The sequence below is a fragment of the Stenella coeruleoalba genome (genome assembly GCF_951394435.1).
Source record: "Stenella coeruleoalba genome assembly, chromosome: 4".
In the NCBI taxonomy this organism is placed as follows: Eukaryota; Metazoa; Chordata; class Mammalia; order Artiodactyla; family Delphinidae; genus Stenella; species Stenella coeruleoalba.
The window spans coordinates 863,642-924,589 of NC_137149.1; the positions used below are offsets into that span (position 1 = coordinate 863,642).

General features: G+C 61.5%; 1 protein-coding gene across 3 annotated transcripts; it reads right to left on the bottom strand.

The window, feature by feature from the left end:
• Positions 1-35,601: 35,601 nt before the first annotated feature.
• FAM53A (family with sequence similarity 53 member A) lies at positions 35,602-60,472 on the bottom strand. Of its 3 annotated transcripts, XM_079919885.1 has the most exons (6): positions 60,256-60,472; positions 59,446-59,551; positions 49,384-49,631; positions 46,366-46,420; positions 44,398-45,107; positions 35,602-36,716 (listed from the first exon to the last, which is right to left on the bottom strand). In XM_079919885.1, the coding sequence occupies exons 3-6, from the start codon at positions 49,459-49,461 to the stop codon at positions 36,423-36,425; spliced, it is 1,137 nt and encodes a 378-aa protein (XP_079776011.1). In that variant the 5' UTR covers positions 49,462-49,631; positions 59,446-59,551; positions 60,256-60,472; the 3' UTR covers positions 35,602-36,422. The 3 variants fall into 3 exon arrangements, with proteins under 3 accessions (XP_079776011.1, XP_079776010.1, XP_079776012.1); XM_079919884.1 differs by lacking the exon at positions 60,256-60,472 and having other exon boundaries at positions 59,446-60,238; XM_079919886.1 differs by lacking the exon at positions 60,256-60,472 and having other exon boundaries at positions 59,365-60,238.
• Between the last annotated feature and the right edge of the window lie 476 nt (positions 60,473-60,948).

The window sequence follows — 60,948 nt, forward strand, 5'->3', positions numbered from 1 at the left end:
AGGGAGGTGGGCGCCAGGGATGGAGTGGGGTGGGAGAAACCCAGAGTCCCCACACGGTAGTCACGGCCGTGACAGCGCCTGAGCCCCGTCAGAGCCCGCGGGCCTGTCCACACCACGAGCACCCGAGCAGCCGACCCAGCCAGGCGCCGGGCCGCACAGGCGGGTCAGGCGTGGCCCACGCAGGGTGGGTGAGCGCCCGAGGCGGGCCCACGGGCGGGTGGGAGGAGGGGCCGATGCTCTCCCTCTGCATCTTTCCACACTGGAATTTCTTGTTACAACTGTTGTAAAACTACTTGTTTTTAGTTAAACTTTTATTTTGAGAAAGTTACAGAATCACATGAAGTTGTCAGAAACTGTAGAGAGAGATCCCACGTACCCTTTGCCCCCAGAGCAGCTGATCGCAGCCAGGATACCAGCATCGACCAACACGCAGCCGCCACCCCGGGTCCCTCGTGTCCCCCATCCCCATGCCCCCGCAGCGCACACAGCCTGCAGTTGTCGGTGGACCAGCCGGCGCTGCCCGAGTCCCTGGGCGCTCCCACCGTCCGGCACCGCCGGCACCCATCACCCCTTCCCACTAGGGTGGGTGTGGCCCTTTAGCCACTGGACGACATCCAGCCGCTCCCAGCTTTTCAACCACGGTGCTTCTGAAATAGCACTTCTTTTTCTTTTCTTAAATTAATTTATTTCATTTATTTATTTTTGGCGGTGTTGCATCTTCGTTGCTGCACGCTGGCTTTCTCTAGTTGCGGCGAGCAGGGGCTACTCTTCGTTGCAGTGCGCGGGCTTCTCACTGCGGTGGCTTCTCTTGTGGTGGAGCACGGACTCTAGGCACACGGGCTCAGTAGTCGTGGCACATGGATACAATGTGCTGCAGTAGATGTGGCTCGCGGGCTCTAGGCGCGCGGGCTTCAGTAGTTGTGGCGCACAGGCTTAGTTGCTCCGTGGCATGTGGGATCCTCCCGGACCAGGGCTCGAACCCGTGTCCCCTGCTCTGGCAGGCGGATTCTTAACCACTGCGCCACCAGGGAAGCCCTAGCACTCCTTCTAAAAGGAGAGACAGACAGAGACAGACCCGTCAGCGGCCTTGGAAAGCTGGTGCTGGGAGCCTCGGTCCAGCGTCCATCAAGAGGCTCGAGAGGGCAACGCAGCTCTTTGACAGCAGCCAAGGGCCTGGTGCTGGGCGGGAACCTCGGCTGGACCCTGGAGCCCCAAGGCCCAGAGGCGCCCAGGCAGCCCCGTGTCCTGGCAACGCCCAGCTCCTGCGTGACCTCTGCGGGGCTGAGGCCAGGCCCGGGCTACCCAGATCCCCCGTCCCTGCTCCCTGCTCTGTCCTCCCGCCGCCCCTCCACAGGCGTCTCCCACCACTACCCCCGGTCCAGCCTCTGCTGCAGACCCCAGGTCAATGACATCCCTGAGGCCGGCCAGCGTCCCCCACCTGCCCCCCTCCTGACACTGCACCACCACTGGCCTGTCTTCCGCTAGCACAGGGCTTCTCGCAGGCCGGCCGGACCCCGCAGACCCCGCGTGTGGCAGGGTCTGAGCTGGCGCTGACCACGGGGCCCCATGCGGGCATCGGTCCCCAGCCCCTCCTCGGAACTTGTGAGCAGGGCGGGCGTGGAGGAAGCAGCCGTCACCGCCCAGGGCCTGTGCTTCTGCAGAGACCCCCACAGCCCTCCAGGTCACAGGGGTCCCCCGGCGAAGCTGAGGATCTCACGCGGCTGACCGAGGGCCGCTCCTTGGCTCTGGGGCCCTCCAAGCCCTGGGGCGGTCCCCGCTGTGCCCAGGGAGACGGGAAAACAGCCCCACTCAAGGCCCGGGATGCGGGGAGCAGCACAGCCCTGGTCAGCACCAAGGCCGTTGCTCTGCCCACTGACCTTGGCCCAGAAGGGCGGCCGCATTTGAGTGTCTTTGAGAAATTTGGGGGCAGATTCCAAACCTCAGCCCTCCCGCCAGCCTCCCCAGCCCAGGGGAGTGCAGACAGGGGCTGGGACCCCCGCTCGAGTGCCCGGGCTGCCTGGATTTCATTCCTCAGGCCTGAGGCTGATGGGGGCTGACTTGACCCCCAGACGTCTAGTGAGGGTGAGAAACAAAACCGTAAAAGGGGGCTTCCCTGGTGGCGCAGTGGTTGAGAGTCCGCCTGCCGATGCAGGGGACACGGGTTCGTGCCCCGGTCCGGGAGGATCCCACATGCCGCGGAGCGGCTGGGCCCATGAGCCATGGCTGCTGAGCCTGCGCGTCCGGAGCCTGTGCTCCGCAGCTGGAGAGGCCACAACAGTGAGAGGCCCCCATACCTCAAAAAAAAAAAAAAAAAAACCGTAAAAGCCGGCAGGGAGAGGGAGGCACCGGAGAGAGGCTCCGGCAGCGCATCCCTCAGAGACGACTTTTAAGCGTGAAGAATCGTGTCGCAGGATCGTTCTGGAACGCCCCCTCCTACGTTTGATGCCTTTTCTCTGCATAGTAATGTGTCTTTAAAAAAAAGACCCCTGATATATGTTACAAGAAGTGTATCTCTTTCACCGAGACAGAACATTTTAATTCCCCGACACCTTTTAGTGATTGCTTCAATTTCCGAAGATTTTGATAAAATCATGCGGTTTAAGAGTCGCAGGCTGGAGCGCCTGACGCGGGCAGAACGTAATGAAACGCTCCTGTTTCACAGCCTCCATCTGACACAGCCCAGCTCCGGGGGCTAATAACGCCGCGTGATGAATGTTGGAGCCACGATTGTAAAAATATACTTGCAATTGGGTTAATATGCTTCAAAATACTACCCATCACTTATCTTCCTTCTCTCTGCGTGTGCGGGGGTGCGTGCAGGCGAGGGGCTCCCCTGCCGCTTCCCTCTGTCCCCTCCTCGCCTGGCCGGCTCTCCATCGCTGAGACCAGAGGGTCTGGAGGGCAGGGGGCAGAGGCAGCCGCCCAAACCCCCAGCAGGACACACGGGGTAGGGGTCCCTCGGGCAGGGAGCACGCTGTGCGCGGACGTCCCCAAGGACAGGTAGTAAGAGGGCGGGGGTGCCCGTGAGGCGCTGACCAGCGGGCGAGCCGGGGGAGGCGGGTGGGCCTTCCCTCCTCTGCTCTGGGGGGCGTCCCAGGCGGGGGTGGGCGCTGCATATGCCAGGGAGGCACCCTGGAGCTGAACTGGAGCTCAGATGGGACCCCAGGAGGGACCCCAGCCCTGCCCCCGAGCTGCCCTCCACCGCTCAGTCACCTGTCCATGCAGGGGAGGTGGGCTTGTGGGGCCTGCTGTGTTCTCTGGGGTCCCCAGTGACCGGGCCATGGCCTGGCCCCCTCAGTGTCTTGTGCATGTTAGTGGACACACCGATGGACGGATGGGTATAAGGGTGGGGGGTGGATATTTGGGTGGGGGGGTGGCAGGAGGGTGTGTGACCCACGAAGCACGTAGGGCCTCCTGGAGCAGCACGTGGCGGGGAGCCTCTGTGTGAGGCGGGAGGGTTGGGGGGCCTTGATTCAGGCCAGGCGGGGCTCGCCTTCCCCCCCGGGCAGGGGCCTTCTCCCCAAGGTCTCACACCCCCTCCGGGGTCTCAGTTTTCCCCGTCCCCAGTCCCCACCCTGCTGGGAGTCGGCTCTGCAGCCTTCACTCGTAGACCACCCCCCAACTACCCAGGCTCTCGTCTTGCCCCCAGCCCCCGGGGAAGCGGATGCGTAAGATCCAGGACCAGGGATCCCGGCAGGGACAGACTGGGGCACCCAAGGGGGTTCAGGGGCTCAGGGCCGGCTGTGTGGGGAAGGGGCTCGCTGGCCAGTGGAGCAGGTGGAGAGGAGGGGCTGGTCGGGCCACACGCGGAGACGAGCGTGGGGCAGGTGAGGGTGGGAGTGGTCAGTGAGGGTGGGAGTGGTCAGTGGAGCATACCACACCCCCAGGCCCCAGAGGGGTACTTGGAATCTTCTGGAAGCTCCAGCCTACGGGGGGATGGGCCCGCAAACCGGGAGCCCCGCTGCCTGGATTGTCCCCTGGGCTGCAGAGGGATGCTGATGGGAACACAAGCCCATTTCACAGATGAGGAAGCCAGGCCCAGAGGGGCCAGGGCGCGGCAGGGGGTGGGCCAGGGCGCGGCAGGGGGTGGGGCCAGGGCGCGGCAGGGGGCGGGGCAGCGCTCAGAACCCCGGTGGACCGCTTAGAGGCGAAGGCCTTAGCCGGCAGCAGACTGACCTCTGAATGGAAACAACTGTGCTGATGGCGGGATATTTAAAAGGAATCCTCCAGCCTCGCCCTGGGTGACTCAGGGCTCACACCCCACTGCCTCCGCGAGACCAGGAGGGGCATCGCCAGCACACTCAGCTCAGCAGCCGTGCTCCTCGCACGTACACACCGGGCACTCACTAGGCACACACCGGGCTCACACCGGGCACACACCGGGCACACACCAGGCTCACAAGGGCACACACCAGGCTCACACCGGGCACTCACCAGGCACACACCAGGCTCACAAGGGCACACACCAGGCTCACACCGGGCACACACCAGACGCTCACCAGGCTCACACCGGGCACTCACCAGGCACACACCAGGCTCACAAGGGCACACACCAGGCTCACACCGGGCACTCAGCAGGCTCACACCAGGCACACACCAGGCTCACGCCGGGCGCTCACCAGGCACACACCAAGCTCACACACCTCCCCCCCGCCCTTGTTGCAGGGCCCCGGCTCCGTTCTCACCAAGCACAGCCACCTGCTCTCAGCCAGGCCTCAGCCACCTCCACATGAGGCCCCCGCCATGCCCAGGCCTCCACCTCCCCCCAAATCCCCCCACCCCAGGTGTCTGCCCCCGTGGGGATATCACGTCTTTCGCTCCTCAGCTAACTTTTTGGACCCCACGGTTTCCTGCCATTTGCCCCAGAAGGAGAAGCTCCATGGGGGTCCCTGCAGCAGCAAGGAGCCAGGGGTGGCTGGGTGGGTGTGGGCAGAGGGAGGAGAGCCAAGCTGAGGCCTCCTGGGGACCGTGAGGCACCAGGAGGGGCCCGGCTCGGCCTCCGTGACCCCAGCCCGGGGGCTGTAAGGCCGCTCCTTCTGCCCGGCCCCCCACCCCAGCCCCTCTGAGTGGCAGCCCCGTGAGGAGGGGCAGAAAGCCGCCTGTGGGGACCAGGCCAGACGAGGCCAAGGGCCGGGGGGGTGCGGCCCCACCCCGGGCCAGTCAGGAACGGTGGGTGGAACCCGTACCTCAGGGTGGGCTCCCCCGACTCCCCAGAACAGGTGACAGGAAAAGCTCTTGCCTGCCTCCCCAGACCGCGGGGCACTGGCAGCTGGCCTCTGAGCCCCAGGCAGCCCAGGGGCAGAAGGCCAGGCCCAGCGACCACGATTCGTGGCCCATGGCAGTGGCCCAGCCTGGCGGCCGAGGCCACATTGATCAGCTCCTCATTGGAGGCGAAGGGACGATCCAGCAGGTGAGGGCGGGGGGCTGGCTCTAGCTGGGGGGGCCGTGCCCGGGGAGTTGGGGCATCAGGGAGCGGGGGGGCTGGGGCATAGTCGTGGGGGGAGGCCACAGGACCCCAGAAGGAGTTGGAGTCGGGGGAGGGGGTGGGTCCTCTGTAGGGAAGGGCTGTGGCCTGGGCGGGGCGGGCAGGGGCTGTGTGTTCACCACCCTCCCAGGAGCCCACCAAGGAGGCGGCCCCTTGTGTGGACAGGTGGGCGTGGCAGCCCGCCAAGCCAGAAGGAGCCGGAAACACCACCTGTACCGGCGGGCAGGGCCAGGAGGGGAGCAATCCCCCCCAACACGGCCCCCAGTCCAGGAGGGCCTCGGTGAAGGATGCGGGGAGGCACTGCCGTCCCGGGGGGCCCCCACTCACACGCACCCCCATCCACCGCGCCTCAGGACCAGGCGGCCCTGGGATGCAAAGCCTACCCCACCAGGCAGGCGCGCAGGCCGAGTCTAGCTGCCCAGCCGCCGGAGTGGCCCTGGGGGGGCACGGAGAGCAGCCTGCTGGGTTCCCTTTACTCTCCGGCCGCCGTGGCCCACGTGCTCACCACGGCCCCACTGCCCCAGCGCGCGCCCACCACTTACGTCGAACCTTCCTGTCTTGTGCTGTCCTCCTGCAGCAGGTGGGGCGTAAACAAGACAGATGGACAGAGATCTGTCAGGCTCAGGCTGTGCGGGGCTCTGCACACTGGGCATTCCAGGACATAGCCTGCCCTTGGGGGCAGGGAGGTGGAGAGGGGGCAGGAAGCTCCCAGATGCGGGAAGAGCCCAGAGGCCTCCAGAGAACACCCAGTGCCACACCTGGGGGCAGCCGGACAAGGGCCACCCAGGCCTGGGGCTGCCTGTCCTCTGGGACGCGAGAGCCGCCCCCCCAACCCCGTCCTTGACCTGACCGTGGGGCCGTCAGCACAGCCCCGCCCCAGTCGCCACGATGACACTGGGCCTCCACTGAGTACCTCGGGGGGCTCCATGGCCCTCGGAGCCCCGGACCCCAGTCCCACCTGCGTCAGCCTCCCGTCACATCCTGGGCCCGAGGGTGGATGGCTGGTCCACGGGCAGTCTGCGGGCTCCACCCCGGCACCTGCCTCAGGGCAGTGGGCTGAGGGCTCACAGTTGGACCATTCCATCTTAAGAGCCGGCGCGGGAAGGGCCAGGCTGGGGCCTGGCCCCAGAGCTGCCTCTAAGTGAAAGCGTGTTTGGGGGAGCCCGGGGCGGGCGTGGGTGCGGCCCCCCCGCGTGGGTGACGGCCTTGCTGTGCACTTGCGGGACAGGAAGGAGACAACCAGCCGGTCTGTGGCCCACACGAAGGCTGTGGCAGGTGAAATGGGGTTTGCCTGCTTATGGGAAGAGTGATGAAACTTTAAATGAATCGCTGACCTTTCTGGAATGACAGGTGACCCGAGCCATATCTGAGGTGGGTATCGAAAATTGCTGCTGCTGCCCGAAAATAAACAATAAGACAGCAAATGTGGTTTGAAAAAATTGACTCGCTTCAACACCGGGGGTGGGGGAGAGGGAACGGTTTCGGCCCCTCCCCTGGGGCGGCAGGAGGGAGGCTGCAGGAGGGGGCGCCTTTCAGCCCAAGTCCTCGGGGATGGCCTGGCCGCGGCCGCCCTTCTGCTGCTCCGGCCCCTCAGCCTGCTGCCTTCCAGGACCCACTGGAACCGCACAGGTGGGCTCTCAGGGCCGAGAGGAAGTCCCTCCCATCTGCAGAAGCTGAGCTCTCCAACAGGGTCTGGGGAGGGCTGGGGACGACAGGCCGGCATCTGGGGAAGGACGCGGGCGTGGGGCTTGAGCAGAAAGTGCTGGGCGACGGTGTTCCCTTGAACCCCATCTGTCGCACCCAGGGAAGCAGAGTCGGCAGAACCCGGCCCCGCCTCGCCCACGAGCACCTGCCAGGCCGGCCACGCAGCCGGGGGGGGGGGGGCGCCCCTCTGCAGGGGACAAGGGGCCCCTCGGGGTCAGGGCCGCGGGCACAGCGGGCGGGAGAGAGAGCCGCCGCCGAGGCCTGTGGTGGCCAGAGCCTCGGGCTCTGCTACCTGCGTGGCAGGGAGGCCGGACGGGCAGGACCCAGGGGTCCTGGGGGCGGGGCCGAGCCTGTGGCCACGCACAGCACAGCATCTTCCTCCACTGCACCTCCTGCCAGCCCTGGTCCCCTGGATCCCGGCACCCCCGGGCAGCCCCACCGTGAGGCCGGCCAGGCAGAGGCACTTCCGCCCCCCCGAGTACGGGGCAGCCCTGAGAGAGTGGTCTTGGGCCTCCCCCCAGGCTTGGGACAGTCTGGCTTTGCTTCGGCGGGTGGGACCCACCTCCCGGCAGCAGTCCCGGTGGGAGGCTCAGGCCATCCCGCGGGGTGGGCGTCCTTTGCGCACAGCGCCCTGCACACCTCTGCCGCCACGCGATGTGACCCAGAGGGCCCCTCAGAAGAAAGGGTTGAAGCAACCTGAAGAGTAAGAAGAGAAGTCACAACATGTGCCCCCCCGATGCTGGACCAAGGGCTCCCGCCCAGGGCAGAAGCCTCCAAGCCTGTGGCACCCCAGCGCCCCCGCCGCTGCCCGTATCGCCCCAGCAGGTGTGTCATCCAGGCCACACGCCCTGGACCGCTCCGGGTCCAGCACCACCCCGGCTTCCACCTCCTCTGGAAGACCCCACTGTGCAGGCAGGGGAGGGCGGGGCCAGGTGGGGCTCCAGCAGGGGAGGGTCTCTCCTGGAAGGGGCCTCTGGGGCCAGGGGTGCCGCAGCCCCGAATTCACACGGAGGAGGACACGGAAGTCACTGCAGGCAGGAGGGGGTGCCCGGGGAGGCAGAGAGCTCGGCTGGTCCCGGGGTCGAGGCGAGGCCTCCAGAGGAAGAATCACCCCCAGCCTCCCAGGCCAGCACATCCCCGCCGGACCCCGGGAGGCCCCAGGAAGTGCAAGGCATGCCCTAGAGTCTCCGCCTAAAGCCACATGGAGGGGGGCTGGCATCCACCCCCACGCCACACGCCCCTGGGCTGAGCCCACGCCCCTCGGGCTGCACCTGCTCTCTGGGCTCCTGGGCAGGTTCTGCTTCCTCCCGCCTCCGCCTCTCCTCAGCCAGACCCTCCTCCTGGTGTGCAGACACCACCCCCCAGCCCCACCTGGCCCCTAGGCACATGGGCTTCAGTAGCTGTGGCACGCGGGCTTCAGGAGCTGTGGCACACGGGCTTCAGTAGTTGTGGCTCATGGGCTCTAGAGCGCAGGCTCAGTGGTTGTGGTGCACGGTCTTAGTTGCTCCGTGGCACGTGGGATCTTCCCGGACCAGGGCTCGAACCCGTGTCCCCTGCATGGGCAGGCGGATTCTTAACCACTGCGCCACCAGGGAAGTCCTCACAGAACTTGTTTCACCCTCTCATGAACACCTCTGTACTTAGCAAACGCTAACTCCCCCTCCTCTCCCTCAGCCCCTGGCGCCCACAGTGCACTCTTGTCTCTATGAATTTGACTCCTCTAGATACCAGGGCAGAATGTCCTCAGGTTTATCCGTGTCACAGCAGGTGTCGGAGTTCCCTTCCTCTTGAGTGTGAATACTATTCCACCATGTGGACGGACTGCATCCATCCCTCCCTGGACACGTGGGTGGCTTCCATGTCTTAGCTGTTGTGAACAGTGCTGCTATGAAACAGGTGTACAGACATCTCTTCAAGACCCTGCTTCCAATTCTTTGGGGTATAAACCACAGAGTGGGATTGCTGGATCGTATGTTAATTCTATGTTTAATGTTTTGAGGAACCTCCGTACCGTTTTCCTCAGCGGCTGCACCATTTACATTCCCGCCGACAGCGCCAAGGGTGTCAATTTCTCCATTTCCTCGTCAGAACTTGCTGTTCTCTGTTTCTTGGGCTTTTGGGGTTTGGGTTTTTTGGGGAGGGTGTTTGTTTATGTTTTGGGCTGCCCCACACGGCTCGCGGGATCTCAGTTCCTCGACCAGGGACTGAACCCGGGGCCACGGTAGTGAGAGCTCTGCGTCCTTACCACTGGACTGCCAGGGAATTCCCTGTTTTTGTTTTTGTTTTTGACAGTGGCCATCCTCCTGGGCATGAGTGATATCTCAGAGGGGTTTTGATTTGCGTTTATCTGCATTGTTATGGAAATGTTAATACACACATAAAAGTAGCAAGATCTGTATAAAGGACCCCAGGTACCCATCGCCCTTCAACAGCTATCAATTCAGGAATCTGGTTTCCTCTCTACCCTCACCCGCAGGTTATCCGAGAGTGAATTCTCCACACAAACCCTTTCATTCGGATGTGCTTCCGGTTGTATTGCTAAAAGCCAAGGAGACTTTCAACAAAACAAAATCGCTAGAAATGACGACCGCGAATTCCTGACAGACTGGTGTTTCCCAGTACCTGGTGTGTTCACATAAGGCCGAAATTGATGGTCTCCTGATTCACACGCCGTGGGGAAATCGAGTCACCCCAAGCCCCCACTGTCCCCCTCCCACTCCCCGCCTCCGCCCGGGGCCCCGCCCCGTCACACCCTGAATCGTTGCTGCCGCTGTGTCCGGGGCCCCTGCCCCGTACGCCCTCCGCTCCGCGGGGTTGGGTGGAGGCCCTGCTTCCTGGGAACGGGGCTCGGTGAGCCGATGCTGAGTCCACCCCAGGGGCAGGGGTCTGTGACGACACAGCAGGTGCCACGTGACCCTCTGAGAACCACAGGCCGGGAGAGAAGGAGAGTCAGACAGAACCCAGACGGGCAGACAGGGGGACAGAGAGGCCCCCAAGCCCGGCCACGGAGGCCGGCGGGACACGGAGGGCGGGCGGCACACCAGGGCAGTCGGCAGGGTTCTGGGGCACGAGGCACTTAGCGCGGCCTTTCCACCCACCCGCCCAGGTTTCCGAAAGGGGACAGAAGCCCCCAGTCGGGGTCCCATGCCAAGGGTCTGGCAGTGCCACCTGCACTGCTCCGATCCCAGGCCCCTCCCAGCGCCCACCTGGCCCGGTGGGCACACAGCGGCCTCCGTGGGGGCCGGGACGTTTATCACCGTGTCCTTCACCGGCCCCTGCGCCTCGCCTGAGGGAGAGCCATTTGGACCTGCCCAAGCTGAACAATACAATGTTCCTGTTGAGCTGTGAAGTTGATTAATAATTTGGAAATGAAATCGATACGGCTGTGCTTTTCATTCCTGGAGTATCCCCGTGCCTAGGGCCACGGGCGGGGCCAGGTGGCCTCCACGCGTCTGCTGGCCTGACTGGTACTCCCCTCGAGCTCTGCGGTAGCGGGAAGATCACAGGGCTGCGGGGCCGGCGCCTGAGCTAGTGAATGGCCAGGACCTTCGCCTGGGCTCCTTGCAGGGACTGTCTGTCCCCTGCCTGGGGCCCACCCACCCCAGGACGCAGGGCCATATCTCCCTATACCCCTCACCCTCACCGGGAGGCCCGGATCTGCACCCACCCAGCCTCCCTCGAAGCCTGGATTTTTGCTGAGGCCCAGCCACGTTCACCGTGGCTTCCCTGAGCTGTGGTTACCCGTGACCCCCAGATCATGGCTGCTGGGCTCCCTGCCAGCCCGTCCGCGCCCTTCCTCGCTGCAGCACGCAGGGGCCCGTCCTTCCCCAGGACCCTCCCAGGGCCGGACCACTACCCACCCCCAGTGAACAGAGCCCAGGGGCAACCGCGCCCGCGCAGCTCCCCCGAAGCCCGCTCCCCGCTCGGCCTGCCAGCTCTCCGCTCCTGGTCAGGGAGGGGTGGGGCTAGTCTACAGATCCAACCCCCCAGGCCCAGAGCTGCTTGAGGGGAGGCCTGCTGGCTCATCCCAGGGCAGAGGGAGCAGGGATGAGTGTGGGCTGAGCCAGCCAGGGAAGGAACAGGTGAAGGGACGGGGGGATGAACTGGGCTCTCAGGAAGGACGTGAGAGCTGCCCAGCGTCCACGGGGGAGTGACCTGAGGACCCAGGGGATCCCCAGTGTGGGGGACCGGAGCAGCAAGGGACACCCCAACGCTAGGCTGGGGAGGGGTCTGGAGGACACAGGGAGCAGAGGGCTGGGCAGCAGGACCCCCCAGGCGGGGTGGGGCAGGTTAGGGGAAGGGGCGCCAGGCCTGAGGACCTGCCCCCAGGGCTCACCACCTCCGGCCCTCAGTGCTCACGGTCAGCCGTCAGCGAGGGGCCACCGCCATGTCCCACCCACCCCTCAGCCATCGCAGAGCCCCAGCAGGACGTGCCCTCCCAGCTGCCCACGCTGCAGCTGTCTGGGTGCTGGGCTGGCTGTCCTGCCCCGTCCTACTCAGCACACCGGCCTGCACACTGCCCACCTCTGCCCCACCCCCCGGGAGCCACCCCTAACCCTCGGCGGCAGCGTTCAGCAGGGCCCTCTCAGCCGCCCAGAGGTCAGAGCCCCTCGTGCCTGCGGCATGGCTCTGAAACCTGCCTGTGACCTTGGGCAGGTCCTTGAGGCCCAGCCCCTCGCCTGGGACGTGGGGGCACAGGAAAAGACCCCCGTGCTGTCCAGCGAGCGGTCTGGCACTCGGCCCGGCCAGGCGTGTGGAAGGGGGCACCCCCGTTTACTTGCTCAGACTGGGTCAGGGTATGGGGGCTGCGGGGTCCAGCCCCTGTGCCCCCCGAGACCCTCTTGCTGGCAGCTCCAGTCCAGGCCACCCTAGTCTGATGCCTTGTTGCCAGCGAGCCACCTACCCCACCGTCTGTCCCCCAGACCCAGACACTGGCTACGAAGGGCAGCTCTGGCCTGGCCCTAAATGCCTTTCACAGCTCCCAGGGGGGTGACCGCTGGCCGGCACAGGTGGCCTGGGCCCGTGAGTGGGCGGCCGGCTTCCCTGGCTGTGTGCACCCCTGCTGGGCACCGAGACAGAGGGGCACCAGGGCCCAAGGGGACAGTGGCTACACCAAGCAGAGCAGGTCCACCGAGGGGGTCTCCTCAGCTCAGGGGACGGCAGGCCAGTGCGGAGCGGAGAGGGGGCCCCTGCCCACCCGGGGTGGGCGCATGGGGAGGCGGCCCCCCAGTGGGCTGGCAGTGGGCACAGCACAGAGGTGGGATGACTCAGCCGTGCCTGCCGTGGGAACAGCTCCCCGAGAGCCAGAGCTCCTTGACCCGCGCTGGGTGGGGGAGGCGTTTTCTAGGAGCCATTGACCAGTAGCATTGATCCCCGAGAATGTATCGCACAAATCATTTTGCACTAAACTGCGGGATCGATGGAGAAATCTCCCGGAAAATTTATATTAAAAGTCTCGTTTGCCCAAATGAGTTCCCTGTGCCCATATTGAACAGTTGGCTGATGAATTGAATGGGTTTAAATTTGAACATTGCGGACCCATTAAAGAATGAATTCTTAAATCAAATCCTGCCGTCTATGATTGAAATGAGATTTCCTCCGCGATGGACCAGCCGCCGTATAAATCAGCTGGGCGTTTTATACGCAACCATAAACAAGATATAATTCTTTTAAATACACAGCAGGTGCCTTAAATCTTGTGACGCATCTTGTGTTTATCTGAAGTGGGGATCGCTGCATTTACACCAGGTCACGCAGGGCGTCAGACGGCACTGCTCGTGAAGGTGAAGGTCTCTGTGCCGTGGGGTCCCACACAAGGTCCCTCCGGAGAAGCCCACGAGGGGCCAGGTGACGCCCAGCCCGGGCGCCCACCAGTGCCCACGGCCAGGCCCCTCGACGCTCACGCACACACAGCACACACAATCATGCTCACGTGAACACACGTGCATGCATACACACGTGAAAATGTACACGGCACAAAGGTGCCTGTGCGTCTGAGCGGGCTTGAGTGGCCCACGTGCACGGATGTTGGAGCAGGTGGGTACGTGGGCCGCCTGTGCACAAGCATGAACACGCACGCACGCACTAGCACACGCACACGGCACGTGCACGCACAGCAGATTCGCACACGTGGACATCACCCCACGCCATCGCAGACGCCCACCTGTACACACAGACACGTGAGCACGCGGCACCCCACATGGACGCGTGCTGTCCTGCAACAAACACGCCAGACACACACACGTGCACAGCGGCACAAATCCGATATCACAGGAATGCACACGCACACACGCACTCACCTCAAGGCTCTCCCAGGACCCGAGGGCTCAGGCCACGCCAGGCTCTCTCCTCGAGTCGCAGCATCTTCTCAGCGCTGTGGGCTCCACCCGACCTGGTCTGGTTCTGGGAGCGGAGAGAAGCCTCCCCATCGCGGTTCTGAGCTCCCGGCTGCTGCCCGTGCCTGGCACCTACACGCAGATGCCCTCTAGCCTCCTCACACCTACATGACCTCCAGGAAGAGGCAGGCCAGGCACCAGGAGCCTCTGAGTCATTACAGATGCCAGCTGGGCATCCAGGAAGGCTTCCTGGGGGAGGCGACACCAGTGCTGAGCCCAGGGGATGAGCACAGTCTTCCGCCCCTGGTTTGGGCTCCAGGCCAGCGGGCATGTCTTGCATGGACCAACCCTTCCAGAAACTCTCTTGGGGCATCTGTGCCTGGCCTCCGTCCGTGCCCACTGGCAAGCCCCAAGGGCTCCTGGCCCTCAGCTGACCACTCGGGCTGGAGGGGGCTTTGCTGCCCGCGAGCAGCAGCGGATCCCCAAGGAAGGGCCACAGAAAGCACCGTCACCCGGTGATGTGAGTGTCGGGAACATTAGATTGGGAGACCAAGGCTGGGGGGAGGGGTGGGGCCAGAGCTCCAGACCCTTATCCAGAGGCTGGCACCCCCCCACTGAAGACCCCGAACCCCCCAGGCCTCTCTCACTGCCTGACACAGGCTGTTCCAGAAACAGAAGAGGGCAGTCCCTACCTTGTGAACCGAGGTGATGGCCCTACACCAAAATAAGGGCACACAGATGGCTCTGAAAAGAAATCAGATGTGGAGGGGATGTGTGCCGGCATGTGTGTGTACCTGTGTGTATGTTCAGATGTGTGTACGTGTGGATGTGTGTACACGTGTGTACAGACGTATGTACGTATACAGATTTGTGTGTGCACAGGCACGTGCGTACAGGTGCGTGTGTGTGTGCAGACGTGTGTACACATTGGTACAGGTGCATGTATGTATACAGATCTGTGTGTGCAGGGCCGGCACATACGTGTACAGATGTGTGTGTGCACACAGGCATACATGTATGGACCACAAGTACATTTTCATTTTAGATGAAGCTCTTCTAACCGAACCCAGTGGCGTGTTCTAAATGACACCTCGTACTTTGTGTGTCAAAGTGACTCAGCTCCATCGAGGGCCAAAGGGAGAAAAATGACACGAGCATCTCAAAGGATCAGGAAGTGTGTTTGGTAAAGTTCAACATCTATTTACTGTTTTGTTAAATCGCTTAAAAACTAGGTATGACAGGGGATTGGATTATTATACAGAGAAGACTAGAGCTGCGTTCCCAGCTCAGGCCAGACGCAAAGATCTAGGGGCTGAGGCCACGCCAGCAAGCTTTGGAAATTGATGCGAAAAAGCTGGAGAACCCAACAGAATAACTGAGCAGACAAATGACGTAGGGGAGAGCCGGTAGGCCAAGCCGCTCACCAAGAGGTCGCCCCAGCCAGGAACCAGATAAACGCAGAATCGGACACACCCGGTGCCCTGCGGAATGGTGGGCTTCTGAGGTCAGCCCAGAGCCGACGCTGGCAGAGCCCGGCCACCGGAGCAGCTGCGCAGCAGGTCCCAGAGCCCGTGCGGATGCCGGGCCTGCAGCCCCACTCCCGGGCCCGCACCGCCAGGGTCCCGGGAGCCCCGCCACGGGCGGGCTTGACGTTTGCGGAGTCGGAGCAGCCAGACGTCTGCCACCAGGGGAAGGAATGAGGGCAGTGGAAGTCGTCCCAGAACACCGGGGGCGGGGGGAACGCAGCCACAGGTGGATCGTCACCACAAAGGCCGTGGGAAAGGAGGGACGTGCCAGAGGCCACATCTGAGCCAAAGCGGCCCCTCCTCGCTGCTCGTGGCCTCCTCGCTGCTCGTGGCCTCCTCGCTGCTCGTGGCCAGCGTGCTCTATCGTCCCCGGAAGCTCGGAATCTCTGGACCCGCAAGCACTCACCCGCCGCTCCCGGGAAACACCGGGATGCTTCCTGCCAGCCTCTCGTCATGGCGTTTTCCCCGATGGGTCAACACAAAAGACCACTTAGTGAACAGACACCGTCGTTGGCTCGTTAAGCACTGACCTGGCCGGCAGCGCTGTCCCTCGGCCCGGACGGAGCTTGCCCGGCACACGGGTTCCTCCGCGGGGCACGTCCCGGCCTCGCGCGCTCAGGACTCTGGATGTGAAGAGCCCTCGGCCGGGGGCCGCGGAAGCCGCAGAATCACCACCGAAATCACAGGAGCGGAAACGCGGCCCTGGAGGGGCAGGAAGAGGGCTCGCTCACGGGTGAGCAGAAGCGAGAAGGCAGGGCCCGTCCATCCGCGCACGTCCATCCGCGGACAGCCTCGAAGGCGCCGCGAGCGTTGCCGACGGTGGGACAAGCGGGTCTTCGCCAGCAGGCGGACTCGCGAAGACAGGCTCCACGAATACCGAAGACCGCCATCTGTCCAGAACCAGCGCCTCGCCCTGCCCCTCCGAGCTGGCCACACAGCGAAGACACAGGCCAGCAGGTGCCCAGGCTGGGGAGGGGCCGGGGGCTGGCATTTGAAGGACAGAGACCAGCTGACCGCAACTCAAGGCTCGAGCTGCTGGGCCTCCGGCCATCGGGCCAGGCTCCTGGCTCTGCCGTTCACCCTCCCTGGAGCGCTGGACCTGGGGGCGCCCCACCCGGACCCCAGGAAGGCGGGGAGACGGGCTCCAACGAGGGAAGAAGGAGAGACTGGTTATCAGGGGACAGTGAGACCAAAGACAAAAATGCGACAAAATAAAATAAAGTAAAATATAAGAGGCAGGCCTCGCACCGACCGGGAAGGAGAAGCTCCTTGCACTGCACGGGAGACTCACTCAGCTCCGCATCCGAGGCTGGAAATGCCACGTGGTGGGGCGCGGGGGCATCCGGGGCTGAGCAGGGCGCCGCAAACGCTGCAGCGCGTGAGCTGGCCGGGGCGCCCGGCGGGGAGGCGCGCAGGAGGGCTTCGAGGGCAGTGCCTTACTGTCCTTTTCTGTTTAAAAGATCCTCGTCAGACACCCGAGCTCCTGAGTTGTGATGTGTAACCGTCTCAGTGTCACCATGTTCTAAACTGCCCTTAACGATGGGCTTTTGTTTCCTCTTTGAGTCAGTGGATATTTAGGGGAGAAAGAAAGAGATGAGCTTGTTCGATGGTGTGAGCGTGTTGAGTCGTTTCAGCTTCTGTTAGTGACTCCGAGTGCTACACTGCAGCCAGAGACTATAAACGGGGTCTCTTCTGTTTGAGGAATGTATTGAGATGGTCTTCGTGGGCCCCTGGATACCTCCGTTTAGTAAATGTTCCCTAATCGCTTGAAATGAGGGTCTTCTGAATGTAGAGTAGGAAGTTTGATGCATATATATGTGTGTGTTAAATTACCTCTGGGTAATTTTATTCGACTCCTATGTACACGTGTGAATTTTTATGCCCTGATCTGGTCAAAGACTTTCATCACAATTGTGTCCCTATCGTGTGTTTTGTTTTTCTTTTTTTTGCGTTGCGCGGGCCTCTCACTGTTGTGGCCTCTCCCGTTGCGGAGCACAGGCTCCGGACGTGCAGGCTCAGCGGCCATGGCTCATGGGCCCAGCCGCTCCGCGGCATGTGGGATCTTCCCGGACCGGCGCACGAACCCACGTCCCCTGCACTGGCAGGCGGACTCTCAACCACTGCGCCACCAGGGAAGCCCTAAAATCATCTTTTTTTCTTTTTTTTTTTTTTGCAGTACACGGGCCTCTCACTGTTGTGGCCTCTCCCATTGCGGAGCACAGGCTCCGGACGCACAGGCCCAGTGGCCATGGCTCATGGGCCCAGCCACGTGGGATCTTCCTGGACCAGGGCACGAACCCGTGTCCCCTGCATCGGCAGGCAGACTCTCAACCACTGTGCTACCACGGAAGCCCTGTTTTTTTGTTTTTTTGCGGTACGCGGGCCTCTCACTGTTGCGGCCTCTCCCGTTGCGGAGCACAGGCTCCGGACGCGCAGGCTCAGCGGCCATGGCTCACGGGCCCAGCCGCTCCGCGGCATGTGGGATCTTCCCGGACCGGGGCACGAACCCCTGTCCCCTGCATCGGCAGGCGTACTCTCAACCGCTGCACCACCAGGGAAGCCCCCTATCGTGTTTTCTTTGCGGTTGTTATAAGGGTTCTTTAAATACTTTGATGCTATATTGCTCACCCCATAGAAGTTTACCGCTCCAGTCTCTTCATTGTGGAGTTTACCTCTGGTCAATATAAGTTTACTTTTGCTCCATTCTCATACTTTCTACCTTTAATCATACTTGGCCTATGGACATTTGTACAGGCCTGCAGACTCTCCTGCTCCGGACAGGGTACCTACCCGCCCCCCCCCAGGCCGGAGGGTGGCCCGGACGTGGTGACCGGAGAGCGAAGGAGAGGGCGGCCTCCAGCCCCTGCCGAGGCCCACGTGGGCGGAAGCAGCAGGGGAGCGAGGGGCCTGGGAGACCCCACCCCACTCAAGCCTTTGGGCGACGCAGATCCCACCCACGCTTGCCCCGCCTCGCTCCGGCCCAGCCCAGACCACCAGCCAAGCTGCCCCCCCCCCGACCCCTGCCCCTCGGAAGCCATGAGGTAATGGCTGTTCCTCCAGCCGCTCGGTTTGGGGTGACTTATTACACAGAAAGGGACAACGCATCCGGCTGGGTACCGTTATCTGACCTGACCTCCCGTTGTGGCTCAGTGCTCACCCAGCATGGTTCTACTCTCCTTCATGTGTAACCTCTCCCTGAAGTTCATTGCAGGTGTAACGTCGGGATTCCAGCAGGAAGCAGATGGCGGCCCCAGCACCAACAGAACAGCGGGAAGGAGGACGCGAGCGCAGCGCCTGGCGGCCGAGAGCGGGTCGGGGCAGGCTGCCCAGCGCGGGTTGCCCCCTGCAACAGCTGCACTGGCAGACGGTCCCGGCGTCGGACACAGACACGGCCGTTACGTCTCCACAGGGCGCGTGGCTTGTTTACACTCACGGTCGTGACGTGTATTTGCTCTCACAGCCACAGTGTTCTGCAGGTGCCGTTTATGCTGCTTCCTGGTCTCTCTGCTTCTGTCGTTTGGCTTAGGAGTTACGGCGTCTTTGCTTTTTTCTCATTCGTGACTCATAAACGGGCATCCTGTGTTTTCATTTTCGTTTGTTTTTGTTTTATTTTTATTTTTTTAACTTTTAAAAAGTTTTCATTGGAGTATAGTTGATTTACTGTGTTTTTAAATTTATATGTTGGTTATATTTGCATTAAAAACGTGAACTGGATTGGAGGCCGGGGATGGAGGCTGAGAGCCTGACTCGGGCTGACGGAGGGCACGAGGACGTGTGCCCCAAGCCCGTGCCCAGCCCCACCACCTACCTGCCCGAGGCCTCCCACCTCCCCGTGGACTGGCCGCGACCCCTGTGCGAGGGGTGTAGGACCCCGGGAGTCCCGTCGGTGTGGACATCACTGAGTGCAGGGAAGGGATGTCTCGTACATGTTTGAGGCAGAAACGCAATGGGGAGGAGGCTACAGAGTCTCCAGGACACCGGCCACACCACCCCGGAAAGGCTGAGGCCTGTCGGCCCAGGGACAGTGAGAGCAGCAGGCAGACCTGCTCCGAGACGCTCACCCAGCAGCCGAGGCCCCGGCAGGACTGCTGTCAGGACCGGGCCGTTATCCCACCGGGATGTGCCAGCCGGCCGGAAGCAGCGGGTGCCAGCCAGAGAAACGCCAGAAGAGGGCGCTGTCCTCGAGCCCCTCGCATCCCATCAGAGCTGTTAAAATAAAGAGCAACGGAGCCTGAAAGAGAAACCTCCATTTCTCCATCTCTCGATTATTCCTAACTTGATTCATTTCTCAGGTGAACATGCTTCAGTAGTTTTTAAAGGAAGAAGACGTAGGGGGAGGGACTTTTCTCGGGGTCCTTTCATATTTCAGAATGTGTTTCAGTATCTTTACGTTTTGGGAAACAGCTCTGCCTAGAACGATCACGTCATAATCTTGTTTCAAAACCTGACAGCTAAAAAAAAAAAAAACAAAAAACCTGACAGCTTATTCAAGGATGAAATTCCTTATGCACAACCCTACCCCGGAGGGAGCCTCCAAGGTGGTCCCCGACGCTCACACCTTCGGTGTGGGCCGGATGTGGGGACCAGAAATACGCCACTTCCGAGATTCGGCTGTAAAAGACTGGCCTCCGTTGTGCGGCGCCCCCCTTCCCCTCCGAACTGGCCCACTCACGCCGGGGGCGCAGCTGCCATGCCTGGTGGCGGGGGGAGTCAGGTGAGACCACAGCCCCAGCCAGCAGCTTGGCTACAACCTTGTGAGCCCTCGAGCCAGAGGCCCCCAGTTAAGCCACACACAGACTACTGACCCTCAGAAGCCGTGAGATCATAAAAAGCTTAAAGCAAACAAGTTCTAGGGGTGATTTGTTGTGCAGCAACAGGTAACTAATACATGAAGCGATCCCGAAAACAGCTCCTAGAACTGACAAATAGAGTTAGCAAGGTCACAAGGTCAATACACAAAATGCAATTGTATTTCTGCAAGCTACTAGTAAACAATTAGAAAATGAAAATTTTTAATCTATTTAAATTAGCACCAAAAATAAAATACATGAGAATAAATTTAACAAAACACGCATGTGCAAGACCTCCACATGGATAACGGAGAGAAATTAAAGGCAAGTAAATGGAGACACCGACTGTGTCTGTGGGTTGGAAAATTCAGTCCCATCAGGATGGAAATTCTCCCCAAACTGGTGTAGCTTTAGCACAGAATCCCAATCAAAGTGCCAATGGCATCTTTTGTAAAACATGTTTGAAACCTGGCCTGAAATTTTTGAAGGGAAGGGAAAGACTGATGTCAAGACTTACTGCAAAGCTGCAGTGAGACAGACGGACCAACAGACAGCAGGACAGAACAGAATCCAGAAGTGGACGTGTAGAAACGTGGCGTGTTTACTTTTGACAAGACACCAATGCTTATTAATGGGGGAAGGAAAGTCTTTGGAAACAGACGGACTCCCCTCCTTCCTCGTAGCACACCCCAGATGAATGCCACACAGGTCACGGGTCTAACCCGAAAGCCAAGGCGACTGGTTTAGGAAAAGCGCAGGAGAGCTGCTCCTCGACTTTGGGGGTCGTTTACGGATTCACCTTGGTGATGTTGAGGGGGTCCCTTTCCAGAGCTTCTGGGGTGTTATTCAGACACAGGGTACCCCCAAGACGTGTGCAAGCCTTGCCCCCTTCTGTCCTCTCCTGCCCCCTTTGTGACTGTCATCTTCACTGTTTCCTTCCCGCTCACTGGGAGCCACGTGGGCCGCGTGCAGTTTGGCTCCAACCATCACTCAGAATTCAGAGGACGCGGGGGACGGGGACCTTCATGTTCGCCCACCTCTGCTGGGCTGTCCCCGTCGCTCCTCCTGCGGAGGTCCCGGGCTCCTCTGGTCTGTTGCGAGGATTTCCTTTGGCACATCTTCTAGGGCAGGCGGCCGGCGCAACCCCCCCTCGCTTCCCCTGCATCGTGAGGCTGACAGTGCCTTGCTCTCTGCACCTGAACAAAGGAGGACCCCTCCCGGAAGTGCACCCCCGGGAGGGGATGCGGCACCTCGGGGAAGACCCCGCAGGCTGGCGACCCCGGCATCTCCCTGACCCATGAGGAAGTGATTTCGAGACGGGAGCACCCACATCCAAACGCGCGTGCGGGCGACCCACGTGGTCCTGGGAGCGGGGATGGGGCGGGGACACTGCAGAGCGCGGCGCTCTCAGCCAGGCTGAGCCCAGACGGGCGGGCTGGGTGGGGAGGCCGGAGCGGACCCGGTGAGGGGGGCCCTTCCTCCCCAGCTGGCTCGGGGGAAGCTCCGCCTCACTTGTCCTCTCCCACCCACCGTCCTGTCTCCGCCCCCTTTTCTCTGTCCCCACGTTTCCTTACATTGTATTAAAAAACAAGTCAATGCCTCATAAAAGCCACTGTGTTTTCCAGTAATAGACCACAGCCAAGTAACCTTGACCTCAGCTGTTGGGTGAAACAGACCCTCCCGCTGTAGAACGCCCCACAGGACTGGCCCTGCGAGCCTCTGCTCTGTCCCGGAACAAGCGAGGCCTCTCTAGCAGCTGCTTCCACACACGGTGGATCCTCCTTGGTTCCCGCCTCACTCAGGAATTGCGCTGGCTGCATACACCACCGAAACACCACCAGCAACAACAAAAGTGGCTTCGGTAAGTCAGGCGTTCACGTGTCTCTCATGAGACAAGAGTTGCACGTGGCCAACCAGGGTGGTCTGGGTCTCCACAGTCATCGGAGACCCAGGCATCTCCGTCCTTCTTTTGCAGCTCCTTGCACATGGCTTTCTGTCTCAAGGTCGCCTCATGGTTCAAACTATTGCCAGAGCCCCAGCCATCACACCTCTGTTCAGGAAGCAGAAAAAAAGCAACGCAAAGGACAGGGGGTGCTTTTCCCAGGCGAGTCAGCTACTTTCAAGGAGCCCCCCCAAAGCTCTGTCCAGCACTTTTACTCACATCTCCTTTGCCAGACCTTCGTTATTTGGCTGTACACAGCTGCAAGGAATATCGGGAAATGGGGTCCAGAGGGGATATCTGGCTCGGCCAGGATGGTGAAGGCCCAGAAACTTGGGATGGGGGAGCCCTGTGGGGCAAGTCTGCCCCCCAACCCAGCAGAGAGCGAGGACAGGGGCCAGGATGAGCCCCACAGAGTTCCGGCCAAGGACACAGACCAGTGCCAACTCCTCCCTGCGGGACTTGGGCGGGACTCATGCCCCCTCCCTGGCTGTCCCAAGGCCCTGCCTCCACAGCTCTGAGACCCCAGCAGGGTCTTCAGGGACCAGCAGGACCCATGGATGGGGGCAAACTTCTGATCTCGCACCATCTCTGTCACGGTGCCTGGGGCGCGGCCCAGCCAACCCTCTGCAGTCCACTGACTCAGGACACAGCTCAGCCTTGGGTCACGTTGTCCAGCCCTTGTGACGGTCCAAGCTTGGGCCTGGATGCCTGGACCAGAAGCAGATCTGTCTGGAGTGGCCCTTCAGTGGGGCTCCTTCTCAGCCCCTGCCCATGGCCTGCTCCCCGACCCAGTGGTCCCCCAGGATGGCCATGGAGATCCCACCCACGCATGCCCTGCCTCGCTCTGGCCCAGCCCAGACGCCAGCCCTCGGGGTCTCTGTGTCGGGCACCATGTTTCCAAGCTCCTCGAGAGCCCCTGAGAGCCCCTGCCTAGGCCTGGGGTCAGCAGGCAGCACCCTAGTCCTGGAGGGCCCAGGAGAGGGGCCGGTCAGGAGGTCCTACCCCCTCCCCGGCAGGTCAGCAGGAGGCGGGAGGAGAGGCCTGGAGAGGAGTCGCGCTTTGCCTGAGCCCCTCGCCCCAAGCCGAGGAAAAGGCCCCATGTCATCCCGCGGTACCAAAGAGGAAACTGAGGCACAGAGCACAGAGGTGAGCTGACCCGCCACGTAGCTGGACGGCCTCCCGCCGTGGCCACCAGCCCGGCATCCCTTCCCCGCCCTGAGAAGCGTGGGGTAAGGCAAGCAGCTCTCGGGACTGGCGGTGACCAGGCCTGGGAGCCCCAGCTGCAGGACAGGGATGCACGGCTGCAGGCAGATCCCAGCCTCTATCAGCAGCTCCAGGGGGCCGGCCGAGCTCTCCGGGACCTGCTGGTCAGAGCTCTCCAGGGACGAGGCCCCCGCCCTGCCCTCCCACGGAGGGGCAGCCTTGGTGCCAGTGAGGGCGGGCGTCTAGCTGCCCCCACCCCGCCCTCCGCGGACAGCGGGCAGAAGGCCGGCGGCCGCGCTCTCCCGAAGGCGCTCCCGTCCGCCAGTTTCGCGGAGTCCGCTTGGCCGCCCACCTTCCCCTGCGCCCAAGGCCCGCCGGCCCCTCCCGCAGCGGGTGGTGGCTGCGCCAGTGACCTTGTGGTAACCCGAGTGCCATCCGTCAGCGGCCGGCCGCCAGGCTCCGGAACGCTGCGGCAGCTCATCTGAATTCAAATTACCCTGGGAGACGCGCGCCGTGCCAGCCATAACTCAGCGCCGCTGGAGAAGCGCGGCCGCTGCAGATTGGACATTACCATACATTCCTGGGGCGCCGGACAGGGCTGCTAATGAAAATATCAATCAAAAACTCAGCTGACTTAATGGTCAATTTAAATTAATTAATTGGGGAGGAGAAAAAAGTCGAGGGGGCAGCGCTGACGGGCTCCGTCTCCGGTGGCCGCTGAGAAGCTTGGTGCCCGACTGGTACAGCCCCCGGCCCGGCAGAGGGGCATCCCCTCCCAGGGACCCCAGGACACCCGAGGACCCAGGGAAGGGGTGTGAGGCCCGGCCTCCCTGCCTCGGCAGCTCCCGGTCAGCTGCGGGCAGCCTGTCCGACTGTCCGGATCCCTGTCTGCAGGGATAGCCAGCCACCTCCTGCCGGGTCCCCCTGGTCACCAAGGAGCAGAGAACCCCCTTTGCCCGCGGGACGGGGAGTGGCTGGCGGGGCGAGGGCGGGTGAGCCACCGTCCGCTCGGGTCTATGCCTGGACGTCCGCCCACCCCCTCAGGCCTCATCTCCTTGTCCGTGAAAGGGGGTGGCGGCAACCCCCGCCCAGGGTGCTGCAGGCCGGGGCGCCCCAAGGCCCCTCGGGAGGGCCAGTGAATTGTCTTCCACATACAGAGAGAGAGGGCAGGTCCCCAGAGCGCAGCCCCGCTACAGCCAGGCAGCTGGAGTGTGAGCTGTACAGTGTCCCTCTCAGCCGTGCGGCACTGGGAAAAGCTTCCAAGGCCCCAGGCGACAGGGGAGCAGGGCCCGAGGGACACACGGGGACCCGCCACTCAGTGAGGGAATGGAGCTCGAGAGGCAGACGCCACAGCCCAGGGGCGCCGGCAAACCGTTCAGCTGCCAGAGGGGGGTCTGGGGGAATCAGGATTCCGGGCAGGACCCTCAGGGAGATGCCCACCGCAGGCCCCGCAGACGGGACTTTTCACATCCTCAGAAGCAATAACAGAGCCCTCCAAAAAGGAGGGAGGCGACAGAGCCAGGCTGGCCTGGCCCCCCGGCCCCGCTGCAGGGCACCGGCCGTCTGTGGACCTCTCCAAGGGAAGGCTGGCCCCGGGGCTGGGTCCCAGATGCCAGGCGGAACATTCCTTGCCATGGACTCTCACCCAGCACCTTTTCTGCAGGAACTGCTCGGGGACATCGCCCACGGCTGAGAGGAACCCGCCATCCAGGGTCTCAGCGCGTGCGGTCAGGGCCGGGGGAGCCCGAGGCGACGTGGGGATTGGAGAGGAGGTGGGAGGCTGGCGGGGGGCGGGGGGGGGCAGTGAGGAGGGGTCAGGACCCTCGGAGGCAGCCAGGAGGCTGTCAGTGCCAAGTTCAAGTGATTTCACAGGGAGGGGGGGTGGGCAAGTCAGGGTGAGACGTGATGGGGAGGGCTGGGTGGGCATCTCGGGCTGGGGATTGGGGACCCGTGGGGGCTATCCCTGGGCTTCGGGTTCTGGTGGTGTTTGCGGTCAGCACTGGGGCACCACCAGGGTTCTGGGGAGACCCGGACAGTCACCCCCACCCAGCCCACCTTCAAGGGGAGGGCCCGCTGCCTCTCCCAGGCCTGGTGCAGGAGGGGGGCCTCATGTCCCCCAGCCACTTCTGCCCGTGCACTGTTAGGCCCCAAGCCCCCGAGGGTCCCCCCGACCCAGCTGTTACCTCTCGCGCCCCCAGGCCTCCTGGTCAGTGCCCGGCCGGGAAGCCCAGCCACCCAGGTCCCCGTGGGTCAAGTACCGGGGACGAAGGGCCCACCTGGCCCAGCAGGTGGAGGGGACACGAGCCCCACCTCTGACCCCAGGGCACTGCCGAGGCCACGGCAGCTGCTCAGCAGGTGCCACTGTTCCTGACTAATTCCCCCCACTGGCGACAGCTGGTGCAGGTGAAATGTCTGCAGACGCACGTTTCCCAGGAGAGGTACGTGCCGACATCACTCCTCCAATAACTGCAGGATCGATGGTACCAGGGGCCCCAGACCGAGGGACTCTGAGGGGCCCACCCCGCCCTCCGCCCCTCCCACCCCCCCCACCGGGCCTGGGTCCCATAGGCTACTTGCCCTCCCATCATCTGTGCCAAACTCACTGGCCCGACAGAGCCAGGGTCTAGGCCGGGCCCAGCAGCCAAGGGCTGCAGCCAGCCGAGGCCGGGACGTGGAGAAAGGGGGTGACGGAGAGAGCCCAGAAGAAGGGGGTCCCAGGCCCTCACCTTTGGGCGCTGGTCCCTCCCAGGCCCTCCACTCAGTGGGGTGGCTGCTCCCAAGGTCACGCAGCAGGTTGGTGGGAGCCTGGGGCTCGAACCTCAATTTCCCCGGGCTCCCCCTGGCAACCCACCCACCGTGGAGTGGCCCCTGGGGGATTCGGCTGTGTGAGCTCTGTGGCCTTAGGCGAGTCCCGCACCCTCTCTGGGCTCAGAGCCCCATCTGTAAATTGCAGTGTCCAGGGACCAGCGCTGGGTTCAGTAAGCTCTGGGGCCACGCTCACAGCCACTGGGGCCACACCCACAGCCACCGGGGCCACACCCACAGCTCACCCTGCCCCCTCCGACCCTGGGCTCCTGCACTCCTGGCAAGCCTCCTGGATGGCTGGCCTCCCTGGGGAGGGGGCATCTCATCTTGTCCACACTCCCCAGGGTGGCCAGCGCTCTTTGGGGAACGGCATTGATCCCCTTCCTGGACTCAGCCCTCTCTGGGAAGTAGAAGGAGCCACCAGAAGCCCTGAGGATACTGAAGTGGGGGGACTGACTGGGGGACACCATCGCCACCACACCCGGGGCCCCAGGGTCTGCGCCACCTCCACTCCCACCCCAGGTTCCAGACCGCCCTCCACCCACCCACCCCCGCAGGCTTGCCCACACGCCGGGCAGGCTGAGGTCTCAGCCACTGCCGGGGCAATCTTTGCTGCCACCCAGCGGCCGCTAGGGGCAGTGCAGGTGGCGCCTCCGGCCACCGCAGGACCACCCAGCCCCACGGTGAGTGACCTGGGGCCTCCAGGAGCTGGCCAGTGGAAGTAGAGCCCCTCTTTGGGCCTGGACCATGCACCCCAGAGGCCCAGCGAGAGGGCAGCTGGGGACCAAGGGGGTGGGGCTGAGTTCTGGGCAGAGAAGCCACTGCCTCGGTCTAGGGCCACCTGGCCCCGCCCGCTGTGGGGAAGTTAGCATCCATCCTCCAGTTCCTGCACGAGCGTCCCGGTCGCCCCGTGAGGCCAGGACCCCTAGCCCCACACGCTGAGAGCGTCCAGCGTCTGGACCCTCAGGCTTCAAGCTGAGAAACAGGCCTTGATCCAAGACCCCCGCCCAGCTTGCGCGGCCACGGTGCGAAGCCCACGCGCAGCTGCTCCCCTCGGGCCCTCAGCCCCAGCCCACACCCTCAGGAGGATGGGGAGGGAGGCGCCCCCGCCGGCCCCGGCCTGCGATCCCAGCTGCTCTGGGCGCACCCACATCCCAGTGTGAGCAGCCGGGGTATCACCGGCTGCACAGTGAGCATCTCAGGGGCCGTCTGCGGCAGAGCCCTGGCTGGGGGGGGGCCTGTATGGCTGCAGAGCCCCGGGGCAGCCCCGCCCCTCCCTGCCCTGGTCCAGAGGGCTGCGGAGGGCGGGTGGGATGGGCCGGGGAGCCCTAGGCGGCAGACACTGCCTGGCAAGGTGAGGCCCAGCCTCTCCCTCCCTGACCCATGAAGGGACAAAGCCCCACAGGCCACAGGCTCCACCCCCCAGAGGCCCCTCTGTGCACTGGCCTGTCATCTGTCAGGTCCACCTGCAGTCTCCCCCGCGGCCCCTGCAGCATGGCCTTGGCCCGGCGTGGAGAACCACCCGGGCCCGGCACAGAGCGGACCCTCGGCAGATGGGAGCCCGACGCCCAGGGCAGCCCTGCCCACACCCGGCTTTCACGGAGGGCATACTGGGGGCTCCCAGAGCAAGTGTCTCAGGCCCAAGCCAGCCCCCCGGGAAGGGGGAGCCAGCCCTGAGTCCCTGGTAGTCCCAGGGCTGCCGTGGCTGTCCTCACCACACAGACCCACCCGGGCCACCCAAGGCAGCTCTGAGATCAGGGCCCCGCCCAAAGGCCAAAACCACGACAGAGGGGCAAAAACCGCGGCCGCTCAACACCCTGCCCCGCTCAGTCCGCCTCGCCCTCACGCCCCGGGTCCATTCAGACAGAGGAGGTACCATGCTGGGAGGGGAAGCCAGGCCCTGGGCCTGAGTGAGGACCCCCTGCGCCCTGTGTCCCCAGCACCCCTGAAGGAGGAGGCCTTGGTATCTGTTAACGGACAGGGTGTCCTGCCGCCCGCCCGCCAGGGCTGGTGGAGGTCTGTGCCAGGACAGCAGGACAGAGGACCCACGCCTCACGTACAAGGGCATCAGCCACCCCTGCCAGCCGCCCTGAGCCAAGCTGCACCCATGAGGCGGCCGTGCTCCCAGGAAGCCAGGAGAATGGGCGTCAATCCCCAGTGGACGGATGCTACGCTGGGGCCCAAAGAACTGGGGCTCCCGGGGGCCGGGCCCTGGACCTCCCTACCCTGGCCCAGCACCCTGTGTCCTTCTGCCGACGGCGAGCACAACCAGGCTAGCGGCGGCCACGCATCCAGCCAGGCGTCGGTGGCGGGGCTGGGAGACTGGGAGAACTGGGCACCGACCGCGGGGTCCGCAGATTCCATAAAGCACCAGAGGCAGCGTTTCCCCCTTGTGGGCCAGACGGCCTCTGCGGTCCCTGCTCACCTCTGCCGCCCGACGCACCTCGCTTCGGAAACAGCCAGGCCCGAGGGCTGCCAGGTGCTGAGCCTTGATCTCGTGGGGACACTCAGCCCAGGACCCGTCCCCCGCCTCCCGGGGCCTCTTCCTCTCCTGCACGAAGGGCCCTGATGTGGGATTCCACTTCCGTGAAATGTCCAGAATGGGTAAATCCACAGAAGCAGAGCAGGTTGGTGGGGTGGCGGCCAAGGGTGGGGCGTTTCTTTGCGGCCACGGCGTGAAACGCCTCGGAACTGGATGGACGTGGTGGCTGCACAACCCTGCCAATGTCGCAACTGCCACCTTAAGATGGTTAATTTTGTGTCATGTGAATTGCACCTCAAAGCAAGTTTCAAAAAGACAATTAGACTGGAAGGATACAGAGACGATTAGCATGGTCCCTGCGCAAGGATGACACGCAAATTCGCGAAGCGTTCCGTATTTAAAAGAAAAAAGACAATGAGATAACTTGGATGTATAGTAATATATGAAATTAATACCTAAATCAATAAATCTCATACACTAACAGTAAAAAGATGCTTGCAGTTAATTGTGTAAGACTTTTAAAATAATAACACCGGAGAGGGAAGGCTTTGGTCCCGTGGCTGCTGCATCTGCCTGGCCCCAGCCCCCCTCTAGCCCCCTCACCTGTGCCCGCCCGGGCTTCCCACAGCATCGCCCCAGGGAGCTCCTGGCTGCGCAGGTGCGGACGACATGACCCTCCTGCATGGCGGCACCCACAGCAAGCGTCCCTGTCACCCCACACGTCCCAGGTCTCGGCCTGGGAGCGGCAAGGCTGGTGTTCATCCCAGATGCCACAGCACGCTCTCTCCGCTGCAGTCCGTGCAATGCTGTGGGGTCTCATTTGTCATCTGTTACTGTGGTTTCTTGTTCCTGGAGCAAGTTCCCAGCTGAAGGGGAGCTCCCTGGGGAGGGGTCCCAGCACGGGGCACATGCAAGACCCAGAGGAAGTTCCCCTGAGCTGAAAGGGCATTAATTGAGCAGAGGGCGGCCTCTGAGACACCCCATGACCCCCGCCTCCTGGGTTCACGCCACTGTGGGCCGCACCCACACTTCCATCAGGCTCCGCAGATGGTGGGTGTGCTGTGGCTAGCTGGCCCACCGAGGGAAGCCGGCTGCTTGCAAGTTTCCTTGGAGAAGCCCCGGCGGCAGGACCGAGGGTGACTCCGAGGAAACATGTGCGGTGCAAAGGGCGACAAAGAGCCACCAGGGTGGGACATATGTGGGGACACCCACAGCCACTGACAGCACGTGACAGGACTGCCAACGGCCTGGGGGCAAAACGAGGCTGCCCGTGCACAAGAAGAGGACAGAAAGCCAAAAGGGCAGGGCCAGAATTAAAGTGACCAAGGTCCTGGTGTTGGGGGGAGGCAAAGACCTGGGTGAGCTTCAGACTTTGCGAGGTAAGGACGCTCATTATCACGGCGGGGCACCCACTACGGAGCAGAAACAGAACTCATAACATCACGACCAGGAGAGGGAGAAGCCACAGAACCCAGTGACAGAAGACTTACAGTAAGTGAAAAAACACCTCATTCTCCAGGTAAAGCTGGAGGTGGATTAAGAAAACCACTCTGGTCTGTTCACCAAAGACCTAACATACAAGGCTACTGAAAGATTTAACACAAAAGGATGTAAAAATATACACCCAGTGACGTCCGCTTCTGGTCAGAATGCAGAGGATGTTGAAACCCTCAGCTCCCGACAAGAAAACTCATCACGTTAAAGCCAGGGATGCAGGAGAAGGAGCGCCTGCAGGGCAGCTTGAAGAACTGGTTGCACAGAGAGACGAGTCTTCGCTCACGGGCACCCGGGGTGGGCACCTGTCTGGCACGGTGGGTCTGCCTGCAGCGGTGGGGGGTCAGCGGGCTTGGTCAACAGTCCAAACTACCAAGTGTCTAACAGGCATGGAGCTGGAGGCCCAGAGGGCAGAAGAGAGAAGACTACAGCAGAAAATCTAACAACCCACTGAGTTCAGAAGCTGGCTGAAACAGCAGCAACTGTGCAAGATGAATACAAAGAAAAACGATTCCCAGGTGTGGCCAACTGCTGAAAACCAAAACTAAAGAGAAAATCTCCAACGCGTCCAGGAAAAAAAAAAAAAACATCACTTACAGGGATTCAACAATAAAATCACTTCTGACCCCTCACCAAAAACTATGCAAGCCTGAAGACAATGGAATTGTTTCTTTAAAGAAGGAACGAGACAAACTGGAATTCCATGTATGGCAAAACTATCCTTCAAAAATAAAGGCGAGGGCTTCCCTGGTGGCGCAGTGGTTGAGAGTCCGCCTGCCGATGCGGGGGACGCGGGTTCATGCCCCGGTCCGGGAGGATCCCACGTGCCGCGGAGCGGCTGGGCCCGTGACCCACAACTACTGAGCCTGAGCGTCTGGAGCCTGTGCTCCGCAACAAGAGAGGCCAAGACAGTGAGAGGCCCACACACCGCGATGAAGAGTGGTCCCCGCTTGACACAACTAGAGAAAGCCCTCGCACAGAAACGAAGGCCCAACACAGCCAAAAATAAAAATAAATTAAAAGAAGGCTCAACATTAAAAAAAAAACAAAACAAACAAAAAAAACAACAGAAAACAAGTGTCAGCCAGGATGTGGAGAAACTGGAGCCCTGGGCACGGCTGGCAGAATGTGAAATGGCGCAGCTGCTGGGGAACAGTGTGGAGGTTCCTCAAAAAACTAAACAGCCACCACTGAACCCGGCAATTCCATTTCTGGTCACACGCTCAAAAGAACTGACAGCAGGGTCTCAGTGGGGTATTTGTACCCCCATGTTCATAGCAGCGTTACTCACAACAGGCAAAAGGTAGACACAACCCAAGTGTCCATTCACACAGTGGAATGTTATTCAGCCTTAAAAGGGAAGGAGATTCTGACACCTGCTACAACATGGATGAACGTTGAGGACATTATCCTCAGTGACATAAGTCAGTTAAAACAAAAGTACTGTGTGATTCCACTTATATGAGTCCCTAGAGGAGTCAGATCCATAGAGACAGAGAGCAGATGGTGGGGGCCGGGGGAGGGGGACGGGAGGTTAGTGTTTAATGGGTGCAGAGCTCAGTTTGGGAAGATGGAAAAGTTCTGGAGATGGATGGTGACGGCTGCACAGCAACGCGAATGTACTTAATGCCACTGAACTGTGCACTTAGAAACAGAAGCAGAGTCATGGACGTAGAAAACAAATTTACGGTTACCAGCGGGTAAGGGGGGAGGGATCAATTGGGAGACTGGGATGGGCAGAGACACACTACTATATATAAAACAGGTAACTCATAAGGGCCTACTGTAGCGCACAGGGAACTCTACTCAGTACTCTGCAATGGCCTGTGTGGCCTAAAAGAGTGGATATATGTACATGTGTAACTGATCACTCTGCTGTACACCTGAAACTAACACAACATTGTAAATCAACTATACCCCAATAAAAAAAATGTTTTTAATGGTTAACGTGGTAAATGTTATGTTATATGTATTCTACCACAATAAAAAAAAATTGGAGACAGGGTCTTTAAAGAGGTGAATAATGTAAAATGAGGTCCCAAGGGTGGGCCCTGATCCAATCTGACTGGTGTCCTTATAGGAGGAGGAGATTAGGACACAGACACACACAGAGGGACGACCCTGTGAGGACACGGGGAGGAGGTGGCCGTCTGCACGCCCAGGAGAGGCCGCCTCAGGAGGACCCAGCCCCGCGCACACCCTGAAATGGGACTTGCAGCCCCCAGGACTGGGGCGAGCAAATGCCTGTTGTCTGAGGCCCCCAGCGCACCCTCCCCAGTCTGTAGTATTTGCTGCAGCTGCCCTAGAAAACTCATGTACAGATTAAAGGAGAAACATCGTATGATCATCTCAACTGACGAATAAACGAAAATTCAATGTTCGTTCATGATTTTTTATCATTAGCAAACTAGGAATAAAATTGGACTTCCTGTGAATCTCCCGGGTCTTCCCCGCGCTCTGCTCCTTGTCTTTGGGGTTGGAGGGAAGACCTGGGGCCACAGGACGAGCCCCACCCTCTGCCACCAGCACAAGGATCCCCAACAAGCCCTTCCCAGGCCGCCCGCCCGGGGGCCTCCAAGGTGTCTTTTCAGCCTGTTAACAAGCAGTCCTGGCCATCGAGACCAGCAAAGGGCGCGAGATCAGGGATGTCGCCGTGAGCACCTGGGGAAGCCAGCTCCAGCGCCCAGACCTCAGCCAGAGACCCAGGACCGGGTGGACAAAACTGGAAGGTGGACGAGGCCTGAGTCCCCTCCTGGACGCCCTTGACTGGACAGCCCTCGCCCGGCCAGAAACCACATAACATTCCCCACACGTGTGCATGCACACACGTGCACGTGGGCACAGCCCCACACGTGCCTATACACACACGTTCCACATGTATACGGCCGTACATGGGCAGGCACACAGACCCATGCATGCACATACACACACGCGGGCCCCCAGGTGCACACATGCGGGTGCACGCAGGTTCGTGTGTGGGCACGTGGGTGTGCACGTAGGTACGCACATGCACACACATGCAAGCATGCCTCACCACATTCCAGACGGTGAAACATTTATATGCCTCATTATTTAAACCAATGCAGTGACACTCAAAATTGCTAAAAGGATCTAAAAAGGAAGCCAGATGATTTGGAAATTCAAAGCTACTCTCCTAAATAACTCCTCGGTCAGAGAGCAAATGAAAGTAGCTGTGACAGACGATTTTACAGGTGTTGGGAGAGAGACTGCACATCCCCGGGGCCAGCTTCAGGAACGGTTGTCAGAGAGTTCGCAACCTTAAATGTTTTTATTACTGAGCAAGAGAGACTGAAAATAAATGAACTCAACATTCGACACAAGGAGGGAAAACAGAACAATAAAGTAAATCCGCGGGAGGCAGGAGCGAGGAGTACAGATAAAGGCGGATTAATGAATTGGAAACGAGGAAAATGGGGGAACTCAAAAGTAAATCCAAGCGCTGGTTCCTCAAAATAAATAAATAAAATAAACAAACGTCTGACCAGGCTAATCAACAGAGCGAGAGAACCCAGACGCCGTGCGGGCCCAGAAGAGGGGACCAGAGAGCCCGGATTAAAAGCGACAGGTTAGTACATGGGATATTCTTGATGAAACTGACACCGTTCTAAGACAATACGAATTACCAAAATCACTTAAATAGGTTTTTAAAAGCTATATCCACAGCTGCAGAAAAATAGGAAAAGCGTCATGGGCAGCCACTTCCCCTCCCACTCGACACCAGGGCAGAGGCCCACGGTCGGGATGGGCTGCGGGCACCCCGGGAGGGGGGCCCGGCTGAGCAGTGGGGTGGGGGAGGGGGTCAAGGTCAGGGGGCCCGGGGCAAGGGAGGAGGGGCTTGGCACCTACGGGCTGGTGGCCACTGTGAAGGGACCAGGGCCCTCTCCCTGCTGTCCGGAGGCCTGGGGTGGAGGCCAGGAGACGGACCCTGCTTGCCCTCAACCCTGACCACTCTGACCTTTGACCCCGACCACCGCTGAGCTCCACCCCACCCCCACCGCCCCTCCACGCCGTCATGTCAGGGCCTCCCTGGCCACACTGGATTCTCGGGGGCGTGTCTTCTCCAACTGGACTCTCCTCCATCTCGTGTATTTTGTAGGATTTGCCCAAAGTCGTCTGGGGTGGGTGTGGTCTCTGCAGGAAGATGCTCGGCCCGTTTTGTTCAGTGGTTGCAGGACTAGCCCTGGGTTCTGACTTGCAGCACCGGTTTCTGCACTATTTTCCTGGGAATTCGCCCTTTCCTCCCCGCCGCCCACCTCGCCCTCTCACCATGGTCAGGGGCCCTGCTGCCCTCAGGCTCTGTCTTCTTGTCGCCCCTGACTGTCCCTCGGGGCTCCGTCCTGCTCGCCCGTCACCTGAGTCCATCAGAGGCAAGACTCCCGTCTCCTCGCTCTGGCTCTGTCTCCTCGCTCTGGCTCTGTCCGCTTCCATCGTTTCTGCTCTTACTTTACCATCGATTCCTCCTTCTGTCTTTGACTTTATCCTTTAATTCCCCGAATTCAGGCACCAGCAAGCGACCCCTGAACGGTGACTGCCCGAGAGAGCTCAGATGGATTTTCCACTTCTGCGGGGAGAAGACTGTACGTGACCCTCCAAATCCAAGGTATTTACTATCTGGGGGCAACCAGCATGGGGGTCACAAGGCACTCACCTGGAAGAGGTCAGGAGGCCGGGAGCTGCGGAGCAGCGGTGCTCACCTGGGCTCCTAAGACGCCCCTCCGCGGCCGCCCAGACCTGCAGGCTGACCCCGAGCAGCTTGGAGTGACACAGATGTGCTCGGCCTGGAGGCCCACGGCCGGCCCAGCTGGACAGGGTTGTGGGGAGCTCCCCCCTGCCCGCCCGCCACATGCCCAGGGCCCCCCGGGGCTGGGCCTGGCTGGGCTCATTCCTGCACACAGCGCTGCCCCTGCCGTCGCCGACTCTCTCCCGCGCTTCCCCGTCTGGGCCCTATAGTAGCCTTTGCCAGGCCAGAGTCCCCTCCTCCAGCCCCTGCTGAAGAGCCATCCTGGGGGCTCTCCAGCCGTCCCAACACCACCAGCACCACGTCCCCTGCAGCCACCTTCCCGTCTCGCCCCCCCACCCCGGCCCCCTCGGCAACTTAGTTTTGTTCTTTTCTCTTTCAGCTAAACCTGGGCAGCTTCCAGGGCTTCCCTGGAGGTCCAGTGGTTGAGACTCCACGCTTCCACTGCATGGGACAAGGGTTCAATCCCTGTCAAGGAACTAAGATACCACATGCTGTGCGGCGTCGCCAAAAAAAGCCCAAAAAAGGGCTTCCCTGATGGTGCAGTGGTTGAGAGTCCGCCTGCCGATGCAGGGGACGCGGGTTCGTGCCCCGGTCCGGGAGGATCCCACATGCCGCGGAGCGGCTGGGCCCGTGAGCCATGGCCGCTGAGCCTGCACGTCCGGAGCCCGTGCTCCGCAACGGGAGAGGCCACAACAGTGAGAGGCCCGCGTACCGCAAAAAAAAAAAAAAAACAAAAGAAACAAAAAAAAAACCCAGGCAGCTTCCAAATCCCCGCTGTCCAGGTGACACCCCAGACGGGCCCAGCCAGTGGCAGGGGCCTCTGACTGGACACGTGGACTGTTCAGAAAAGGCAGGAGGCCCCTCTGCATCTGTCTGCGGCACAGACATCCGTCCCCCTACTTCCCCAGGAGAGCAACCAGGAGCCGAACCGTGCCTCTGAGGACAGCGGGGCCCTCAGGCTGCCGCCGAGGTTTTAAGAGAAGAAAGACCTCTTCGACACTGATGGGAAAAGAAGCCTTTACCGCCACTTCAGTTCTGCAAGTAACTGTGTCAGAACAGGTGCTGCTGAGTTTCCCAAGAGGCACGAGGTGGGTGGGTGCCCGGCAGGCGGCCGCGCAGCGCTCAAAGACCCTGCCCCCCACCTCGCAGGGCAGGGCCAATGGGGGGCCCATGGGGAAGAGCACGCTTCCCAGCCTTGCCCGGCCCCCAGCTAAGCCCAAACCACTTCAGAAGGTGCTTCCAGTTAACAACAGGGCCCCACGACGATTTTCTCAGGAAAGAAAAGCAAGAATACTTCTCCAAAGATTATAAATGTCTCCTTTGGCTATCGCAAATCCTTCCTCTTACCCAAAGTTCCTTGGATCAACGTGTTTGGTAGAAAGCCTATGATTTTATTGTTAGAATGAACAAAAAGAGACGCGAGGCCAGCCAGGCCTACGTGACCTGGGGAGGAAAGCGAGCGGCAGAAGCCACACCGCAAAGCAAATGAATGCCTTTTATTGAAGTGACAGAGCAGGGCTGCCAGGACCACGTCCTCACGGCCCGTTCCAAGTCCTCAGCGACGCGGCCCTGCTCCAAACAGCCCGGCACACGACGACCACGTCCACAGAGGGGCCGGCCACGCGCCCAGTGTTTCCGAGCAGCTGAACCACGCGCAGTGCCCTTCACAGCAGGCGTTTCACCAAAGGAACGCAAACCCACCCCAGGGTCTGTGCACAGACCCTGTTAACAGAATGCCCTCACGAAAATTCACTTCAAAATAGAGACGCTTTCTCGGAACCGTAAACGCCGTAAAAACGCAGAACACTTCTTTAGGAAAGACTGGATCAAAGCGACACCTTGAGTTCAAAACAGCGCGTTCGCGGGGAAGAGCCGGGGCTCCCCCGCCTGCCGGTCAGTTGTTCTCGATCTGCTCCAGGTCCAGCTCGCCGCGGCCCAGGGGGAAGATGCCCTCCTCCCCAGCGCTGTCCCAGTCACTTGGGTCCCCGCCACTCCCACCCTCGCCCTCACCGGCCACCCACCCCCGCCAGACCCCCGGGCTGGGGCCGGCGTCGCCGGGGCTGGGCGCAGCGGTGCTCATGGGGCCGTGCGGGTCGCACGGGGAGGACACGGCTGTCTTCACTTGGGTGTCTTCCTCATCCTCGTCTTCATAATCGAGGGAGCAAAGGCTTTTTGAATTTTTTAACGTCTGCAACAGAAAAGACACAGGCTTGAAGCATCTCCAGGAGGCCACAGGGGAGGTGGCATCCCACCAAGAGGGGTCCCCGAGGTCACAGAAGGCGTCCTCGGTTCCCTGGGCCCCGCCACACGCCCTCCCACCCTCGGGGCCACTTTCTCAGAGCCCTGCCTGCCCGCGCCCCTGCCTTGCCCAGGGCCATGGCCCCACTGAGACCCGGCGCATGGGGGACAAGGGCCCGGGGACTAGAGGCCGGAGGTGTGTCCACGATCCCATCAAATACCTGCGGAAGGACTGGCCGGAGGTCCGGGGTCCTCGCGCAACAACGGCCCCGCTCGTCAGCCCAGCCGGCGCCCGCCTCCACAGCCTGCCTCGGGGGACCCCCGCCAGGGCCCCCAGCTCCTGCCAGGCGAGCCCCACAGCCACCCCCGGTGCCCACCTTCCTCTCCCCTCAGCCCTCCCTCTTCCAATGGTTCCGCTTTCAACACCGACACGCCGCAACTGTCCTCACCTTAGAACACCTGAGACGCACACCCTACGCAGGGGGCCTCCCCTGAGCCTCCACCCCCTCCAGCCTGGCGGGCATCTCCCCGCCCTGCGCCCCCAGCCGGCCGGCCCAGAGCGCCCAGCTGAGAGCCGCTCTGCCGATGGTCTGCCGCTGCCCCCGGTCCCTCCCTGAACTCCTGGTCCTGCAGCTTCGTGCAGCGCCACGTGCTGTCCACGGCGCGTCCAGGCGTCACCCCTGGGCTGCCCACCCTGCCCCGCAGACACGTCACCACGTGTTTTGGGGCTTCTCAGGGCATTAGCAGAATCCGACATGGCGACGTGTGTGGGGGTGGCGGCCACGGGGCAAGGGTGCCCCCAGGCCTCCCGCGGTCAGGCTCCTGGACACACGTCTCCCTGGAACAGGCCCCCCAGAACCACACACGCAGCTCCCTCTGGAACCAGCGCTTTCGGGGGTGCCACTCAGCTCCACCAGACCAACGGCCTTATTTCGGCTGTTGTCCTACTGGAAAGAGTGAGCCGCCAAGAAGTAACACTGAAGAGTCAAGTCCCTGAAGATCTGACAACTGGTCACAAGCCCTGGTCACAAAATGAGGACGCGTGAGATAATTTCTCCTTCATTCAAATCAAGGTGGACGCCACAGTCAAGGTCACTTTCGTACGCAGACCCCACAGCACGGCGGGCCCAGCCCTGCACCCACAGCAGCAGAAGCCGACGTGTCCTTCCTCACATCTACACCTACAAAATTCTCCTTTTGATTCACAGCATGGAAGTCGAAGCCCTACCCAGACGGTAGTAACCTGACAGCTGGCGGGAGGACCACGGCCCACAGGTCCTCTCGGTGGCCAGGACGGAGGCCCGCCTACGACCACAACTGCGGCTCAAGCGTGAATGCGGCAGCTCTGGACACTCCCGGCTCAGGCCACGCACAGCTCGAAGCCACTGACTCTCCACACTGAAGAGCCCAAAGGGGGCGTCACAAGGCTCCAGAGGGCCTGACCTGACACGTGTGACCCTCGCTGCCGGACGGTCCTGCTCTGGTCTGACGGTGACCTGCATCTAAGCAGATGAACAGAAAATATCTTTTCAAAATCAAAGGTCAGGACTTCCCTGGTGGCACAGCGGTTAGGAAACCGCCTGCCAATGCAGAGGACACAGGTTCGATCCCTGGTCCAGGAAGATTCCACAGGCGGTGGGGCAACTAAGCCCGTGCGCCACAACTACTGAGCTCACGTGCTACAACTACTGAAGCCCGCACACCTAGAGCCCATGCTCCACAACAAGAGAAGCCCCCGCAATGGAAAGCCTGTGCACCGCAACGAAGAGTAGGGTCTGCTCGCCGCAACTAGAGAGAGCCCGCGCGCAGCAACGAAGACCCAATGCAGCTAAACATAAATAAATAAATAAATAAATTTATTTATTTTACAAAAACAATCAAAGGTCAAAACTTTGAGTTCTGAATCAGGGGCCCTCAGTTTTAGAGGGTCTTTCACCTTGTGTGCAAAACAGCCTGGGGGATGCGCCCACCACAGACCACCCAACTGACGCGGGTAAGAGCTTGCGCTCAACCCTCCGCGGCTGGAGTGAAGAGGCCCCGTGAGACTGACACCATCCTGCCAGCAAACGGCCGGCCCGGCCCAGCCGCAGGCTCGTCAGGTCTCTTCCTGGAAGCACAGCCCTGGAGTCCATGCTCCAGACCAGAGCTGGCCCTGCCCACAGGCCACGGCCACAGCCCAGGCGGGAGCCTCTGGCTGCCCGGAGCCCCTGGAGCCCAGCACCCAGGCGCAGGTCCAGCCTGGGCTCCAGCCGAGGAGAGGAACCTGGACACGCACCGCGGCCGACCTGGCCGAGCCAAGGCCCTCCTCACCCACCACGGGCGGAGGCCGGCCCGGTGGACACCACAGGACTGGGGGGACGGGGCTGTCCACCACGAGCAGGACACATGCGGAAACGGGGGCCGCCTGAGGGTCGGCACCCCGTCTGGACTCCCAGCCTCCCCAGGCAGCACTGGAAGAGGCCTCTCCTGTGGAACTGGGGGTGAAGACTTGGGGGGTCCCAGCACCCCACAAAAAGCTCATGGCCGAAGGGCCACACCCAGGCACATGGGGCCGCCGATCGGCTTTTGGGTCCCCGGCTTAAACGCAGGCAGGCGTCCCAACGTTACCAAACACCTGGGGACAGCATCTTCTATGTAAGGCAGCAGTGAGGACAACCCAAAAGAGGAAGCAGTTTGGAGGAAACAGGCGATGCAAGACAAAGAAAACGTCCCCAAAACCAGACCCCCAACACCCAGGGATAAGATCCTCCATCTGTGAACCGGCAAAGGGAAAGAGGGGACCAGTCAGGAGGCCCACCCTCTGAGGCCGGGGGCCCCAGAAGGCAGACTGAAGAATATCACACCCCGAAATCATCTCCCCAGCAATGCGGGGGCCCCCTGCACCCGACTGACCCCCAAGGACCCGGCACAACCGACAAACACAGACACACGAGGTCTGTCCTCACGAAATGCTTGGAGGACAGAGAGGAGACTGGGGAACCAGGACCAGACGGGATGGTGCGGGGCCCGGAAGCTGAGGGCAGCGTCTGGAGTGTGAAGGGGCCGGTCCTGGGCAACGGGAGAGGACGTGCAAGGCCTCTGAATCCATGCCACCCCGCTCCTTCCTCAAGAAGCCGTGCGCGAAAGAGATGGTGACAAGGAAGGCTGACCCCTGGGTCTCGGGGTTGGCGAGTCCACTCTGCAGTGGACGGCCACCTGTCTCTGGGTCTCTCTGGAGGCCCAGACACCAGCCGGGGGGTCCGTCACCAGGTGGCACAGCCAGGATGGTACCACCGCGGTGTCTCCTGCTGGGCGGCCTGCAGTGCCCGGGGACCCTCATTTCACCAGCGAGAGCCCCGTGGTGACCTCAGCAACAGGGCACGGGGGCATTACGAACACAGCCTCTCTCATGCCTCGTGCCCTGGGCCCTGAGTGTCTGGCACCTCGCCTGACCCTGGCACTGACCTTCTCAGAAGAGGGGAGAGAGCGTGGCCCCGAGGCCGCTGGGCACACCTCCACCCACAGTGCCACCCACAGCGGTCACAGCGTCCCCTCCGCAAGAGAGATGGGTGTACCCGCCACGCGCGGTTTTTACATTCATCACCTTCCACGTCCGTCTAAAGCAACACGCTCATGCGACAGTCGATCGGGAGAAGCGAACAGGTTAAAGCAGACTAGACAGAGTACATCTACCATGACACGGTCTGTTTATTCAACTTGGGGGAAACTACAGCACGAATAAAAAGGACGAAATGAAAGGCAGACACGAGCTGCTCAGAAAACGAACTTGAAACACGTGGACAGGGAACTAGCCTCACAAATACAGAAGCTGCAGGTCAACCACCACCGCCCCGGGTCTTCCCCGCCTCTGCCGGACCCTCCCATGGTGCCCTCCCCCACCCTGGGCTGGTGGACGGACGGCTAGGGCGAGGCCCCCAGCCCCACCTGCTCACCCTCTGCCCCCCTCAGTCCAGGAGGCCGTGAAAAGGCCGCGACTGCCTGACCTCTCGGTGCCGGGCCCCCCGCCCTCTCACCGGCCCAGTGACATCCACACAAGACTTGGGAGTCAGGGCCCGGCCGCCCCTGTGGCCACTGGGGAGGCACGTCAGCGCCCTGGCCTCGTGGGGGTCCCTCCCCAGGGAAAGCTCACAGCCACATTCCGGCCACAATCTCTAAGGCACTGTGTGCATGACACAAAAATAAGGACAAGAACCAAGAGCCTGCTTCTGTGAGAAAGCAGTGGGAACCAGCTGACCAACAAGCTCCCAGGCCTGGCGGCTCCAGGCAGCTGCGGGCGGCAGGCCCGGGCGGGAGGCGGCCTTCGACAGCGTGGAGCCCCAGCGCTGTGTCCAGGGGCCTGTGCACTCTGACCTCTCGGGGCTCCTCCCGCGCCCAGGAAGCCTCGTGGAAGGGAGACGGACTAAGGGACAGGAAACCTGGGGGTCTCCAGGTACAAACGGACAGAATTCGCCAGGTGTCCAGGCTGAGCGACGGGCATTTCCCCGAGGCGACGTCCTGCGCGGAGGGGACGCCTGGTGATGGCGGGTCCTCTATGCCCCAGCCGCCCGCAGAGCCCAGTGACCACCGCGGCCAGCCCAAGGGAGGGACCGGGACCAGGGACTCAAGTCACTCCTGCAGACGGTGCTTGGCCCCCCCGCTTGCAGCCCCGCAGCAAACACCCACGACACTCTCAGCTCGCTCCCCGCGCAGCGCGCCGCAGCGGGCCTGCCGCCCTACAGGCCCCACACCCCAAACGCAGGGAGGCCCGAACCTCGCCACTCAGACCCCGTGACCGCTTGGCCACTGTCACCTCACTCCTCTGATGTTTGAAATAATCGCGTTTTCTAGGTACGTTGTAACATCGTGATGGAGTACGGAACATACTTGGTCTTCTTGCGGGTGCCTGGTTCAGAGCTCTAAACTCCTCGGGGTTCCCTGAGTGACGGGGGCGGGGGAGCCCCTTCCAACCACACACCAACACGACTCGACCCCGCAGCAGCCTCAGGATGGGGGCTGGTCACCAGCGGAACCAAGCCTGGGATTCCAGGGTCGGACTTTCAGCCCACCCCACCTCCACCTCCTGGGACCCAGTTAATCACCAGTGGCCAATGGCTTAATCAATCACACCGATGCAACGAAACCTCCATAAAATCCCCTCAACGGTGGGGTTCCTAGGTGAGCTCGTCAAGGTGCTGGGAGCGTGGTGCACCTGGAGAGGGTGTGGAGGTTCTGCGCCCTCCCTATGCCTTGCCCTACGCATCCCTTCCATCTGGCAGTTCCTGTGTTGAAGCCTTTATGATAAACGGGTGTCGTAAATAAGGTGCTTTCCCGAGTTCTGTGAGCCATTATAGCAAATGATGGACCCTGAGGAGGGGTCGTGGGAGCCCCCTATTTATAGGTACAGGAGGCCCTGGACTTGGGGCTGGTGCCTGAAGTGGGGCCGTCTTGTGGGGCTGAGCGTTGACCTGCAGGGTCTGCACTAACCCCAGGTAGTTCGTCTCAGAAGTGAAGTGAGTTGTTGGACACTCGGCTGGTGTCTGCAGAGAACAGCAGGTGTGTGGTGGGAAAACCCAGGCATTCAGTTTCAGAGGCGGTGTGAGTCCACACAGGTCACAGTCACGTCGTCTGGTGAGGGACGGAGGGGCTGCCGACTGGCTGCGGGGCCCACTTGGGCACTGACCTCTGCACCCGGCCCGGAACTGACCCCACGCCTCAAAATGGGGATCTGAACTGGCACGGGGGGAAGGTTCTTCACCAGATGCTTTTCAACAGGTGGCCGTTGTGATCTGTTTGCCATGTTCCTAGCCACACACACTTCATCATTCACATTAAAGATAAAAAAGTACAGACTACAAATTTTAAAGGCCTGAGAAGTACAATGAGCAACTTTGTACCCAAAACTGAAACCTTAACTGTAACAGACAAGTCCCCAGAAATACTCAAAACAAACTGAAGAAACAGAAAACCCTACTAGATCCTGACTGGAGAAAGTGGGTGCGGCTCTGTTTAAATCCACATCCACCCCAGGCCCAGATGGCTTTCCAGCAATCCCACCAAACCTCCGCCACGTGAGGGAGCTGGGAGGTGGCTCCCCCAGCCCCAGTCCAGCCTTAGGTGCCCACAGCCCTGGCCGACAGCATGGCCGTGACCTCGGGGAGTCCCTGAGCAGAACCGGCCAGCTGAGCCGCTCCTGGGTGCCCAACCCACGAGAACATAGCACAGACGTGTGCTGTTTCCGCTGCTAGATGTGGGCTGTTTGTTACGAGGCAACAGATGACTGATACACTATCTTATACTTTCATTTCAGAGATGGCTCTGCTGGGGACATCAGGGTTGAATCAGAGGCAGACACCCATGAGCACGAGAGAGGTTGCCAGGAGCCTGGGGCAGAATGGCTGGAGAAGGAAGGGGACACAGGACGAGACTGCTGGGCCCGGGAATTGCGTGGTAGGGGCGCAGGGGAGCTAGCTCTAGGACCACAGCCACGCGCCCGTAACAGGAGGAGCCTCTGCCCTCCCCAGGCTTGTCCCTGTCCTGCCCACACCCCAGCTCCCGTCTCCTCTCTGCTCCCCCACCAGCCGCCCTGCACGGCAGCCTCTCCATCACAAGGCGATCGCGACCATGCTTGGCCCAGAGCTCAGCAACCCGAGAGTTGCCAGGCTGGGTCCACACACATCTGTGGTCAGTGGTCCTGACACCCTCCTCCTCACCCTATCCCTGCCCCCTCCCTGGTCTGAGGGGTTGGCACGCCCACCCAGCAGTGAGGGCTCCCCCTGCTCTGCTCCCCCTGCCTACTCTGGAGTCCCTGGTGGGAACATCCCCACAGTCCTGCCCCCTCGGGGCCCGCAGACGCTGCAGTACTCGGAGCTGGGGGTGCGTATCGGGCTCACGGCCAGCTTTCCTCCGCGGCATGTGGCAAGGCGCGGAACACCCCCTTCCTAAACCCCAGCTCTCCGCGGAAACTTCACAGCCAGCAAGTGTGGGTTGGGAGCTCCCTCCCCACCACTGGGAAGAACCTTCCAGAAAACCCACCAGTCAGGAAAGGTAAAGCTGACAGTGAAGTCGAGAGTGGGTGTAGACGGCATCGTGCAGCCTGGATCCCACCTGGGTTCTGTGGACCACGGCGACCTCAGTCCCACCCTGCGGGCTCCTGCGCCCCCGCCAGGACCCCAGGCACAGCCGCCTCTGTGATGAGGGGGCCTTGCAGGCCGTCCTCTCCCTTTTCTCACGCCAGAGCCCCGTCCTTGCTCCTCAGCACCCCCAGAAGGTCCTGCCATCCCCCTGCAAAGATGCACAGGTCAGACCTCTGGAAACCGGCTCTTTCCTTTAACTCTGCTCTGAACTGCCCGCGATCAGAAAACAGCATGGGAGGGGCAGGCGGTGACCCCGGACACCAGAATCTTCAAGCTGGTTCACAACCCAAACTCTGAACAACACCTTCTCCAAAGAGGCGTCATTGGTGGCGGGCTCCGCGAAGGACGGCAAGGAAAGGCTTGGTGGCGGACGGCGCCTGCTCAGCCTCGACGCCCTGACCAACGGCTCCTGTCTCCACCCTGCAAAGGGCAGCCCAGGCCCGCGTGGGGGCGGATCCCCCCATAAGCGCCCCGCCCCATGGAGGGGGCGCCTGCACTGGATGCAAGAGGGAGCCTCACCCGCGTCATTTTCAGGAAGTCCAGGGCCGGGCGCGGCCAGCGGGCATCCTCCTCACGCCTGCGCTTCCGCTGGCCCTTCCCGCCCGCGCGCACACACGGCTGAGAGCGGCAGCGGAGCAGGCCCCGGCGGCGGCCCAGCTCGGGCGTGGACGCGGGCGTGGACGCAGGCGTGGACGCGGGCGTGCTGCCCGCTGAGGGTGGGGCCGCGTCCACTGGCAACAGGTGCTCCTGTGACAGGGACAGGCGGCGGCGCGGCGAGGGCCAGCGAGGTCCGGCGGGTTGCCGAGCCGGACCCAGGGCCAGGAGGCCGCTGCTGGCCAAAGCCGAGGCCGGCCGGGGTGCGGGGGGTGAGGCGGAGCTGGCAGCGGAGAGGGCTCGGCCCGGCGACCAGGCGCTCCCAGCCTGCAGCGTGGCGCTCCCGCCACTGTGGCACCGCCGCTTGGAGACAGGAGCCCAGACTCTGGAGCCACCGGGGCGCCACGGGGACCGGCAGCGCGCCAGCTCGTCGGGCTCCGACAGGGAGCGGCAGTGTCGCTTGGTGGGGGGTGCTGAGGGCGGCCCTGCGCCGTCCCTGAGGTCCCTGGCACTGACCGCACCCAGGCTGGCGCTCGGGCTGCAGGGGCCAGGAGGGAAGGGGATGGCAGGGCCCGCGGCCCCCTGGCTTCCAACGGGCTGTCCTCCACCGACGACCTTCCAGGGGTGCTTGTCTTCTGGGGAAACACGAAGGAGAGACGGGTGAGGGGCGCACGCCCCCCGCGCCCTCAGCCCTACCTGGCCTCAGGGTGGGCCCAGCCCTGCTCGTGGGATGCCCCTCCTCCCCGCCCCTGCCCTGCACAGTCGCAGCTCACACCACGGTGGGGACGCCTAGGGGCACGGGGAACCTGACACCACAGACCCAGCTTCCTCGTCATCAGACGGGGGCATAAGGGTCACTCGAGAGGCCGAGCGTACAGGGGTCAGCAGCTCGACACAGATGGGCTCACGCAGGCAGCATACCTGGGCACGGGGGCAGCCAGGGGAGTGGGGCCAGGGCTGGGGGAGCCCCGAGCCCTGATGACCTGGCCCGGGGGCGGCCAGCAGCCCCTCCAGCCCAGCTGCTCTGCAGTCACCCCCAGCTGAGGGGCCTTGGCATGGAGGCCAGGACCCGCCGCTGGGAGAGGCACAAGCAAAGGCCCTAGGTGACCCCAGGTCACGAGGACGCACAGTCAGTCAGAAAGGACGGCAGGGCTGGCTCCGTGGCCTACGGGAAGCCCGAGGGGCTCCGAGCCAGGACTGGCCCTGTGTGGGACGGAGACGGTGCCCAGGGCCACGTGCGGGCCCGTACCACCCGAGACCCTGGTGACAGCTGCACCCGAGCAGCCCGGAGGGACCCGAGCACAGCGTCCCCGTGGAGGTGAGCAGGGCCGCAGGGGAAGACCTGGATGCCACTTGGACTGTCCGGCCTGAAGTCGCACCACTAGCACCTCACGGAGACCACGGACACCAGCCACAGTTCGTCACAGGGGCCACGGCGCCCACACTCACACTCACGCAAACAGACTTACGCTCGGGCGGCCAAGCCTCCTAGGCCCATTCAGACCACAGGGCACACGTGGCAGGGGCGTGCGGTGCAGGGAAGGGGTCCGGCAGACCCAGGCCCTCCAGGCACGCACAACCCCGGCTCCCACCGCTGGCCGGGTGTGCGCCACACCAGCGCTGCGGCACAGGCCGTGCGTACCGCCGGACCCCCGTCCTTTCCCTGGTGGCCACAAGACCCCACCGGGCGGGCCTTTCAGGTCTGCACTGCCAGGCCGCTTCCAGAAAGGAAGCTCTCCAACCCGCACCGCTGCCCAGAGGAGGGAGAGGCCAGCAGAGGAGGGGGCGCAGCAGGGGCCCCACGCTCCGTGTCAGCCTCCCCGTCCGGCCCTGCTCACGGGGTCCTGGCCCACAGCAGCCCAGAAAGACCCGCTGGCGCTTTTAAATACTTACCGTCGGTCTCAGAAGGGAACGAGTGGCCACTGGTGTTCAGTTTCTGGGCAGAATACTGAAAGTGAAGAGAAAGAAGTTTCAGTGCTGTGGGTTTACACATGCGGATTCAGAAAGAGTTCCAACTCAAGAAATAGGCCTGTGTTTTATCCCTGCAATAAACTTGTTTGTCCCCAACACTGTCTTTCTTGGTGATTAAAAAGAAAAACATGGGCCCCGAATACATTTCTTTTCTTAATCAGGATTTTTTAAAGCCTCACAGTTATTCGGTTAAGTAAAGGACATAGAGGGCTGCAAGCGGACTTCCCTGGTGGCGCATTGGTTAAGAATCCGCCTGCCAATGCAGGGGACACGGGTTCAATCCCTGGTCCAGAAAGATCCCACATGCCACGCAGCAACTAAGCCCGTGTGCCACAGCTACTGAGCCTGCGCTCTAAAGCCCGTGAGCCACAACTACTGAAGCCCGCATGCACTAGAGCCCATGCGCCACAACTACTGAAGCTCGTGCGCTCTAGGGCCCATGTGCCACAACTACTGAGCCTGCATGCTGCAACTACTGAAGCCTGTGCACCTAGAGCCTGTGCACCACAACAAGAGAAGCCACCGCAATGAGAAACCCGCGCACTACAACGAAGAGCAGCCCCTGCTCGCCGCAACTAGATAAAGCCCACGTGCAGCAATGAGACCCAACGCAGCCAAAAATAAATAAAAGTTTTTTAAAAAAAGAAAGAAAGTGACAAGGCAAACCATGGAATAAGAGAAAATATTGGCAAAACACACATCCAAGAAAAGACTTGTATCCAGAATATACAAAGAGTTCCTACAAACCAGTGAGAAAAATGCACACAACCCAAAAGAAAGATGAGCAAAAGGACAGCAAAAACGACATACAGACACCCAGTAAGTACAGGAAATGGCCCTGATCTCACTGGTCATCAGGGACACGCGGTCAGAGTCGTGAGCAGACACCACCATTCCCGACCAGGGAGACGGCACGGCTGGGGCACTGACGGGCCTCTGGGCAGGGCTTCGCTTAACACAGTGGGAACAGACTTCCACAAGAGGCCTGCACGCGAACGCAGTCAGCGGTGTCATTCTTAACAGCCAGTCGTGGACACATCCCAAGTGTCTGGCAACAGGAGACGCGGACCATTCAACAGAGTGAAGGAACAGCTCCTGATGCGCCATCCACACAGTGAACCCAGGGGCGCTCATTCACCTTGAGTGGAGAAGCCAGTCTCCAGGAGTACACGCTGCATGTTGGCACTTCTGGGACAGCAAAGCCACGTGGGGCCACAGGGGACCTCCCGGGGCGGTGGAGAGGTTTGCAGTGACGGTGACAAGGTTACCGCGTACACGACTGGCAAACTCACCCAATCCACACCAAACCCCATCTGCGCATTTCACTAGATGAAACGTACACCTCAATAAAAAAGTACTTTTTAAACTCAAGGCTTTAAAAGCTGAGCTCTCTGCCAACCCAACTATACCTGCACAGCCGGACGTGCTGGAGGACACACACAGCACGCTGAGGGTACGTCCACGGGGGCCAGCACACGCTGACCCTCCCTGACCTTGCACCCCCCCTCACTCCTCCACCTGGCGCCCTTCCCAGGCCCCCAGCACAGCCCTGCAGCAGAGGGGGCCTGCTCCCCTGACCCGAGTCATGGCCTCTGCTCCAGCCCTGGCCCTCACTGAGAACGGACGCCAAGCACCCGTCCCCACCAGGCTCGTGTCCCCACCGGCTCCTGTCCCCACAGGGCTTGCGTCCCCACCAAGCTCTGGGGCCTGTGGGCCCTGCTACCCTCTCACTCCCGCGTCCGGCCCAGGCTCCAGCTGGCTCACCGCCCACAGCCTCTGCTCCACCGAATTCCAGCCCTGCGTCAACTCCCAACGCCCCTCCCCACTCTACTTGTCCCCAGCGCATCATCTGCTTCGCCTCGACCCCAGCATCGAGAACAGCTGCCCTGCTCTCTGGGGCGCCCCGAGCCCACAATCAAACAGTGATAGAGATGACGGGGACTTTCTTGCTCAGAAAGATACACTGAATGGTGTCTTTCGCTATGTAAATTACACCTCGTATTTTCTTTTTTTTTCTGGCTGCGCAGCTAGCAGGATCTCAGTTCCCTGAGCCGAGGCCCTGGGGCAGTCAAAGCGCCCAATTCCAACCACTAGGCCACCAGGGAATTCCCTCTTTTTTTTTTTAAGTGAATGTTAGAGCAGGTGCTCTAAGCCACGTCTATGCACCCACAGCACAGGAACCCCACGGACGCGTCAGCGAGCCTCACCAGGAGCTCAGTGAAACGCCCACGGGTACAGAAAGGCACTATTTCCCACACACGTGCATCCTGTCCAGAAGGACGTGTGGGGAAGTCACACAAGGTGAAATGATGTGTCACAACGGGAAGAGTTATAAGTGGGACTTTTCTTGTCATGCTCTCTCTACAGCGAAACCCGCTCGCGTGCCCCCTTCCCTGCAGGACACCACAGGCGACAACAGGCCAAGGGCTGGGTGCGGGCGACACGACGGCGCTGAGCACCCGCCCGGGGAGACGCTCAGGCACGGCCCCCAGCACCAGGCAGGTGCGGACGCTCAGCCGCCTCCCTCCGGACTCCAGTTTAACCAGGCAGGGTGTGAGCTGAAGGTCATGGCGACACGGCCCTAGAAATCGGCTCCACCTCGGGCAAAGCTAACCCACAGAGACACAATTCAAGAGGAGCTCTCAGGAGGGGCGGCGCCCGGAGGCACGGGCAGCGTCTGGCGGGCCCGGCTGCCGACCAGGGTGGACGTTTGCCCACTCAGCGCCCAGGACCGTACGCGTCTATGTGTAGCTTAGGCTTTCCAAGTTTGTTTTTAATGAGGCTGAGGACCCACCATCACGACGCTGACGGGCTCTGGGGGCTGCGAAGGCGCCGCAGCCTCCCTGGGACACCGCCCCCTCCCTCCTCACCTCCCCCCATCCTCTCCCCCAGCTGGGGCCCAGCCCAGGCAGCGCCCCCAACACGGGCCGGGCAGCTCACCGGGCCGGCATCGTAGCTCTTGCGGGCAAGGTCATCCAGGCTCTGGTTCTGCAGCTTCTCAGTGATGAGGGTGACCATGGTCTGGGGCCCGTGCCCTCTGTCCACGCCGACAGGCCCTGGGGTTCTGGAACATCAGGCTTCGGGAGGCCCGGGCCGCTGCTGGCTCTGAGCTAACCCTCAAGGGTACGTTTCCATTTTAAAGACGAGCGATCCATTCCCGAGGGTTCTTCAGAGCCTCGTGCCTGTTTCTGGCAAAGAGACACAAACCATCATAAGGATTACAGGCAAAGCCATTGAGCTAATGACTCTGTCACCCGCCAGGACTGCGTGTGTGAATATTCTGATCTCGCTGCCTAACAAAGACCCTCCCGCGTGAAAACTACCACAAGAGCTCTCTCCTGGAAAATGTAATGAAAGCAGCGGTCTGGGTGAAGGATGGCAGGTGGACACGCATGAGAGCCAGCGAGGGAGGCCTCCCCACCCCTGCTCCAAACACAGGCGCCAGACGGGAGGAGGCGCGACCGCCACGCTTCGGACTCGAGAAGCTGCTGGAAACCTAGTCCTCAGCCAGCGGCAGCGAGACCCCGGAAACGAGCTGGCCGTGAACGGCCGGACCCACCTGGCCGCTGACCAGTCACCGCTGACCACTGACCGCAGCAGTTAGACACCCCTCCGCCCCACCTGGCCAGTGAGAGCCCCGCCCCCAACTGAAGCTGGGGTTCCCTCCTGGGAGGGGGGCGGGGGTGCAGAGTTGGCAGCAGACCCAGCTGGCGGTGGCCCGGGGGGGACGCTCGGAGGACCCGGCTCCCCGCAGACGCCGACGGGAGAGGGCCGGCCACCCACCCGCCACGCAAGCACCCCCTTCTCAGTGGCCCGCTGCCCCCGTGAGCAGCTGCTGAGGGCCCCCAGCCCAGGAAGCCACAGACAGAGGCGGACAGACAGGAAGACCCCAGCAACTGGAGAAAACAGATGACGCCAGAGGACGAGAGCTTCCGAGCGAGAAGGCGCCGTACCTACACAGTAAGATCGCTAAAAGGGAACATTTAGAGGAAACTAAAAGAGCTGTTGGAAATTAAACACGACAGCAGTGATGGAACTCCATAATCTTCAGAGCCCGGCTCCTAACTGCCTCCCAGAGGCCGTGAGCTCGCCCCGACCAGAGGCCCCATCCACACCCAGGACTGGTTCTAGGCCAGGAGAGCTGCTCTCCATCCACGGCGCCCACGTCTGTGCCCCTCAGCCTGAAGCCCGTCCACGGGGTCTTCAGCACCCAGCATGCTTGGCGCTGACAGCAGCCCTGGGCTCCCCGTCCTAAGTAGAGATGGCCACCTCTTCCAGCACAGCCGGGGACCCCAAGGCCCAGACAGGAGGGTCAGGGCCAGCAGTTCCCCAGGGGGCAGCTCTGCATCGGCAGTAGTTCTGCTTCAATGCGTTGCGAACCTGGGAACCGGATCAGAGCTGGCCACACCACACGCCCACCGCCAGCCCCCAGTCCCTGGGCAGGACCAGCCAAGCCACAGAACAGCTCCCCCTGCCGCTCCCCACAAAGCCACCTGGGCCCCACTCAGAAATCCCTCACAGGAGAGGGGCTTTACGAGGGCCCCTTCATCCCGACACGTGACAGATCAGCCTCCCTTGCTGCAACCCCCCGACGCCCACGGCACTGCCCTCTGACAGACGGCAAGGGGGCAGCGTCCTCCTCTGCCCTCTGCCCCGAGCCGAGCGCTCGGGGGTCTCTCAGACCCTCCTGTCAAACCCTCTTCGTGGCACACGGCACACAAAACCCTAGAAAGGTAACAGCAGCCACGGCAAAATTTGAAAAAAATAATAAAACAACTAGTACTTTAAAAACAGGCCCCACGGTCCTTGGAGAGATGGCTGATGTCCAGGGCTGGGGCAGGGAAACGACCAGAGGAGGCTGGGGCATCTCCAGGTGCCAGAGCATCAGGACAGGAGCAGAGAGTGGTGACAGGGCCCCCAGGGCAGCTGCGAAGCGAACGAGGCAAGTGGACTATACTCCACAGAAAAAATAAGATGCACAAATCCACGCTGAAATAAATAATTGAAAAGGTGGGCTTCCCTGGTGGCGCAGTGGTTGAAAGTCCGCCTGCCGATGCAGGGGACACAGGTTCATGCGTCAGTCCGGGAAGATCCCACATGCCGCGGAGCGGCTGGTTCCGTGAGCCATGGCCGCTGAGCCTGCGCGTCCGGAGACTGTGCTCCGCAACGGGAGAGGCCACAACAGTGAGAGACCCACGTACTGCAAAATAAATAAATAAATAATAATTGAAAAGGTAAGGAAATTGGGGAGGGGGAAGCTCTTCCTTTTGGTAGAATGCCAACTAAGACATGTAGATGGAAGGACGGAATGTCTTTTAAATCACCACCTGAAAAGCACCGCATAAAGTTCCAGGCAAGAATCATCGCTGAAGCTAAAGCCAGTGGGTGGAAGCACGAGGAGAGGCAGGGTATCACGGGGCCCCAAGGGTCTCCCTGCAAGGCGCTCCATCGTGGACCGCACAGCACAGGCGCCTGGAGGCCTCACAGGGCCCCAAAGGGTCTCCCTGAAAGGCTCTCTGTCGTGAATAGCACAGCACAGGCACCTGGAGGCCTCACAGGGCCCCAAAGGGTCTCCCTGTAAGGCTCTCTGTCGTGAATAGCACAGCACAGAAGCCTGGAGGCCTCACGGGGCCCCCAAGGGTCTCCCTGCAAGGCACTCCGTCGTGAACCACACAGCACAGGAGCCTGGAGGCCTCACAAGGCCCCAAAGGGTCTCCCTGCAAGGCTCTCCGTCGTGGACCACACAGCACAGAAGCCTGGAGGCCTCACGGGGCCCCCAAGGGTCTCCCTGCAAGGCACATCATGGACCGCACAGCACAGGAGCCTGGAGGCCTCACGGGGCCCCCAAGGGTCTCCCTGCAAGGCACATCATGGACCGCACAGCACAGGAGCCTGGAGGCCTCATGGGGCCCCCAAGGGTCTCCCTGCAAGGCTCTCCGTCGTGGACCTCACAGCACAGGAGCCTGGAGGCCACCGCGAAAGCCAGAGGCCAAGGTGAGCACAGCCTGTTCCAGGGCATAGTGACAGCATGGGACACGGGATTCCTGTCAGAAACACAGAAGCTGGATTTAGCTGTGAGGAAAAGTCAGACAAACCCAAATGAGGTGAACTGTGCGAAGTGACGGGCAGCAATCAGCAGTGTCAGGGCCGGGAGAGACGCACACGAGGGAGTCCTGCCCTGCTGACGACCCTGGGAGGACACGAGGTCCTGGGTCAGAAAAAGGGCTCCAGGGGACAACGCCTGACATCTGCATCAGCACAGCGGTCAGAGCCAGCACCTCGGGTCCCGATCCGACCCTCGCGCTGCGCCACGTCCGACACGGACGCCAGGAGCCACGCGGCCCCCAGGGGGCACGGCCAGCTTCCACGTGGAATGGTCCTCCGCCACCACTGCAGACGTGCAAGAAAGGCAACAAAACAGTGTCAGCGCAAACACGGCTCCCGGCTGCTGCGGGCCGGTGCGCGCAGGGCGCAGCAGCTGCGGACAAAGCAAGAGACGCCCAGTGGGGACGCCCAGCTGCCCGCCCGGGGCTGGGGGTGGGGGCTGAGCACCGGGCAGAGGAGAACGACCGTCCTGGGTAACGTTTTCATTGTCGTCTTGGGGAAGGAACGCGTGCCACTCACAGTTGTTAATATGCAGATTCAAATCCCAGCTCCCCGGAGCTGCCCCCACGAAGAACCGAAAACGGGGGGCTTAGGACAGCAGAAACCTACTTCCTCCGGGTTCTGAGACCCAAAGCCAGAAGTCGAGGTGTCGGCAGGGTTGGCTCCTCCTGGGGCCTCCAAGGGGGGATCCGCTCCCTGTCTCCCTCCCAGCCTCTGGTGGTGGCCAGCGGTCCTTGGCATCCTTGGTTCTGTCGGCATCACACCCACCTCCGCCTCCATCCTCAGGCAGCCTCTCCTGTGTGTCCTGTATCTCTGTATCTCTTCTTATCAGGACACCAGTGATTGGGTTGAGGTCCACCCTAATCCAGCATGACTACATCTTTTTTTTCTCCTTTTTTAAAAATATTTATTTATTTTTGGCCGTGTCGGGTCTTCTTTGCTGCGCTCAGGGTTTCTCTAGCTGTGGTGAGCGGGGTCTACTCTCCGTTGTGGTGCACGGGCTCTAGGTGCCCGGGCTTCAGTAGTTGTGGCTCACGGCCTCCAGAGTGCAGGCTCAGTAGTTGAGGCACATGGGCTTAGTGGCTCCGCGGCATGTGGGATCCTCCTGGACCAGGGCTCGAGCCTGGGTCCCCTGCATTGGCAGGCGGATTCTTAACCACTGCGCCACCAGGGAAGTCCCCAGTATGACTATATCTTAATTTACATCTTAATGTAAAGGTCGTGGGGTCAGGACTTGAGCAGACCTTTTGGAAGGACACACTGTGTCAACCCTCAAGGCCACGCCAGTTCCCCTTATAAGAAATCAAACGATCAGGATGGAACCTCACGGGCACAATGCATAATGCCCTGCTCGTCCCTGCTCAACGGTCAGCATGATGAGCCGGGGCTGGAGCAGCTCAGGACAGCGTCCTGGCCCTGAGGGAGGCAAGCTCGCCTTGGGAACAATGCCAGCTGGTGGCAGGTGCTAGAAGGAAGCGAGCAGGACCCCATCCATGGCAGGGCGGCCTGTTGGGAGGACGATGGAGCCAACACTGAAATCTGAGCAGGAGGTACCAGGACAGAGGGACAAACCCAGGACCCTGGGGGCCCAGGTGGACGCAGACGCCAGACGTGAGAGAACTAACCGGCCCTGCCGGCCGGGCGCTGAGGGCCGGGGAACAGAGGCTCCGTCCCACAAGCCCTAGGACGACTGAGGCAGACGTGTGGCCAGGGCTCCTCGGCACCCCTGGAAGCACAGGTGACCTTTGACTCCACCCACAGCCCCAGTTCAGAAGCTCCAAGACCCCACGCACACACACTGGAGCATCCCCTGACCAGGGGACAGTCTCCTCCCGTGTCAGGCGGACCCGCCGCAGAGGAGGCCCAATTGTGGACGCCTCGCCACTTTTCCTACCGTGAGAAATTCAAAGCCGCTGTCCTCCCTCCAAAGGCGCTGGTCCTTCTTCACAAGCAAACCAGTGACCCGGCTGCCCACCTCCCAGGGCTCCTCTCCCTGCCCACCCCTGTGAGCCTGGGCAGCCGCAGCAGCAAAGCTGTCCCTTCCCGTCCACTCAGCAGCCCTCAGCTGGCAACAAGAAGTAGCCACAGGGCTCCAACCACCAGAAACACCCTGCGTGGCTGCGGGACAGAGGCCAAAATCCTCACTCTGGGCCTCCTGGCCCCTCACGTCCCCACACAGGCACTCTCCAGGCCCAGGGGTGTCACGCACACAGCAAGTGCCCAACGGGCAGCCCCGCGCGTGGCCCAACCCAGACTCTGAGGGCCTCTCGGCCGGCCGCTCTGGCCCATCTCATCCTCTGGACTCCAGCCTCCACAAGGGCGCCAAAGTGGCTCTGCTTTTCTGTTCTTTTCATTTCGGTTTATTGACATAGAGTCAGACAGCATCTGTGAAGCCATATATGAGTGTCTGAGGGCGGCCACACGCTGGGGGCTTAAGCAACAGACACTTACTGTCTCCCGACTCTGGAGGCTGTGCTTCCCCTGAAGGCGCCGGGGAAGAGTCTGTTCCGGGCTCTGCCCCGGCTCCTGGTAGCTCCTTGGCCTGTGGCAGCCTCACTCTCACTGTGTCTGTGTCCAAAACCCCCCTTATTATAAGGACACCAGTCGTTTCGGATTAGGGGCCACCCTCCTCCAGCATGAGTTCACCTTAACTAATTACGTGCAACAATCCTATTCCCAAGGCACTGGGGTTTAGGATTTCAGCACAATTCAGCCCACAACAAGCCACGTCTATCGTACCACGGCAACGCACAGGTTTAAAAGCCAACACTGCTGCATTTCTGTAACGCAGAGGACGGGCACCAGCAGTGCCTCTGCCAGGGCACTTCCCCGCAGCTCTGCACTCGCACCCCGAGTCCATGCTGGACGGTGCATGCGCACAGCTGTCCTTGGTTGTCTCTGACTTGGGGAGCATCAGGGCTGAGGTCTTGCCAGCACGTCCCCGCACCAACTCCCTGCCCCCCCCCGCCTCCCAGCCTCCCAGCGCGGCCCACCAACACTTCCGTAAGTCATCGCCGACATCACTCTGTCATTGTAAACAGCATCCCCAGCTGAGCCACACAGGGAGCCCGTTTCCTCAGGTTAATAATTGCCTCCTTTTTCTCCTACACAAAGTTTCTGCCCGATACAAACTCTGCCCTCAAACTCCCCCAAAGAATTATCAACTCGGCAAGCAAGCTTCATTTGGTCAAAGATGTCAGGACAACCGTTAGGCCGTGTGCTCCTGGACCCCCGGCCTCTGCTCAGGCCGGAGTGGCGCTGGCCAGCTGGGCCCTGGGCCTCACCCTCACCTTGTGGCTTCCTGAGCAGGGTGCCTGGCAGGCGTGTGATGCCCGCGCCCCTTCTCTCCTCCCTGGATGCCTGCCGGACTTTCTGACTCTTCTGTCTCCCAGGGCCGGGAAACATACACAGGGCCTTGAGCAGGGTCTTCTTAACCAGGAACCCAAGCCACTGGGGCCTCGGAGGTTCGACAGCATCACTGCCGAGCCCCTCCCGTCCCCCCTGCCCCTGGTCTGTTTCAGGGACAGCCGGTGCTCTGCGCTGCGCTCCTGGGCTGGCCCTCCCTGATCGTCCGTCTCTGTCTCGTTTTTGTTGCTGTCGATCTGTTTCCACAATGGCCAACACCTCATCTTCCACGCCTTCCAGTGACATGTTTATTTCTGCTCCCCTGTTTAACCCGAGGGCCCCGGCGCGCCTCTGAGCACCGTGAGCCTCCGTGTGTGCTCATCTATGAGGCTCTGACCCAGCACAGGGCTCTCCTCCTAACAGTTTCTTCGTCCTGTCCCTGCTATAGTGTCTCGGTTCCCTCAGCCAACTCTGCTCAGCTGGACTCAGCTTCAGGCCGGAGGTGTCCCCTGTGCCCATCACCCTGCTCCCCTTTCACGCTGGGAGGGGCCTGCACGGCATCTCCATCGAGGGCCACCCGGTACTCGGGGAGGAACAGGTGGATCCACGTGGACAGCAGGCTGCAGACGGCAGCAGCCCGGGCTGGGGGCGGGGGGACAGGGCCACTGGAAATGCAGCCTCCCTCCAGCCCTCAAGCCGGACCCAGCCCTGGCTGCACCCCAGACCCCGGGCCCGAGCCTGGGCTCTGGACAGGCTGTTCCAGCTCCCCCGCCAGCTCCTGCAGCACGAAACGGGGAGAAAAGTTTCCAGGACCTGCTCAGTCAGTGGTGCCAGAGCGCGGGGAGGCCAGAGCCAGGCCACTTTAGACCCAAAAGCATCGGTTCCGGGGTTTTCACAGAAAAGACAGCACGGAGCCCCCGGCGCCGCAGACCCAGCAGCGTGTCCCCAGCTCCAGGCGCGTCGCGCAGTCACAAGCTCGAGGCCGGCACGGCGGCACCACCTCCAGCTTCTCAGAGATTTTCTTTCGTTTCCTCACCAAGAACACGCGAGCAGAACTTGGACCCTGACTGGACGTGAGTTATTAACTAGTACTGTTTGTGTGCCGGTCTCAGCGCCCCCAGGAGAAGGTGGAGCTGAGGGGCCCCTCGACCGGACAGAGGCAAGGCGACCTCCGGGCGCTGCAGAGGCCTGGTGCCTTTAGGGACACACCCTGAAGGCACCACGCACGGGGCGATCACAGTGACGGAGAGGCCGGCCACCCCGCTCCCCACATCTTCCCAGCCCCGGAGCCAGGATGTCCCCCGAAGGGACGCTCAGCCCCAGCCCCCGGCCAGCCAAGCTCCTCCAAATTCCGGGCCCTGAGACCCTGAGCAGTAATAAATGAGCGTTGCTGTTGGAAGCCACCAGTTTTGGAGTGAATTTGTTGTGCTGTCATAGTAACCAAAGCAGTGACACTTAGCAAAGCGCAGGGAGCCAAGCGTCCCCCGCGAGCTGCTGGAGCCAGTCACGGTCACCACTCCTGCAGCACATGGAGGCTGGGAAGGAAAGGGGAGTGGCCATGTCCCCACGCTGCATACAGGCCACAAGGGAAAAGTTACTGCAGCCGCCGCAAACGCCCGATGATTTTCAGTTGGCGGGGTCTGGGGTACGAGTCCACGTCAGGGGTTCGGTGCTTTCCCTAACAGGGCACATTCGGTGCCACACTCATGACCCCTGGGAAAGTCTGAGGCAAAGACAGCCCTGTGTCAGTGCCACCGAAAAACTGTGCGCAAGGCCACCAAAGTCTTTTCGAAAAGACTTCAAAACAAAACGAGAAAAGAAGACAGAAATCACCTGTCCTAACTAACCAACATCTTGCTAATATTAAAATACACAACTGGAGGGTTTAGACAACAGGAGTTTTAGTTTAAAGTTGCCCGGAAACCATGTTTGAACTGTGACCTTTGCAAGGCAACAAAGAGAAGAAACTTACATGATATCAATAAAAAGGAGACTATGACCGTTACCTCCCTGCTAGTGCGTGCAGAGTGCACCACGCTGCAGAACAGACACCACACCCAGAAAGTTCGTTCTGAGAAAGGATGTAGGGTGGGCTCTGATCGGCTGGACAGAGGACCCAGGGTCAGACCCCAGCTGGCCTGCTTCGAGCTGGGCTCTCCCAGGTCCGTGACGTCACCTCTCTGGGAAAGACCAGCCAGATCATGAGGCTGCAAGGAATCAAATTAAGGAACGCGCATGAAGGTGCTGGGTCCCCGGCACACGTGTTAAATTACGACCACTTATAACAAACGCTTAAAAGACTGTCAAAGTCCACTTGCCTTTCAAAAATATTACAGCAGAAAAAGCCAAAAGGCTTTATATAAAAATTTTAATTTGCTTTAAAAAAAAAAAAGTTGTTTTTGAATGTCTGCAATGCACCTGTAAAAAACACCAGACTGGGGCTTCCCTGGTGGTGCAGTGGTTGGGAGTCCGCCTGCCGATGCAGGGGACGCGGGTTCGTGCCCCGGTCCGGGAGGATCCCACATGCCGCAGAGCGGCGGGGCCCATGAGCCGTGGCCGCTGAGCCTGCACGTCCGGAGCCTGTGCTCCGCAACAGGAGAGGCCACAGCAGTGAGAGGCCCGCGTACCGCAAAAATAAACAAAAAACACCGCACTGTTGCCCTGGTTCTTTTATCTACCAGCAAACAAACAGGCCTCCTATGTGCCTGCTCCCTGTGCACCCAGGTGTGCATGAGCAAATGTCTCCATAACCAGGAAAGGTCCTGATGCACCCACTTAAAAAGGAAAAAAAGACAATAACGTTGGCAGCCTCTCCATTACACATTCCCAGCAGCTACGAGAACGCCTCTCCTCTCCCCAAATCCAAAGTAAGTCAAAAAATGTAGGGATCCACCCAAAGAGCAAACCCTTTACACCACACGTGCCACCCACCCGTGATCCTTAACCAAGGTCTAATGGTTCTCTGGACAGTGAACCATGGGAGGAGACCAGTTTAAAGAGAAGCCACTGTTCCTAACCAACTGCTATCTCAATTTCAACTGGGGGGGTAATATTCCAGAACTTCAAAATCAAACTGTTTCCCGGCCTTCTACCATCAGACTGCTAAGGCTGCGCTTCCCTGTCCGATCTGCTTTGATAAGACAGTGAGATGAAGAAGCAGAACCTATAAGCTCAAGTTAAATTTCATAAGTATTGTGAAGCTGAAGCCATTCTTGAAGTCAAACTAACCTATCTAGAAAAGGTCTCAATACAGAGAGGTCATCATATACTCAATTAAGCAGTGAGTGACTGAGTTAAAAAGAATTGTAAAGTTGTGGACGCTTAGAGTCAAGTACAGGTAGCCCGTGACCAAATGCAAACAACTAGAGTCAATTTAACACAGACATAACACTTCAGATCTGCGACTGTACTTGGAGTAAAGGGAAAATAAAGTAGAAATAAAGAAAAACACACTCTATCTACCTAACGCACCCCTCTCCACTCCCAGGAAAAGTCTGAGACTCAACCCTCGTCTATGCAGAGAAAGCAGCTTCGGAATCCACTTCCAATCACCTTCCACAGTTCGCCGGGGAGGGTCTGGTCTCCCCCGTCGTGCGGGTCCACCTTTGGGCTCCCTTGACGCACAGTTTATCACGTCCAACTTCCTGCTTCTCTCTCGCTGCAAGATGACAGGCACATGAGTCTCGGGAACCGCTCAGGCCGCGCGTCTCGGTACCGGAACGACGACAGCTCGCAAAGGCGACACCCAAAGTCGGTTCAGCAAGTGGCAGCGCGCCCCAGGCAGGGCCCCTTACAGCCAAAGGGCGCGTAGAGTGTACGGGGCCCCGGGTGCGCAGGCTCTCGGGGCGCGCGAGGGTCCCGGGGCGCGGGGCTCTTGGGGAGCAGGGATTCCGGGTCGCAGGAGTCCCAAGGCCAGGGATTCTCGGGGAGCGCGGGGGTCCCGGGGTGCGCGGAGCTCTCGGGGCGCAGGGGGCCCGGGGCCCGGGGCTCTTGGGGCGCGCAGGGGGCCCCGAGGTGCGCAGGGTCTTGGGGTGCAGGGGGACCGGGGAGTGGGGGGCCCGGGGCCCGGGCCGGTCCGGGGGTGGTGCGCGCGGCAGGAGTCCCAACCCCAGGTCGCGAGCCCCCGGGTCCCCGCGCCCTCAGCGACCCGCCCGCCGCGCTCTCCGTGTGCAGCGGCGAAAACGCTCGGCACCGACGCGAGTGGAAAAGCATCGGGCCGCGCGGGCCGGGCTGAGCGCGCTGACAGGAGCGGGCACCCTCTGGCCCAAGTTCACGCGCGGCCCCGCGCGGGCGGGCGCACGCACGGCCCCGGGTGCGCGCACGCACGCCCCGGGTTCTCGCGGGCCACGCCGGGCCCTGCACCTGAGCTCGGCCGGGCGGGCTGAACGAGGGAGGCGCCGGCCCTCAGGCCGCGCTCCTCCCTCAAAGGACGTCGCGCCTCAGAGGCAACAGGACCGCGGCCGGCGCCCCGCCCCCACGACACAGGCACCGCCCCGCGCCGCCGCCCCGCCCATCAGCTGGCCGGCACTCGCCTTCCCACAGCCGCGCCGCTCCGAGCGCATGAGAGGCGGGGCCTATGTCGTGGGGGCGGTGCCTCGGTCGGCGGGTGGGCGGGGACTTACGGCGGAAGGGGCGTGCCTTGTGGGGCGGGGTTTCAGCCGAGGGGGCAGGGCCTGCGCATGCCGGGGCTTGTTTCCGCAGCGGGCGGGCGGACGGCGCGTGCGCCGTGCTGGCCCCGGGGTCGGGGCTACACCAACACACGTACCTGCGCGCCTGCGGGGGGTGGGCGTGAGCCAGTGTCCAGGAAGGCGAAGGCGGGCGGCGACGGCGACCTAAGGCAGCGGGAGGGCACGCTCGGCGCAGGGGCGAGTGGCCTGCCCGGCGCGAAGGGCTCGGCCCCGCCGGCGGCCCGGCCGTTCGGGGTCCCCACTCCCCACACCGTACGGCCCGGAGCCCTGGTTCGGCCTCGCCGCCCACCGCACCCTGCCTATGACCCGCTGTGTGACCTCGAGCAAGTCTCTTGCCTTCTCCGGTCTCCCGGCGACTCCGCCCTGT

Coding starts and splice junctions, on each gene's coding strand:
- FAM53A (XM_079919885.1), bottom strand. CDS start 49,461: ATGGTCACCCTCATCACTGAGAAGCTGCAGAACCAGAGCCTGGATGAC. Junction 46,421..49,383: donor AGAGCTACGATGCCGGCCCG/GTGAGCTGCCCG, acceptor CTTCACTTTCAG/TATTCTGCCCAGAAACTGAA. Junction 45,108..46,365: donor GTTCCCTTCTGAGACCGACG/GTAAGTATTTAA, acceptor GTGTTTCCCCAG/AAGACAAGCACCCCTGGAAG.